The sequence below is a fragment of the Vigna umbellata genome, chromosome 9, assembly GCF_029865625.1.
Source record: "Vigna umbellata cultivar VRB3 chromosome 9, Vumbellata_1.0, whole genome shotgun sequence".
Taxonomy (NCBI): Eukaryota; Viridiplantae; Streptophyta; class Magnoliopsida; order Fabales; family Fabaceae; genus Vigna; species Vigna umbellata.
In genome coordinates, this window is record NC_142173.1 from 428,300 (window position 1) to 500,388 (window position 72,089).

General features: G+C 32.8%; 5 protein-coding genes and 1 pseudogene across 7 annotated transcripts in view; 4 read left to right on the forward strand and 2 right to left on the reverse strand.

The window, feature by feature from the left end:
- LOC124832386 (importin subunit beta-1-like) overlaps nucleotides 1-4,203 on the forward strand; it is a 4,755-nt gene extending 552 nt beyond the window's left edge. The window contains exons 2-3 of one of the 2 annotated variants that reach the window (XM_047306583.2): nucleotides 319-2,742; nucleotides 2,827-4,203. In XM_047306583.2, the coding sequence (XP_047162539.1) occupies nucleotides 326-2,742; nucleotides 2,827-3,025 (2,616 nt within the window). In that variant the 5' untranslated portion in view covers nucleotides 319-325 and the 3' untranslated portion in view covers nucleotides 3,026-4,203. The remainder of the gene's footprint in view (nucleotides 1-318; nucleotides 2,743-2,826) is intronic. The other variant, XM_088098806.1, reaches the window with a different exon arrangement.
- Nucleotides 4,204-12,874: 8,671 nt separating this feature from the next.
- On the forward strand, nucleotides 12,875-13,648 carry LOC148192257 (uncharacterized). Its single transcript, XM_088099856.1, has 3 exons — nucleotides 12,875-13,004; nucleotides 13,093-13,148; nucleotides 13,306-13,648. Exons 1-3 carry the CDS (start codon nucleotides 12,941-12,943, stop codon nucleotides 13,402-13,404), a joined length of 219 nt encoding a protein of 72 aa, XP_087955982.1. The 5' UTR covers nucleotides 12,875-12,940; the 3' UTR covers nucleotides 13,405-13,648.
- Nucleotides 13,649-21,077: 7,429 nt separating this feature from the next.
- LOC148192258 (protein phosphatase 2C 57-like) lies at nucleotides 21,078-25,338 on the reverse strand. Of its 2 annotated transcripts, none has more exons than XM_088099673.1 (11): nucleotides 24,945-25,338; nucleotides 24,173-24,301; nucleotides 23,982-24,084; nucleotides 23,655-23,765; nucleotides 23,092-23,171; nucleotides 22,944-22,997; nucleotides 22,268-22,384; nucleotides 21,827-21,881; nucleotides 21,696-21,728; nucleotides 21,556-21,602; nucleotides 21,078-21,403 (listed from the first exon to the last, which is right to left on the reverse strand). In XM_088099673.1, the coding sequence occupies exons 1-11, from the start codon at nucleotides 25,250-25,252 to the stop codon at nucleotides 21,280-21,282; spliced, it is 1,161 nt and encodes a 386-aa protein (XP_087955799.1). In that variant the 5' UTR covers nucleotides 25,253-25,338; the 3' UTR covers nucleotides 21,078-21,279. The 2 variants fall into 2 exon arrangements, with proteins under 2 accessions (XP_087955799.1, XP_087955798.1); XM_088099672.1 differs by having other exon boundaries at nucleotides 24,173-24,313.
- Nucleotides 25,339-26,149: 811 nt separating this feature from the next.
- LOC148192259 (protein PLASTID TRANSCRIPTIONALLY ACTIVE 7-like) lies at nucleotides 26,150-28,470 on the reverse strand. Its single transcript, XM_088098282.1, has 4 exons — nucleotides 28,355-28,470; nucleotides 28,221-28,268; nucleotides 28,085-28,144; nucleotides 26,150-26,898 (listed from the first exon to the last, which is right to left on the reverse strand). Exons 1-4 carry the CDS (start codon nucleotides 28,397-28,399, stop codon nucleotides 26,563-26,565), a joined length of 489 nt encoding a protein of 162 aa, XP_087954408.1. The 5' UTR covers nucleotides 28,400-28,470; the 3' UTR covers nucleotides 26,150-26,562.
- A 1,866-nt stretch (nucleotides 28,471-30,336) lies between these two features.
- LOC124822919 (RNA-binding KH domain-containing protein RCF3) lies at nucleotides 30,337-35,916 on the forward strand. Its single transcript, XM_047295021.2, has 8 exons — nucleotides 30,337-31,226; nucleotides 32,032-32,505; nucleotides 32,680-32,928; nucleotides 33,404-33,619; nucleotides 34,591-34,670; nucleotides 34,757-34,865; nucleotides 35,241-35,367; nucleotides 35,503-35,916. The coding sequence occupies exons 1-8, from the start codon at nucleotides 30,570-30,572 to the stop codon at nucleotides 35,520-35,522; spliced, it is 1,932 nt and encodes a 643-aa protein (XP_047150977.2). The 5' UTR covers nucleotides 30,337-30,569; the 3' UTR covers nucleotides 35,523-35,916.
- A 13,219-nt stretch (nucleotides 35,917-49,135) lies between these two features.
- Nucleotides 49,136-49,587, forward strand: LOC148192260 (uncharacterized; annotated as a pseudogene).
- Nucleotides 49,588-72,089: the final 22,502 nt, after the last annotated feature.

Consider the following 72,089-nt stretch of genomic DNA (forward strand, 5'->3'; position numbering starts at 1 on the left):
TTCGATTAGTCGGATAATATATAGGACATGTACTTTTGAGGTATCGAATTTAAATATAGGTTTGTCCAGTTCTTTTTGTGTGCTTTGTTCTAGAGTCACGTGAATTTATAAAAGTTATTTTCTTGCTTGATATCATAGTATTTCTATTTTTGAATTCTTAATGTGCTGGTCATTTAGGTGATTATGGATCTGGGGTTGGGATAGTTTAATTATTAATAGAGATTCGCTTCTTCAATTAAATCCCCCCTCCCATATTTTTCTTCTTTGAATTTTCACTCGTGATTGAACAATCGGGAGCTGATTGTTTTGTGCCATTAGGTAGAGTATGGCAATGGAAGTTACTCAGGTACTTTTGAATGCTCAATCAATTGATGGGAATGTCCGGAAGCATGCCGAGGACACTCTGCGACAATTTCAGGAGCAAAACCTTCCTGGATTCTTGGTCTCTCTGTCTGGAGAATTAGCAAGTGAAGATAAACCGGTTGATAGCCGAAAGTTGGCAGGTCTAATACTGAAAAATGCTTTGGATGCCAAGGATGAAAGCAGAAAGCAGGAATTGGTTCAAAGATGGTTGTCTCTGGACCCTGTGGCGAAAGCTCAAGTTAAGTCATGCTTGCTGCAAACACTCTCTTCTCTTGCCCTTGAAGCTCGATCTACAGCAACTCAAGTAATTGCTAAAGTTGCTGGAATTGAGCTTCCTCAGAAACAGTGGCCTGAGCTGATCGGGTCACTTCTATCAAATATTCATCAAGTACCTACTCATGTAAAGCAGGCAACTTTGGAGACTCTAGGGTATTTGTGTGAGGAAGTATCTCCTCAGGTTGTTGATCAGGAACAAGTAAATAAAATACTTACTGCTGTAGTTCAAGGTATGAATGCATCTGAAGGGAATAATGATGTTAGGCTTGCTGCTACAATTGCGTTATACAATGCTCTTGGATTTGCTCAGGCTAATTTTACCAATGATATGGAGCGTGATTATATAATGAGAGTTGTTTGTGAAACAACTATATCCCCAGAAGTGAAAATACGTCAAGCAGCCTTTGAATGTTTGGTCTCTATTGCTGCCATGTATTATGAGAAACTAGCTCCTTACATCCAGGATATATATAACATCACGGCAAAGGCTGTTAGGGGTGATGAGGAGCCTGTTGCTCTTCAAGCCATAGAGTTTTGGAGTACAATTTGTGATGAGGAGACTGATATCTTGGAAGAATATATAGGTGATTCCAATGGAGACTCTGAAATACCTTGTTTTTATTTTATAAAGCAAGCCCTTCCTGCACTTATCCCTCTGCTGCTGGAAACATTACTCAAACAAGAAGAAGATCAGGATCTGGACGAAGGTGCATGGAATATTGCAATGGCAGGTGGTACATGCCTTGGTTTAGTTGCTCGTACTGTTGGAGATGATATTGTGCCACTGGTAATGCCCTTCATTGAGGAGAATATAACCAAACCAGATTGGAGGCAAAGGGAGGCAGCCTCTTACGCTTTTGGATCTATCTTGGAGGGGCCTTCCCCTGACAAATTAGCACCTCTTGTTAACCATGCGTTACCATTTATGCTCAGTGCTTTAGTGAAGGACCCAAACAACCATGTGAAAGACACCACTGCTTGGACATTGGGACGAATGTTTGAATTTCTTCACAGTTCAATTGTTGGTACGCCAATTATTAATGAGGGAAATTGCCAACAGATTATTACTGTTCTCCTTCAGAGCATGAAGGATGTTCCCAATGTTGCTGAGAAGGCCTGTGGTGCTTTGTATTTTCTTGCCCAGGGTTATGAGGATGTGGGACCAACATCTCCTATAACTCCCTTTTTTCAGGATATTGTTCAATCCCTTCTGACTGTTACACGTAGAGAGGATGCTACAGAATCGCGGTTGAGAACTTCAGCGTATGAAACACTGAATGAAGTGGTTAGGTGTTCCACAGATGAAACAGCTCCTTTGGTGTTACAACTAGTTTCTGTCATCATGATGGAGCTGCACAAATGTCTTGAAGCGCAAAATCTTTCTTCTGATGAACGGGAAAAGCGTAGTGAATTGATAGGCCTCCTCTGTGGGTGCATGCAAGTAATTATTCAGAAGCTAGGGTCTTCAGAAGGTACCAAATATGTCTTCTTGCAGTGTTCTGATCAGATAATGGGACTATTTTTCAGGGTCTTTGCTTTTAGAAATGCCACTGCACATGAGGAGGCAATGCTAGCCATTGGAGCCCTTGCCTATGCGATAGGCCCTGATTTTGCGAAATACATGCCAGAATTTTACAAGTTTCTTGACATGGACCTTCAGAACTTTGAGGAGTACCAAGTTTGTGCTGTCACTGTTGGTGTGGTAGGGGACATATGCAGAGCATTGGAGGACAAAATACTGCCTTATTGTGATGGGATTATGACACAACTTCTTAAAAATTTGTCGAGTGATAATTTACACCGTTCTGTGAAGCCCCCCCTGTTTTCATGCATTGGTGATATAGCACTTGCAATAGGAGATAACTTTAATAAATACTTAATGTATGCCATGAACACATTACAACTTGCTGCAGAGATGTATGCCCACACATCAGGTTTTGATGATGAAATGACAGAGTACATTAATTCTTTGAGAAATGGGATATTAGAGGCATATTCTGGGATTTTTCAAGGGTTTAAAAATTCATCAAAATCCCAGCTTTTGATTCCTTATGCGCCTCACATCCTCCAGTTTTTGGATAGCATATACATGGAAAAAGACATGTAAGAAAGCAAAAAAATTCTTTTTTCTTCTTCTTTGTTGTTTGTTCATTACTTTTAGTGACTTCATTGCCTCTTTGAATGCAGGGACGAAGTAGTTATGAAAACAGCAATTGGGGTCCTTGGAGATCTAGCTGATACCCTGGGAAGCAATGCTGGTTCTTTAATACAGCAGTCTTTGTCAAGCAGAGACTTTTTGAATGAATGTTTGACCTCAGAAGATCATTTGATTAAGGAATCTGCTGAGTGGGCCAAGTTGGCTATCACTCGAGCTATATCTGTTTGAGGTTCATCGGGATTAGCATATCCATTGTCATAAACTATCTGCATGCATTTGGGTGTGTCGAGGTGGGTCTTGGGATTGCATGTGTCAATTTGTCTCCATGGTCAGACAACGTGAAGGTTATCAGTCTGAAGGTCTTCTTGTTGTCACTAACTCTTGCATCATCACCAATGCATCACTGACTTTTGCATGAGCACCATTAAGTCCAGGTCTGTCAAGAGGAAGAAGGTAGCGATGAGTTTGCAAATGTGGGTGTAGGTCTTCATGAAACAAGTAATTGATTGAATGGCTACGGGGAGGCAACTGATTCCTGATTCAGAAACTAAGTTACTCTTAGTTGGAATTGGATGATGAGTTTGGAGTTTGATGTTATGAGAAGATAAACCCATTCGAGCTTGAAAACGGTTTTTTCCTCAACTGATCATGCTTTATTGGAATAGTTGAATTCGCTGGGTTGAACTGGTTTTCATCAACACCACCCAAAGTACTTTATTTCAAGTGAATCTCTTCCTTTTTTTTTTTACTTTTAACCTGCATCTTAGACCATTTGTTTTTCATCATCCTATTGTGTATAATTGTCCCTAGGCTGTTGGCCATCCATATAATTTTTTTTTCTCCACACATTGCTTTTCCAGGCTGGGGATCGATTGTTTGTTGATGACCCAGGATGGGAGAGATTACATCTTTCTAGCATTTTGCATTTTTCATTTTTTTACTTGTCAGTTGGTTTCTTAGGGCAAAAATCATCATGCATTCATGAAATCATCAACCTTTAATTCCTTTGTTTTAAAATGCATATGTACATCATATATTGGCTATTCCTGTGGATACAAAAAAGAAACTCGCCGTATATTGTGATGATACCAAAAGAACTAGTGTGGTGGATTGTTGTTGCACTTGTTGGAAGGAGTCGTCTGGGTGTAGCCTGTATTCGTGTTTTCTTTCTCTTGTCTAAGTAAAAAGTTTGTGAATTTTGGCGACTTTGATAATTTTGCCATGTTCCTGCATATCTCATTATGGTTTTTGGTTATGTGAATCTTTGTTACCAAGATTAAATTGTAAAATGTCTCGCCAAATCGTAGGCAGTTTTCAAACTCCATATTTGGAGATCACCCATTTTTGGGTGGACGACATCATATCCTGAATGATCACTCTTAAACCAATGTATTTTCGTTCTTATCTATTTGTTTGTATAATGCCTTAGTAACTGGGATGTGAAATTTGACAATGAAATAACTATAAACCTTAAATATAGTTCGCAAAAGAGAAACTTTCGAGTAATTTAAATCATCAATAATTGTTAGAGTAGACTATTAGTAATTGCAGTGTAACTAATAATCTCTGCAATTTTAATGTTGTCGTTGATTGGTCGTGTCTGGAAGAACCAGAACGCACCGCAAATTGGTGAGTTCGGATAAGGACAATAATTAAGAATACAAAAATACAACTTCATGTCGTTATTGTTACTGCTAGTTATTTTTCCCTTTCGCTAAAACTTTATGTTCATTTTTCATCTTTTATTTTTATTTATATTAATGTTATATGTTGTCATTTTTTTACTTCCAACTATATACATCTTAAGGTGTCAATTTTCTTTTATAATAAGTATTATCTATCGAGTAAACTTGTGCCTTTTTGGTTTTAAAGAAATCTTTTGTCTTGCTTGATGAGATAGAAGAACGGAGTGAACTAAAGTTCTTAAATGGAAATTAGTACGATTTACGGCTAGGTATTGTATTCAATATACGAATATTAATTTAAAGTTTATCAACTGAGTTGTGCTTGTCAATTATTAGACTGACGATAGTTTTTACATTGTATTCAGGGTTTTTTCATTATATTCATTCTTAATTTTAAAATAAACACTTGTCTTCTTTATCTTGTTAATAAAAAAATATTTGATTTCCTTATTTTACTTATTTTCACTCTTAATTTAATTGCTGTGTAAAAAATAAAAATAAATTAATAAATCTAACCGTACATTTTAAATTAAAATAACTCTTTCAAGTATATGATTCTTTTATATGTTTATAAAATCAACGTATAATTGGGTGACAATATTTTTTATATATTATTAATATACAATAATAAATTAAATCATTAAGCTTTTTTTATAAAAAAATACTTCTATTTTAATATTTTAAAATAAAAGCAATGCGTGCGTTACATTATTAAAACATAAAAAGTGAGTTATTCTTTTAAGAAGGTGAATATTATTTAACAAAATCTAAAAAGAGATAAATGTAATTTTTCTTTTACTTTAATATAAACTAGTAAAAGAATCATATGTCTTGTAAGGTAAAAAATTATAAAAATGATTATCCATATACAGTTGTCATATATGATTTTTAATGTATTTAAACAAAGTTTAAAAATTAAAACAATCCTATTCCCCCTCCGCCAATAAAAAATTTTATAATTTAGGTTCTTTTTCTTTCAGAATATTTATTAGTTGTGAGAGTGAGTATTTGAAGGTGAAAGATGAAATTCTATCTCATATAAGTTATTTGATGAGATGAAGAGTGTAATCACCAAATGGTTCTTAATTTTTTCTAAAATTTATACTTTTTATTTATCAGTAATAACTAATAATCATAATAACAAAATAAAATAATAATAACAATAATAATCTTAATAACGAAACAAAAAGTAATTAAATATAATATTAATAGAGAAAATAATAAAGCATCTAAATGAAATACTAATAAAAGATATAATTACAAAAGTAATGCATTAATAAAAGTTTTTATCTTTTATAATTTAATATTTAATTTAAATTATTTTTAACCAATCACGTTTTATTCTAAATTAATTATACCTATTTTTTTTTATAAAATAATCATCGAAGTTTTATTTTAGATTAATTTTCTCTAATTATATTTCATTTTTTATTTATACTAATCATACAAATATATTATCTGTCCACTATTATAATATATTATTTTTCACTAATTACATCTATCAAATAATCACAAGTTTTCATAAAATTTAACCTTCAAATCTCTATTTCCACTTTCAAATTCCTTGAAAGAAACTCCACCACTTTATTTCTTATTCTCTTTCAAACTCACAAACTCAATCACCTTGAAATCATCTCCCTTCCTTTACCTAATTTCAGTGATTAACTATGTTTCAGCAGGATTTAGAACCCTAATCCAAAACATTCAAAGTTGTCTGTTCCGATGTCCAGTTGTGTTGTCTTCTCTCTTCTTCTTGTCCAAGCCGCGGGGGAGGGTGCCTGCAAAAGACACTCCGACGCTCAAGTAAGTGACTTTTCGTAGTAATCTTGTAATCAAGATTAGTTATCAGATCTCTAAGTTCAGTTCAAGTTAAAAAGTTCCCTGTATCCTTTGCCAAAAATATATTTATAAATTATAATGAGCTTACCTAATTTCAGTGATTAACTTTCAGTAGGATTTAGAACCCTAATCCAAAACATTCAAAGTTGTCTGTTCCGATGTCCAGTTGTGTTGTCTTCTCTCTTCTTCTTGTCCAAGCCGCGGGGGAGGGTGCCTGCAAAAGACACTCCGACGCTCAAGTCAGTGACTTTGTGTAGTAATCTTGTAATCAAGATTAGTTATCAGAGCTCTAAGTTCAGTTCAAGTTAAAAAGTTCCTTGTCTCCTTTGCCAAAAATATATTTATAAATTATAATGAGCTTACCGTTAGGTCTGACTCATTAACCACCAATGAATGACAATATTAATTGTCAATAAATGACAATTTATTTTCATTAATTCCACGAATGAATGACAATATTAATTGTCAATAAATGACAATTTATTTTCATTAACTCCACGACAGTTATTACTATTGATTACCTTAACGGCTCTTTTTACTGATCGGTTTATTGACCTGAGAGGTATCATCGGTCTGCCGACTCTTCTGCCCCTTTATTGTTCGGTTGGTTGCGAGCCCATTTTACCGAACGGTTAACTGTTTGTCCGCTCAGTTCATTTGCCTAGGAGGTACCATCGGTCGACCATGAGCTCAAAATAACTTAGAGGCTCTCTTGCACCTTTACCGTTTGGTCGGCTATAAGCCCATAGTAACAAACTATATGTGAATGAGTCTACATTTGACATCAATTAAAATTAGTTTATTTATTATAGTTTAGAATAATCAAAATTACTTTTACTTCTTCAAAAATTGTTTACTTATTGTATTGAAGAGAGAACGAAATAAAATAAATGTTCTTCGAGTGTATATCTTGTAAAAACTTTCAAGGATGCTCCAAAGACTTTTAACATTCGGACTACTCATCCTCCTCTTGAGTACTAGTCCTCTTCTTAGTTACTCGATTTTTTTTATAAGGTAGGTAGGAGTTATATGCAAAAGACACTCTGATATTTAAGTTACCTTAGTACATCAACAAGCAATAAATATAGTAATTAATTAACATACCTGGTAAGATGTACTATTTATACTACTATTTTTGAACTTTTATCTAGATGAGCCTGAATCCACTGTACCAAATACCTGTTAGCTTTTGAATTATCATAATCAATCATGGACCATTATGATTAAGTGTTTTGTGTGATGTTTTGTTGACAAACTAGAGATGGACCAAGTACATATTAACTTAATAGTCATACATATATTAAGAACAAGCCTATATATTAAGAACAAGCCTTATATTGATATAACCGAAGTATTTCATAATACACAATATATTAAAACTAAAAAAAAAATCGTTTGACACTAAAAACAACTATTTAACATTCCATTATAGAGATAAAGTAGTTTAAAAAAAAGTAAACTTTAATATTTATAAAAAAAAAGTAAACTTTAATATATATATATATATATATATATATATATATATATATATATATATATATATATATATATGTAAAAAAACAAAAAAATGTAGTTAATAATAGTGTTAAATGGGTATAAAAATCTTTTAAGCGTAAAAATATCATTATCCTAAAAATAAAATAAGATGATGATAAGAATTAAAAATAATAAAAATAAAATTTTTGATAATAAGTGAGCATACTGCATTATTTTTTGTCCCTTGTACTTATTTTTCATTTTAGTTTTTTATTATTAAATTAATCGAATTATATAGTTTTAATGTTAATTTCTATTTTTATTTTTAAACAATCAACTCTTTAATTTAATTTAATTTAATTTTTTTCAATTTATTTATCCTCTATTTTATTTTTATTTTCTATTTCTCACATATCGTTTAGTAATTTGAATATATCTAACGGCAAGCTGGCATTGGACAAAATTTTTTTTCCATTATAAATCCAACTATACGTGGCGTAATTCAGATTTCATATCTTTTTTATTAGGTAAAAATTTCATAAATTAATTAATTTATAAAAATTATATATAAATTTGTTAAATATAATTTTTTAATTAATGTATAGTTTAATTTTAGTTTATACAAAGATCTTTTATTTTCTATTTGATACATTTTAATTAAAAATTTTATACTTAAATACAAAATAATTAACTTTTTTTAATTTTGTAGTGTGCAGAATCTGCATTGGAGTCAATCATAGGTGAAAACCGTTGAGAACAAGTTTGATTGTGGTTATGTGGAATTGCCATGTGAATGCTCCATCAATGGGGAGAGAAAAAGAGAGAGATTGTTGAGAATAGTGGGGAGGTGTAGGGTATTTTTGGAATAAAAGAAAATAATGGGGAGGTGTAGGAGCACTTGGGGTGGTGGAGGGAGCAACACCCACTAACAACTATAAAAATTACTGGACAATCAAGAAGAAGATTTTGTATCACTGTTTTCATTAGAGATGCTTTAACACTTATACGTCTTCTGTTCACACTAATAAGATGATCATTGCAAAAACAACAATATAAACACCAAAGAAAACAACTGGGTAAGCTAATGCGCAAAAGAGTTTTCATGAAACAAACATAAATATTTTATTATACATCACTCATTCATAAAAATAACCATATCACATTTGAAGACTTGTACTATACTCAATTATCTAGATGTGTGCTCTTGATTCAAACTAGTGAAGTCATGCACTTAGATGGAGAAAAAAGTACTACTCTAGCGAGTTGACACACATAAGGTTAGTCCCTATCATGGCCATAAGAACTCTATGGTTGCCTTTATGACAGGACCTCCTGCCACTTTCACACGACCTAATCCTCCTCTTCTATATGAGTATAAATGAATAATAGAGTACAAGATAACTACATAAAATGGAATAGTCCTTATATCAAGGCACACCCTAGCGAAACAAACATTCCACGAGATTCCCTTCTTGTAAATCACTACTTCATCATCACTTTCATACCATGATTTAACAAATTATATTCACAACAATATCATCATTTACTAAAACACCATAGTATTCAACATACATAAAGTACATTGCAAATTCTATCTCAAACAGACATGGAATAATAAAAACTCAAACATGTATACTAGCACTAAAAAATGGTGTCAATGCTAGTACTTCTCATAGAAGGTGATGTTCAGTGACAATCTTGATGCTCAATGCCAAACTTTTACAAAAGGTGATGCTTAGTGGTAGTCCTAACGTTCAACGTCATTCTTCTCATAAAAAGGTCCAGTGGCACCCTTTTACTGCTTAGTGCTTTGGAACAAAATTGTTTCAGACTTGTAGTAAAAAGTGACGCTTAATGGTGTCCTACCACCGCTCAACACCAAAAGATTCACATTTTTGGGTGTTCAGCGGTGTGCTCAGCGATCTAGAACTAAAATGCTCTCAGACCTGCACAATGAACAGGTGCTCAACATCAACTTGCCACTGCTCAATGCCATGACAAAAACCAACATACTTAAAACTATTATTTGGGAAAGGAGGAACTTATTCAAGTGGTCAAATTGATATTCCCTACTTAATACTTTAGTCAAAAACACTTTTTAATATCAAGGCACATATCAACTCGCTCAATTAATTAGATTTTAAGTTTATAAATTCAACACCAACTCAAACAATGCAAATTACATATAAATATGTAGATTTCAACAACTTAAACACCATCAGAAATTCAAACATTCTCAAATCAACCAAACATGCAAATTGAAATTTCAAAACATCTACAACTTTAAAACAAGAAAATTAGTTTCCCTTACTTGAGAGCAATGCTCTCCAAATCCCTTCAAGATCACATGTTCCTAACTATACCTAAAAATAACACAATTGAGTCTCGCTAGTTTTAAATTAATATCACTTCTAAAGTATGGTTTTCTATGTTTTTACAAAAATTATTTATGAGAATATTTACATAAATGTTTTATAATAAAAAAAGTAAAATAACATTTTGTTATAAAAAAAAATTATTTGTTCATATTTAAATTTCTCCACTAAAAAATAAATAACTTGTCACCTCTCCCATGTAATGGGTGTGTAGTTTTCTTAATTGTACATGAGAATGAAGTAACTGCGAGAGTTAACGCACGTTCAGAGCCCAAACAGTTACACTGCATTCAAAACTCAATTCTTGGTTTCCCAAGATATGGATTTGATACCCAACCTAATCTAAAAACAAGTGTATTTCTGTCTCATGAGACCTTGAAAAGCCATCATAGGAATATGTAATGTCAATGGAAAAAAATGGTTAAAGTTAGGTTTTTTCCATTCTCTACACATTTTTGAGTTTTAATGGAGAAGGGATCAAATATGGGTACCTTTCTTACTTTTAAATTAGTTCAGACAAAGTGCTTCTAACCTTTTCTGATCTGACTGCCACCAAATGTATCTCTAAAGCAGTGCTTTGGATGTGAATGAGATTCTCTATTCTCACTTTTGTTTCTCCCTTCTATTTTAATTTCTTCTTAATCCATCTTCCATCTCTAATTACTAACTAATAATCACAATTTTGAGTCTTTCAATACTACTATACGTCTTAGTTTATATAAATGCTTCGCATAATAAAAAGAACTGCATCAAAGAAGAATAAAATGCCAATTCTAATGGGATAAAAATAATAGAAAGAACTGTATAATTTTGTCCCACAGAAAATCACACTAAGCTTCCAAAATGAACAGCATCTCCACTTTGAGCATCTCTGTAGTGACTGAATGCATTAATCTCTTACTTGACTCTCGAGTTCCAGATTTAAGAAACAGTGTCATTCACATATGCGATGTCTTTGTGTGGATAAAAATGGTTCAACATATGCAATAGTAGACAGAAAAATATGCACCCTTCTCTGTTTACTCCAATTAAGAGCAGTGCATATTTGCCAACACTAGATTTTTGTAATTCTGTGATGGAAGTCAAGAAAACAAAAAACAAAATCAATTTAGAGAGAGAATCCTGATTGTGTGAGCTGCATTATTTATATAATTGCTTTTGGTTTTTGCCAGTTGAAACAAACACTGCATAGTTTATTCTTTATTCCAATTGTTGGTATGAGCAATGCTAAACCACACAAATCAGAATGCTCCCCTTTCCCAGTGATTAGTATAAGGAACTCAGCAGATCAAGAATGCACAATTGCGTCTATGGGCAAAGATTATATTAGATATGCAGGCAAAGATAGAAGCAAATAAAGATATCCATGTGCATGGAAAAATCTTCATCATCATATGTGCAAAGAATATTATTGATGGTACTTAGGCCACTGTCAAGTTCTAACTCCAATGGAACCTTTTTGGTTGTATAGTACGTACTTGTAGGAATGAGATGCTACGTATCCACGTGGGAATATCTCTAGTGTTTTGTTACTTATAAGGCCTAATATTATAGTCTTCTGTTGCCCACATTACAAGTTTCATACCATATTTGCTAAAAGCAGAAAAAACCATTTGAAACAATCATTACCAACATAGATTATGGTCTCCTAAAGGATGATTAAGCTAACAATTTCCTTGCTTTAATGTAGGATTAAACCAGTAATGGTAGTTGTTTCCGTCTCCTTTTTGCTAGTGCACCCACTAAGGGGCATTCCACATTAATTCAACTCTCTTCTTGCTCCCTATTTGAATTTTTCTGTTGCCCACTCTCCCTGTCTCTGTCTCCATCCATTGACTATATCAAAAGTGACGAACCCGAAATGTGAGGACTCAAAGCAACATTCCACCAAAGTGGTGATAGGTACCACGGAAATTTTGAAACACGCAACAAGCTTTTAGCAGCTTTCACCACCCAATTCATCTGCATGTGGTGTTCGGCAAATCCAGCTAGGTGAAATTAATTCATCCTTACAATATGAACAGCATATTCATCAATAAATAGACAACCCCACACGATTATGTATCAACGGTGCCTCTTATACTCATCGTGATAGGGAAAGAAAAAAACTTTACTTGTAACGAAAGTATAATTTTTGGATCAACCCATGTATCCCTAAGAGTTAATCTCTCGAAAGATTGAAAAATCTATTTAAGGGACATGTTGGGTGGAAACATCACATGAAGATCTAGTTTTGGAGGAGTGTGACGGCTTGACGATGTTCACAGATTTAGCAGATGCCAATTATATAATGGATTTGGCAGAAAAATTAGTCAAGTAAACTCTATAACAACGTGATTAAGAGATAAGATATTATGTAGCATGTTGGTAAAAACTGTAATTAGTATAGGCATGTAATAAAATAGCATTTGGTGGAAGATATAAGAATGTTGACTTGGGAAAAGGTGGAGAAGCTGATTTTGAGCCATGCAGGGAAATGTTGGCAATGTGCACATGCAAACAATCACTATCTTTTCTTTGACGCAATTATGCATAGTCCCATAGAATAGTACAGTTGACTTAAGTGTTGTGCGTTAAAGAGTACAAGTTATTGCATTTCATCATCACCCTGTTGCTATTGGGTGGGGTACACCATCACAATACCTCTCTCCTCTCCAAATTTAAAAAGGGGTGTTCCTGCTTCCATTTCCCTGCCAAGACACGTAATTTTTCATGTTCTCTCTTCCTATCTAATAACAGGAAGAACCAAACACACCTTCATACCTGTCATGGCCCTTAAGATCACCACTTTCCTTCTACTTCTTCTCTTCCTCCTCCTTCCCTTATCTTCAGGTCACCATCTTCTCTACCTATTTTAATACGATTACAAACATTTACCTCTTTCCACACACATAACACTGGAGTTTTTGTTTGCTTACAGGTTTGGCTGAAGGCTTCAGGGAAAACATGCATCCTACTCATGGCTTACCTTTAAAGGTACACACCCTGTTGTCCTCTTGCTTCTGTTAAATGTCAAGACATTTAATGTGGGAAACATAGATGTTTGTTTGTTTTGGTTTATAATGTGGTACATAGTTTCCACAATGTTTTTTAAACTGACATGTTACTTTTCTGGTGTTGGTTTTGGATGAAGGTGAAGTCGAGGAAGCTATTTGGTCATGATTTTGTGTTGGATTACGACGAGGCAGGAGCCAACCCAAGGCACACTAAGAAACCTGGGAAGGGCCCTTGAAGACCTTGAAACCTAATAATGAAATAAATTAACCTTTATATACACTGTCATCTCTCTTCCTACTCAATGTTTTGGTCGTGTATGAGGAGATATGTAATCGAGTTTCTTCATCGGAGCCACTCCTTGTGTGTGTTATGAGCCAATAAATTAGCATCATATTTTATTTTATATATGTACACCAGATGCGTATCAATGGGCTATGACGAAGAATATTATAATAAAGCTTTTGCTTTCCATTTGGTAATCACGTTTGTGATTTCTGCAAGTTCTATTATTCATAACTACAAAATTTAAGTCTCGTTCTTGAACTTAAAAGACGGATTTTGTTATCGTCTCACAGAATCAACCTCAGGGGAAGAAAAAGGAAGAAGTTGATGCCAAAAATAGTTAAAATATGTGCTTCTTCTTATATGCCACACCTCTTTCCATACATATTTTTGGACAATCTACAAAGCTTCATTTTATATAACCATGTTAAAACATTTTTTCTTTATCTATATGTTATTACATCATATATTTTATAAACTTGTATTTTTTTTCTCTTGTAAATCAAACGTTGATTAATATTGGATTCATTTGATTATCGAAGGACATATCTTTTAATAAATTCGTCGTTAAGGACGTAGATTGAAGTGTAATATGATATTGGTTGTTACTCTACAATTAGACTCGATCATAAGCTTTTAATTAAACAACACACAATGGAAGTTCAATGAGTAATATCCAACTAAACATGGTATACACAAACAAATATATGTTTATAAAACATAAATAATATGTACACAAACATCATAGGTACAAAAACAAGTATATGTTCATAAACATAAATAATATGTTAATAATCTATATAGTCATCTTCATAGTCTTGTTCATCGTTTTGTTGCTGCTACTGCTCAGAAGGTGGTTAGACTAGTGTAGATTGGACTGATGTTAGGTGATTTGGGGTGGGCTTTGCTGGAGAAGGTCGTAATTGGACTAGAGGGATGCTGGATTGAGGTTGTTAAGACGAAGACAACAATCTTATGACCAGTTCTTAAAAACTGACAAACTCTTCTCTCAAATTGTTCTATTCTTGGTCATGTCTTTCTAGTCACTACGTGAGTTGGACAATGACCTCCTCAAGACTAGTGGAAAAGCAAAGATATGACAGATTTAGAAATTTTAATTACTGACGAATATTATCAACAAATACATTATCAATGGAAAAATTCATCGGTAAATCCGTCGATAATGCACATTTCACTTATCAATGAAAAAATTCGTCAATAAATCCTTTGGTAATTACCGACAAACAAAATCTATCGGTAAACCTTCGATAATTACCGACGGGAAAAATATGTCGATAGAAAGAACGGCAAAATTTCGCCCATTTCTTTTTCTCTCTCCACGGACGACAATATATTTTTCTCTCTCAAACCACTTTCTTCATTTTCTTTCCTCTCATCTCAAGAGCCATTTTATCATTCTCTTCAATCATGTATCTTTCTTTAGCACCCATCTTATTCCCACACTTCTCCTATCTTAGCTCAAACCACCACAACTATAAGGCTCTTTGATAGAGGAGAACCACTCGGAGCAGTTTTTCACGTTGTCATATCACCACACTTCTCCTATCCCACCTCCATTGAAATAAAGATGGTTCTTTGAAGAATAAATTAAGATTTTTTCCCAATTTGAGGGTTTCTAAAACAATTAGGGTAATTAGGTTTAGTCTTTGATTTTGTTTTTGAAATGAATTGGGTTTTTGTTTTGGTTTAGGAATGAAAGAAGATTGATAAAAAAATGAAAAAACTGAGAAAATAGAAGACAGGAAAAGAAGAAGAAGATGAACTACATTGAGATATTTATTGATGAATTTATCGACGGTTTTATTCGTTAGTAATTATCGATGGATTTTTTTATGTGTTTATCGATAAATAATTATTGACAGATATAAATTTTTTTTCGATAAATATTAGGCAAAATACCCAATTTTGTCCCCACTTTGGTTCGGAAATCTCAAATTAGTCCCTTTATAGAAAAGTGAGTTGAATGGATCCTTACTTGTAATTAATTGACTCTAATCAGTCCCTTCCGTTAAATAGAAGGAAACGGAGTTAGTGGGCTGATGATGTGGCAGTTGTCTTTGGTGAGGTGTCAATTCGCCGGCGACGTCACTTATGGTGGAAGCACCGCCGGACACCGTAGAGTCTCCTTTTCTCTCGCGCTCGTTCTTCTTCGAAAATGGTAACCCAGGGAGGGGTTGGCCCTGCACGCGCGTCGCCACCTCCTCCGCGCAGTCCGCCGCGAGTTGCCTCCACCGTCGGAATCGAGCCCTGGCTTCTCCCCTTCGCTCTCGTGTCTCTGTGCCACGTCGACGCTGCTTCTCGGTAGGGCCAACCTCCGCAATTTTTCAACAGCAATGCACGATCCATTAATTTTTCTAGAGAGCCCGAGCATAAATGAATGTTGGAAACTGTTGCTGCAAAACCAATTGGTTTTCCCAAGCTGCAAAACCAATTGTGTGATTGGCAGACCTGAGGTAGTTTGTGCAGCTGAGGATGCTGTTGCATTGAGGAATGAGTCGTATAATGTAGAGGCATCATTGGATGAACCTATTGATAATGCTACTGTGACTGCAACTGTAAAATCACCTTTTCCAGTTACCCTGAGAAATGAACCAGCTCGAAGGATTAGAAGCACATTACAGGTCCAAGCCTTTGTTGTACCTTGTAGTGATGGTGAAAATATCGGTGATTGTAATAGTGATGACTATGTATTAGCTGATGCAATTCAGAGTATGGGTATACGAAGGTGTAAACATACCAGGAAATCTCCTAATATCTTAGGTTGCGATGATACTGATTCACTTGCATTTGCCTCAAATCTTAGCATGGAGGATAATGGTTCTGAAATTATTACTGTAAATTCTGATGCCTTTACTTTACATGACGGAAGTACAATAGATTGTAATTTAAAACTTGAACAGTCTGAGCCTTTTGAGTGCCTTGAAGGTGAAGATGATTTTAACAGAGGTCTTGATCTAGAAATAAAGACTATAATCAGCAAGAAGAAAAGAAGACTATAATCAACTGGTAGGTGCTGTATATCTACTATCAAGAAATGTCCTTGTATGACTGATAATAATGAAGGAGGTAACGATTTAGAACTTCAAAGGTTGGATTCTTGTGGCATTGATTCTTCTCATGTTAGTGTATGTAGTTTCTCAGCTCGTTCAAATACAATTATTTCCATAGAGAATGAGTCATCTATAGAAGTGGATGAGCAGTTGGCCAAGCACGAAAATGAAATTGGGAAGGATGCCATCCCTGGTGATAGACAGCAAGTTGGTGAAGATCTTAGTGATTCTGTTGTTTGTTTTCCTTCCAAAATAGTTTCTCAAATTCACTTACATGGCAAAATTTCTCGTAATCCTGATATGAAATGTTGTCAAGTTGGAAGCAATCAAGATTCACCAGGTCCATCCTTGTTACCAAATTGTGATGGCAACATCAGGCCTTTGAACCATTCAGATGCATCGGATACATTAGAGCATGGCGGAATAAGTCTTGATCCTGTGTTCGGGGACAGTGAAAGTGATAAATTATTACCTCAAAACAGAATTAACGTGCCCCAAAATGTGGTGGTTGTTTGTGAGGATGTGAAGCAAGTAGTTGGTGACAGCAAAAAAATTAATGACACGTAAGTTATTTTAGCTTGTACAATTACTAGATTCTGATCACACATCCTTGGGGAGAAAAAAAGAAAATATTATGTTAAAAACATTTTACTTTAATTATTTATGCAGATTTGCTTTTTTATTTCTTTAAAGAAAAATGGTTTTTTGGAGAGGCTAGAATTTTAGCCTGAGTAAAGCTCTAAACAAGCTGTTTTCAGCCTACACTGAAGCATTGAATTTCAAATATTGCTCAACCAAATGTTGAAGAAGTTATAACATTCACAAACTTCATGCTTTCCTTTCTCTGTTATGCTATTATTGATCATTATGAAATTTGACAGGATGAAACTTTGCATTCCTTGTTTTGATCATACTTGTGCAAATAGTTGTTCTCCAGCCTAAATTTTTAGTTGGTACAACTTCTGATTAAGAAGAGAAAGTAAGCGCCTACCTATAGCAAAGCACTGAAACTAAGAACATGAGTTGAATTATTTTCCTTACTCAGGAAAAACAGAAAAGAGAATACCGCTCTCAATGAAAGAATTTTAAGCTCTCATGTATCTAGTATAATCCATTTGATTTTCATGCATAATGTCTCCCTATATGCTTGCCCTTTCCTCATCACTTTCCACGTGTTGTGTAGTGAATCTTTCCTTCCTCCACCGCCACCCACTCCAGTCGACTTCCACCGCCGCTAGTACCCCTCCCGCGACTTCGACGTCAGCAGCCGCCCCTCATCCGTTGGCGTCGGCGGACGCCCCACTCTCGATTTCTACAAAGACCGCCAGTTCCAGCAAACGGTAGTTTCCACCATCAACTCCTTCCTCTCCTCGCACAATTTCCCAATCACCTTCAAAACAACCTTCCCCTCTGCCAAAGACATCCTCGAAACCCTAAAATTCCTCCTCTCCCTCCTCGATTTCCCCTCCTCCAAACTAAAAGAGGATCTTCCTTTCCTCCTCAAATGCCTCAATTACCCTTTCAAAATCAACAACGCCATTAACCAATACACTGTCAACAGTTACATGCACTACATCCGCGGCGACGACGATGCCGTCGAGGAAGTTGACCGCAACATCCAGAAGAAGATCCAACACCAGGGTTTAGGAGAAGATCCAACTGAAAATACATGGCAGCTGAAAATACACACGGACACCCCAAATCCTTTTATCCCCAATTTTTAACAAAATCCAATTTGAAAATGGGGAACCCTAACACCACGTAAGCATGACAGCTCACCAAAGACAACTGCCACATCATCAGCCCACTAACTCCGTTTCCTTCTATTTAACGGAAGGGACTGATTAGAGTCAATTAATTACAAGTAAGGATCCATTCAACTCACTTTTCTATAAAGGGACTAATTTGAGATTTCCGAACCAAAGTGGGGACAAAATTGGGTATTTTGCCTAAATATTACTACCAATGGATTTGGGTCCATCAATAATCTGTCAAAAATCATTACCAACGAATTTTTAACACTTTTTACAAATTTTAACCATCAATAATACTTGTTTTTCTTGTAACGAACATTTACTGAAACATTATGATTTATAAGTAAATATTATCGGTAAATTTTACAAAGTAAAACTTATCATTAAATTTTAATTGGTTTAAACGTTCTAAAGGTTAAAAATTCAACTCCCGTAGCATTTGTCACTTTTGCTTCTTTGTGCTTTATGTATCCACCGTAAACCTTTGAAATTTATCTTGAACTTTAAAATTGTTTTATCCAAAGGTGTGTTACTAGGTGGAAATGTCTGATTAACATTTATGAATGATAAATCAATTTGTGGAAGTGAAAATTTTAGGTGATGTCATTGTTTTGTTAGCTATTATGCAAACAAGTTGAAGAAAAATTATGCAAATTAAACTCTTGCCAATGATAGGTCATAATTAATGTATTATATATTTTTCAATATATAACTTTCTTAACGTTGGACAAAAAAACGTCTTGTATTAATTTACAAGCTAAAAGTTATTTTTATAATTTTTTGGCAACCTGGTGATGATGAGCGTTAAGTGTTTGCATGAGTAAGGTGTTATATAAAAAAGTATATGTCTAGTCTAGTTGGATTGTGATATGGGAGACAACCATTAAGGTTTGTTGTGATATGTGTAGCAGAGTTATGTTTTAAAAGAAGAACTTTAAAAACAATATCATTTTAAAAAATGAATTGAATAACTAAGATTATACAACAAGATTAACAACAATTAAAAATATCTGCAGATCATTTACTAATAAATTTTAAAGAGTCTCACATTAACAACTGTAAGAAAAAATTCATATTAACAACATATTCAAACTCATCCATGTGGAATATGAGTCCAATTATTAAAAGTTCTATGTGATTATGCATCTGTTTCTTATATTAAATTATTTAATTTTGATAAATTTCAGTCATTAAAAATTCTTTAAGTCACACAAGCAATTAAAAATCTAGTTAATACAGAATTTTTTACCCAGTTAATTAAAAAAAGAAAACTACTTCTTTCCTTCCAATTCATATCCTTAATTTTGTTATTATATACAAACACACAAGCATGTTATTTCTATCATATCATATCATATTTTACAAGTACATATTAATATACCATAGTTCTAATTAATTGATTAACTTTTGATATTCCGGCTTTTAGCTAATCTCTAATAACTTCTTATCTTTTAATTTATTTTTCAACTTTTGACTATCAGTTTGATTTTCGACAAATCATGTAAGAGATTGTCTGATAAACTATATATACTCTTCCTTTCGGGTTTTTTTTTTTTTAAAAAAAAAACTCAAACTAAAAATTATAGTTAGTCTTCTTTCATAAGAAACAATTTAGAATATCTCTTGCACTAATTATTTTCTTACAAAAGAAACATCTTCAGTTGAAATTATTTTTGAATTCAATAAGTGATCAGTGAAATGTTATGTATTTGTAAATATTTTGACAATGTTAGAGATAGTTTGTAAGAAATCATAAATTAAAATCTATTCAATACTATTAACTAAATTAACCAACTTTTAAATGAGTTGTAGGAAAAAAAACAGAGGGAGAGAGTAACATTAAATAAAATAGTAAAATATCTGGTTAAGTTGCGATTCATTTTGTTTACTCGTTTGACAAACATCAACGTCAAAGAATTTGCAATTCCTGTGGCTGACAGCGTTTGAAAAAGAAGTTGATTAATAGATAAAAGAAGGAAAAAAAGTTAGGTTCATGATGTTTCTAATTGTGCACCTCCATACACGCATTTTTGGTGGTAAACATTCACAATGACATCACATATTTATCTTCCTTAATTTTGGTCAAATAATAGTCAATTTTAAACTTAGTATGCCCTACTTACCCAACACGTTGAAACCTACCATTTGTCTCATAACCCACACAAACTCCATTTCGACTTTGCAATCATGCTAATTCCTTCAACAATTTACTAAAAATATCAGAATCCAAAGTTCTGAAATTAGAACAAAAATCTAGGCTATAATTTTTATATGCATTACAGCAAAAAAAAAAACTAAATTTTTGCGTGTGTTCTTAACTGAATTACAGCCAAGCTTTGTGTAAGTATGAAAATCCAAAGTTGGGAAATTAGAAAAACCCTTTTGCCTATCAAATTGGATCAAGTTAAACGACACAAAAGAAAATCTAAATTTAGATAATTTTGCTGTCTTACAGCAGTCTAGCTTTGCAAAATAAGATTTTTGGCCATACAGTGTAAATACTGTAGGATCCTTGTAGAAAATTTTAAGAGTCTAAACAGATACTTATATTGCTTTATGTTTAAGAGAATATTTTTGAGTAAAAAGTACTTATCTGGGTAATTAGTTAATAAACAACCAAAGTGCTTAAACTGTTCATTTTCAACTTAAAGAAGTCAAACCTCATTTAGATGGTGTAATTAAGAATATAATCCTGGTCATTGTGGTTCAGTTTCAAAGGTCTTCAGAAAATAAGAGAGTGTGGTATCAAATTTAGGTGGAATGGAAGAAGCAGTTGATCCACTTGCACAAGGGACAAACCATGCAAAGTTATAACTGAATTTTGGAATTAGAATAAGATGAATCCTTAAAAAACATGTTTATTTTAACAATTCCTTGGTGCCCTAAACCAAGTAGATTCTAAGCTGTGAGGCATGTACAATTAAGATAAAGATTATGCAGGCAATAAGTTCAGAAGTATATATATGTCTGTTATATGTACATGACTGGTTGTATCTTTTTCATCTATAAAGAAAGCTGTGATGAAAACCAGATTCCAAAAGACACAATTCCAATGGTAGCAAGAGCTTGAACCAGCTCAAGTATAGTATTTTTTTGCTCCAGTGGCACATTCTGCCAGTCTGTCCTCCTGAAACCACTCAAAATAAGACACAACACAATCAATTACGGGTACAAAGTCAAATTTGGTTAACAAAAGTTAATTTATTTTATGTCAATGATATTTATAAACAAACACCTATGCAACAATTTCAGCTTAAATATAATTTTCTAAATACATACCCTAAATCTGCAATTATAATGCTCACATTATCCTGTGTACGTCGGTCCTGCAGAGAATATCATTACATTACTATAAACTTTGAAGTGGCAATATAATAAGTTAAAAGATGATAACTGCCATGAGATTTGTAAAAACTTACCAAAGCGGCTTCTGCAAGCGATTCACATGCTAGCTGAATTTGAAACAGGAGAAAACAAAATATCATAGCTGCAACTACAATGGCTTACTGATACTAGCGTTGTGGTTTCAAATATACAGCAGTGTGCCTACCTGAATGTTTCCATGTTTTCGTAGTTGATCCCTAACTAAAGAAACTGCTTCTGAGCTGCAATTGTAAGAAGAATGCGAAGTAATTTCTTCCAAACCAAAGGATTAAATATGTTTTTAGTCTTTAAACTTGAATCCGAAATTAAAATTTATTCATGTCTCAAACTTTGATACATTTTAATTCTTTACTTTAAAAATGAATAAGTATAGTCTTTTTAATTCTCTGATATTAATTTTTTGAACCTCTTAAATATCATTCGAGACTGTCATCTAAGGTGGAATGTATCAACTTGAAATATGTTTGAAAACCAAAATATATCAAAGTTTGAGATAAGAATGAATTCCAATTTTATGTCTAAGTTTAAGAACTAAAAACCTATTTAACTCCAAACAAAAAACTATACTATAGGTGGCACAACTGATTCAAGGAATCATGTAATAGACCTGCTCATGTAATCCCATAAGCCATCGGTTGCTAATACTACAAATTCTGCATCTGAGCCAAGAGCTACCTGATAAATATCAGGGTACGCTACAACCAAGTCATTGTTGAGCTGTACACTGTGTCGTGAAGGCATTCTTACGTTAAAATTTATAGTTTTGTTATAAAATTAGATAAAGGTAAATTTGAACGAGACAGTGCAACACAGTCTAAAACTATCATGTCCTCATTGTATTTTTGCAGAATCAGGGTAGAGCCAACAAAAATAGGAGCTTTATTCAGATGTTGATTATGTATTTCAGTAACAATCTGGACCACCAATTTTCTTTGTAGTTCTTGGAATGCAGGTTTAGACTTATTTTAATTCCACAAAGTCAACTTGAAGTAAAATTTGCTCCTTTTTATAAACTCTAATTTAGCTATATTTCTAGATAAAATGGAATATTCAATACACCTTTTACTTTGAAGACGGTAAATACTTGTGATAGCATAACAGATTCAACAAATCTTACTAGACTTTGATATTATCTTAAAATGTGAAATTAGGCCTAAGGTAGCCTACCAAAGCATATGAATCAAGGCAAACAACTTATCTCCATTCTTTTTATTGAATGCTAATGTAACACAAACCACATTGGAGAAAAAGTAAGGAACTTTAAGCCACATAAGTTTACCTACCGAGAGATGAACTTTGCTGACCATTTTCCTTCCTGAACTCCTTTTTGCAGCATCCTTTTCACACGCAAAAAGGTAGAAAAATCCTTTAGGTCACACTTTAGCTATGGTAGCTCAAAATGCATAATAGTGAAGAGATTAAGGACCGTACTCATTCTTCTTCGTTTTGAATCGCATGTCCCCAAATGCACGAGATACAGCAATGTCTCCACAAATTCTACCGTTGCTAATCTATAGACAACATATATCTGTGTTATCATTAGCCATGTAATGGGCGTTCATTCATAAAGAATGGTGATCAAGTGCACGAGGCTGCCCCCATTCTGCTGAAAAAACTTCAAAAACTTAAGAAAAAGAAATTGAAAACAGTTTGTTTAATAAAAGCATAGTTTGAAAATCTGAACTACAATTGAGCCTGAAAATGAACACTTAAAAACATCAACGATATTCGAAAGTGACAATTTCTTATCACATGGCATGCTATAGCTGGAAGAGACTACTACATCTGGTTTCCAACTATAAAACCACCCAGCATAAATAATTAAACTAGGAAAAAAAAATGGTAATATGCCCCACAAAACACTACTTAGTTCACATCCTAAGTTGTCAAAATTTTCAAATCAGAACTTTGGTTTATATTGTATAGAATATTGTCATATTGACTTGGGATGATGGTCAAGGTATGTAAAAGATGAAGGAACAAGGAAAACACACCCATCCACCTGCTTCTCTTATTCTTCTAATTTCATCAAGAGAAGTTTTGTTGCTCCCATATGGACGGTGAGGACTAGTCAGAACTTCTGCTTTTCCAGATCTGCATAGAACCTACAAGAATATAACAAGCTTAAGTACAAGTCAAGTAATTTTGAAGACATTCAAATCCCCTATATACCCTAAATGAAAGATGTATAAAAGAATAGTCCAAGTCATAGTTTTTTTCTTCATAATTCTATTACATTTCTTTCATGTGCAGAGAAACGTGCATAAAGAAGTCCATTTCTATATATCATCTTGGGACACATAAGGATAAATAATACATACCGCAGAAGAGTCACCGATATGTGAAATTAGAAGATCATCATCTCCGATGAAAATGGCAGTTGCTGTGGCACCTGATTCATCCTCCTCTCCATTCATTTCAAGCCTTTAAAAATCAAATACTACTGTCTAAAAACCTCTAATATAGTTATCACAAATATATAATCATATTGGAGATTAGTGCATTGCCTTACCGTTTTAATAATCTCGTGTCTGCCTTGAGAAATGCCTCCTGCAATGCTCCTTTAATGGCTTTGAAATCTTTCTCCACTAATAGTAATCCACCTTGTAAAGCTTCAACACACTCCTTGTACAGCTCATCCCTGTAGTTAGCACTTGGCACACCAAATCAACAATTCAGATTGTGCAAAGATTAAAGAACAACAATTCATTTACCAGACTCCATCCAGAATAATAGGAAACGCATATATCAGTACAGCGCAAACAACGATGAGTGCAAGGGCAGATAAACTTCCCTATGTTAGGATTGATGAAAGGGATCGAATGGAACAGAGTGAAACTTAAATGGAACGGAGTTTGATTGAAACGTGAATGCATTTTATCCCATTCAATCCAATTCCCCTCCTTTTCTTCCCCCTGAACTGGAACCATTCTCTTACTTTTTTTTACATATCATCATAAAAAGAAGTCCAAACAATATAATAGTAACTCATTCAACTTAATTTCAATTCACTCGATTTCATTCCACCCCAGTAGACACACTGCCACTCTCACTCCAAATTCACTCGTTGTGAACATCAACTAGAATCCTGAGCAAGTAATCATAGTAAACTATGTTGTGAAGCATTTCAATTGTTTTCAAGTAACCGCATCCTAATACAACCAAGATAATCATCACTTGACACCCCATTAATGGATATAAAAATGAGCAAGCAAAAGAAGCAACAAAACATGCATAGATGATACATACAAGACCTCACAGTAAAAATCAATGTGCTGAAAGACCTGAGGAACTCGACAGAAGAAAACCCTCCATGGCCATCGAAGACAGCGGCGAAAGAGAAGCCCTGAAGGCCATCGGGTCGAACAATGATGTCATCCTCCATCTCTTCGCGGAGACCTTGCAAGGCTATGGACCCCCATCGTACACCGGGCACCTCAGTTAAAGAAGATGGAGCATCAATGGCTATGGCAGAGCAGCAGCGGCCCCTGCTGGTGGTGCTGAAAGTGTTTCTCTGCGTGGTCTTAGAGGTGGAGCGACTGTGGATCTTGCACGAGAGGAATCTTTGCATGTGTGGAGTTGAGAGGGCCATGATGGAGGATTCGGACAGCGAAGGGAAGCAGAAGAAAGAAAGTGTTTTTGTGTTGAGTTTTGGATAGAGCGATATAGATAAGCGAGAGTTAATAGAAGCCTCTAACTGCTTTAACGGATTGGATTCTAAGATGGGATTAGATTCTTCACCAGCTTATTCAACGCGTGAAACCTTAAAATTTGGCCCACCCACAGCTGACGTGGCAAAACATGAACGTGGAACGTGATGGTCTGGTCCTACTCATGTAACACAAACACTAATGTCTGGAGTTTTTATTAGTCAAACTATAATACCTTCTTGTTTATTTCAACATGATGTGCGGTTGTGGTTAAGATCAGATAGAGTGTGGCTGGCGTTGGAGTCAACAAGCTAGCTACCATTTCACTCAGAACGACACCAAACTACAGAGATCAATAAATGAGGCACAAAATATTAAACTCCTAATGTGATGTTAGGTCTATAAAGATTATTTGTTCTTTTTTTTTTCTGCTAGAGATTTGTTTTTTTCTTTTGATGAATTTTTATTTGTTTCATATAAAATTTAACTGTGTTTTTGGTGTGATCTTTTAAATATTTTTTAATAATGTGTTAAGAAATTTTTTTTTATCTTTTTCTGCAATATTAATTATGTTACTCTCTTTTTTCATTCTGCGAAAATATATTAATGGATAGAAGTTTTTCCCCCAAAATGCGTATTTTTATTAATAGAAGGATAATATTGAGGAATCATAATGGTTGTCGAATAATATTTTCTCTCACCTAGTTGATTTATGATTAATATTGAAAAAATTTAAATTGTGGTGATACGGCTTAATAACAAAGGATTTATGTAAAGTGAAAATATCATAAAAAATTAATATAAATTATAAATTTTTGCGATAAAGAATGTCTAAGTGATGGAACTCAATAATAATAAATATTCATGTAAATGTATTCAATTTACAACTCACGTTTCATCATGTATATATTACAATATAAAGGTATACGCAAAGAGCTTTTTACTTACTTAACAAGAATTTGAAGTTCAATACACAAAGTAAAACAATTCCGGTAAAAAATAAAGTTAATATTTTTCTTCGTTCAAGAATACCAGTTCGCCTGATGCAGCCCATGCTAGTTCGAATCCATTTTGAACCTCTTAGATATGAGTAGAAAAATACCCTGTGATGCTATTTTATTTCGGTTTGAATGTCGCTCTGATTTGCATAGACACAGTAGCTAGTGTAGAAGGAAATAGCTTAAGCTAAGTGAAGAAAATATGTAAATTATTGTCCCTAGTTTAAGATAGCAGCACAACACTTCTTTGGCGCTCAAGTAAATTCTTCCCTCAAATAATGGGGTCCAGGCTGAAAATGATCAGGCTCATAATATGCCTCTGGCCTGTAAATTCCAGCATCGTTCATTCGGTTGCTCAAAACATGAAGAATGGCTTTCTTCTCACCTCCATACTCATCCCTGTTGTTCTCAACGTATTCATTGGCCTCAGCTGCTATCTCGTTCACAAATTCGAAACGATTGTCTTCTGATAACATTAACCTCTCTATGTCCAACGTCAACAGCTTTCCCTGTTCCCTAATCTTTCTCACCTGCTCCTCCAGGAAAGGAACGCGCTCCATTTTGGGTTCCATATACTCATCCTTCTTTATCTGCATCAAAATGAACTTTTGCTTAAACATTCAGAACAGTGACATATGATATTAGAGAAGACTGTGTGTCAATAACATTAAGCCCTTACTGAATAAGCACTTACCGGGTAAGTAAAACTTATAAAGAATATTATGTGATTGGAGAAAATAAAGTTAAATTATTTTTATTTATCAGATATTTTGGAGGGTCTATTCAAATAAGATCAAAACAGTATGAGCAGATCATTAACTATTTCCATAAGTTATCCCAAACACTTACATAATTACTTCAATCAAAAGATGAGTCCAAATAAGCTTTTCCGAACAGTGGCATAATTACTTTATATCATAAGTCAAAATAACCTTTTCCAAACGCATCAATTACAAGTGTTAATGTTCACCATTCTGACAGACTTAAAAAGCATTGAAGAAGCTTCATGTGCACCAAGATCGATCAGAAGATGAGTATGCATTGAGAGTTGAGACTAATATAACAGATATAGGGAGATGTGCAGTGAAAGCAAAATAAGAAAGAAACAGACATGGATTAAATTACATTAAATTAAATTAAATTGGCTTATATTTACCTCAGGAAATGAACAAAAGAAGTTATCCTTTGCAAACAATTACGTTCCTAAATAGTAAAATATGTGTAAATGTCATAGCGTTGACATCAAGCAATCATATGCAATGCATAAAAATCTAGACTGCTAATTCTACTTCACTTTTCCAAGCAGTCTACTTTCAGATCCTACAATGCAATAAATCAGTCTATGATAACCTCAACTCTCTCATCCATCTAACTAAGAAAAAGTTCAGAATGGTTCAACTTAAATCCTTATTTTATAGCAAATGAGCAACCATGAGTAAATGTTTACCATGATCCGACTCATCATGTTGCACTTAAAAGCAATACTCTTCGAATTGAGGTTGGTGGCCAAGAGAACCAAAAATACAAATTTATCTCACTCCTAACAAACCCTTTAGGCTAAATAAATTCAAGCATCTAACTAACACTTTGCACAACAATACTCCCACAACTGGGACTTTACATATAGAAAAAATTTTCTAAACTGGGAAACAAGTACAACGACACGAGCAAACCCCTTCATTTTCACCTCTTTCAGTTTAGGAATTTAGACAAACAGGTAAGAGGCAATAGTGGAAAACAATAATTGTAAGAAAGAGAAATCGGGAGCAAAGATACCAATTTTCTTCGTCTCCACACTCGTCGTCCACGACCCTCCTTTTTCATTTGAGGCATCATCTTGCAAAACGAACGAATCCATAAACAAGTTCAGTTGAGCACAAACAAAAATTGAAACTTTGAGAATTTCTTTTACCTGCGAGCTAATCCAGAGTCCCGAATTTCCACCTCTTAACTCCATCTTCTGCAAACAACAAAATGTATCTTAAAATCGAATTTCAGAAGATAAACTGAATTATACTATCAGCGGGAAGAGAAATAAGAAATTACAGGTAAAGCGGAAGAGAGAGTAAACGAGTTGATGGAGATAGCCATGGATGAGAGTAAACCCAGAGTGTTCTGCTTATCTGAACTAAAAGAAAAAACTTTATAAGAAAACTGTACTTTTTTTAAACTCCATTACAAATTTAAAAAAAAAAAAAAACTATTAGAGACTTAAATATACATCATTTTTTAATTATTTTAAAAATAATTTTTAATGAATAGTTCTCTACAATCTCAAAATAATAATCTCTTTAGTCTTTAGTTTAAGCTTAGACTTTAAATAAACAATGTAGTTAATTATCTCTGAGTTTGATTTGTATGTACTTTTAATCTTTATAATTTGAATTATTCAGAGGTTATAATTGATAAGAGATTTAAGATAAATAATGTAAAAATATTATTTTACTACATATTTTACTACAGATCTTTCAATAAAATACATTTTGAAATTTAGTTTTTAAAATACTAGTATTCCTTATAATAACTAAATATTTTATTATCAATTGTAACGGATTAAACATTTTAATAAGTTGGTGTTAGGTTCCACACTATACAACTCATTAATTTAATGGTGAAAGCAATCTAAGCAGTCTATAAGACGAATTACATCTAATCAATATTTTCTTAGTGACCATAGTATCTGTCAGGAAATATTTGATATATTATGAAATAGTTTATATGATTTATCCGATTCAGTCAACAATTTAGTACATACCAAATTAATATATCACAAGTCTTGTTTTAGCCTTTTATATTAGAACAGGAAAAAATAAATAAAACTTCTTACCCATCAAGAAGTTGTTTATTTTTATATATGTACAAACAGCATATTCATGAACTAATTACAAATCAAACATCTTTTGTTGTTAAGCATCTTTTGACTTTCACTTACAAAGGGATAAGTAGTTAATTCATTCAAATCTAAAATATCCTTATTTTCTGGACTTTACTTAATTTACTAGAATATATATAAACCTTTTCCTATAATTAATATATTGTTACAGAAGTTATAAAATCATCTCAGTTCAATTTTTTTCATTTTTCTTTTTGTCTTCCATTTCCAGTAGAGAAAAGGAAAAGAAGGTAGAATTGGACGACACGTGTATCCAGAAATAAGTGAAAAATATTTTTTCAAAATCTAACTCAGTCTTCATAACAAGATAAAGAATTAGTGTTAAATAAAATATAATAAAAGCATGCTCTCACTCCTATTAACTTACCAAACAATTAATTAAAATATAATATAATAATAAATAGTATCCTTCCATCATGTATCCATTTAAAAGAACCCTAAATACCAATAAACAACAGGATTACTTGCAAGAAATGAGAATCACTCCTAATAACACTAGCTAAACAAACTAATGTTCAAACTTTAATTCTATATCGATTTATAATAGATAAAATCGAGAGGAATGCGATTTTTTTATAACAGTATTAGGTAATAAAAAGTCTATTTACCTTTCATTAAAAAAGTTATTTAATTTTTGCCATAATTATCGATAATAGTATATTAAACATGTTATTAATTAGTTGAAAATACATTATATATAGTATTTCATTTTAAATCACTTAATCGTTTACAATAAATTTATTATTTTTTGTAATAGTTACCTTTAAAGTCATACATATATAACTAGCTGGAGTACATTGTATATAGAAATTAAATCATAAAAAAAGTTTATTTAAATATTATATATAGAAGTTAATTATATTAAAATCACGTATTAAGCAGTATCTGATTAGTTGATAAAACATTTCATATACAAATATTTAAAAGTAAGTTTGTTTATACATTTATCTTGAACAGTTGGGAGTTGAAGCTTGACTGTCGAGTTGAGTGGCAGCGATGGCATACTAGTTTTTTAGGTATATATATATTTATATAATAACAATAAACCAATATTAGTATTATTATTATTTAATAATTATAATATTAATAATAGCACATATATATAAAAAAGCAGTAACTCACTTGGCTCACGTTGCTGCTGGAGTGTGCAAAGGAAAGATACTGGAGGTTGTTTCTAGGGTTTGCCATGGAGTTTAGAAAATCAAATAAGTCAACAAAATTTCTGTAATCCCATATTTTTCTTGACAACAATGCCAACTGGATTGTGTTGATTTAGATTCACCGCGCTGCCGCCGCGGATAAGCGTGCGCAGCCATAAACAACTTTGAATTTCTACTTTCGAACTCCGAGAAAACCCAATCAAACACCATGGAACGTTCTAGATCTAAGAGGAACTACTACTATGACCAAGACTATGATTCTGAGACCGTGGCCAGGACCAGGCCGCGCTATAACCACCACTACAGCGCCGGTGCCGGGAACCACCGCCACCGCGGCGGAGGCGCCCGTCATGCAAAGGCACAGGACTCGCAGCTCAGCGTCACAACCAGCTACCGCATTCTGTGCCACGATATGAAGGCCGGCGGTGTGATAGGAAAGTCCGGCAGCATTATAAAGTCCATAAGACAGCACACCGGCGCGTGGATCAACGTGCACGAGCTCATGCCGGGGGATGAGGAGCGGATCATTGAGATTTCAGACACGCGCCGGCGAGACCCCGAGGGGAGAATGCCAACGTTCTCGCCGGCGCAGGAGGCGCTGCTGCTGATCCACGAGCGGATTCTGGAAAGCGACGCGGCGTTCGGGGTGGCGGAAGAGGAGGAAGAGTACGGCGGGAGGGGCGGCGGCGGGAGAGACCGCGTGGCGACGAGGCTGGTGGTGTCGAGAATGCATGTGGGGTGTTTATTGGGAAAGGGAGGGAAGATTATTGAACAAATGAGGATGGAAACCAAGACCCAGATTAGGATACTCCCTAGAGATCACAACCTTCCCCGTTGTGTTTCCATGTCTGAAGAGATTGTTCAGGTGCCCAACCAGAAAAAAATAAGCTTGGACTGTTTTTCATCTCATACTTAAATTGCATGCATGATATGCTGAGTTCTAAAGACAAACGAAACCTCCTTCATTAATTTTGTTGAACATCGGTTTGGACTGTGAGGGAGCAAGTTACTCTCATCCACCCTTGCTGAATTTGGAGGATACTAATTAAAATTCAAGAACCGAAGATATTAATGACTTTTTTTTTTCAGTTTCACTCTTTGCATATTTACCCCTTCATTATCAGCTTCGCTTAAACTAATTAACTAACGTAATAAATCATCGATTGTAACTGACTTTTGGCTGAGGCTTCAAGTGCTTTGGAAGTTGTCCTTTTTTAAGGTTACTTTCAAGTTTCACCCAAAATGCTGGAAAGGAAATGATGTTGGGGTTCAAAGCAAATTTTCTTTGCATTGTGGGTTTTGAGTTTATTCTATGTTGGATCATTGGATTTTTGCTGCATTCACCCAAGTTTTTTAGTAATCTGTTTTGATTTAGTAGTGGATCCTGTGCTTCTGTGATGATCTTGTTGAACTTGGTAGATCGAGTATGCATTTATTGGTTGATACTTGCGTGAATTTAGTTTGTTTATTGAAATAGAAAGCAGGCATTACAATGCCTATTTAAAGATAACATCTTTTATACTGCTTTCATTCATGATGCTGATATGAGAAATAGGGAGATGTATGATTTTGCTTGGCCATTCTATAGAAATGTGTGATTCATCTGGAAATTTACACATTTTAAAAGTATATGGACTGAAGGTTTGCCAATTATGTGATGTTTTCTGTAGGTAGTAGGTGATGTAAATGCTGTAAAGGAGGCTATAGCTAATATATCATCACGGTTGAGGGAGAGTCAGCACCGGGACCGTAGTCATTTCCATGGACGTGTACATTCACCAGAGCGATTTTTCTCTCCCGACAATGATTATATTCCTCATGTGACTAGTGGATCTCGTAGATCATCTGTGGATGGGGCCACTTTTGGATCACGAGGTTCTAATACAACTAGCAGAAACAATAGTCACTCTGCAATGAATTATTTAATGGAGCCTGGGGCTGCTCCTGTTGCCGATGACGTGCAGGGCTACTATGGGGAGGAACTGGTTTTCCGTGTACTCTGTCCAGTTGAGAGAGTTGATCGTATAATTGGGGAATCAGGAGGAATTGTAGAGTTCCTTCAGAATGAGGTTGGTGTAGATGTTAAGGTCACTGATCCTGTTGGTGGTTCGGATGAACAGATAGTTATCATTACTTCAGAGGAGGTACTTTTCTTCCCTTATTTTTTTTAGATGACTATTTCAGGTTGCAAGTTTTCTAGGCACAATGCTTTCCCTGCTTAACTTCAATACTTTTTTTGGTGCAAGTTGACATATTACCGCTTAGATATGATATTTCACATGTTTAAAATTCTAATTGTTTCTAATTATGTACTCAAGGGTCCTGATGATGAGCTGTTCCCAGCTCAAGAAGCTTTGTTACATATACAAACCCGCATTGTCGATCTTATTCTAGATAAAGACAATACTATAACCACCAGGCTTGTTGTCCCATCCAGTGAAATTGAATGCTTAGACGGAAAGGATGCTTCCCTTTCAGAAATAAGGAGGTTGACTGGTGCTAATATTCAAATTTTGCCCAGAGACGAGCTACCTCCCTGTGTTGCAAAAACCGATGAACTTGTACAGGTTTGTCATTTATCCCACAGCTGGCTGATATATTCTATCAGATTCCTTTGATAAATGTAGTCTATAAGTGTTAATGATGAATGTATAACTTAATAACGATGATAGATGTTATTCCTCAAAGCATCATACTGGGTGTATGTGTACTACTTTACAAAAAAATTACAAACTAAAGAAGGTCCTGTTTCATTATTAAAATAATTCTCCTATACATGATATAGAGAGGATCCAGATGAGAGTGAGCTTGGACACAATGGTAGGCTTATCGTCCCGTGACTTAAGCCTCTTCACTTGTGGGGTAACACTGTGGACATGTTTACCCTCCCTCCCATGACCCCCGATTAGGCAGAAGCCTCATGCACCCAGTATAGCGAGGATCCAAAGCCTTACATTCCTGTTCTGTAATGTTAAAACAAAGACCTGGACACTCAAAATCTGCTTTCTCTGTTTCTCAATTGCTTCTTTATTGGCATTACAGATTGTAGGAGAGATTAAAGCAGCCCGAGATGCTGTTGTGGAGGTGACATCAAGATTAAGAAGTTACTTGTACAGGGATTTCTTTCAAAGGGACATAGTACCACAAGTTTCATTGCCTGGTGAGGAAGCATCTTCTTCCAATAATTTAGTTCCAGTTACTGAAACTCTCACGACCTATCAAAATATGCAAACTGTTGCCGCAGCCCTTCCATTAAAGGTATTCTTTGATGCAATGAAAATTGCCATATTATCTTCAATATATTGCCCATCATCTTTATTTAACTGTTATTTAAATGATTAGCATTTTTATTTTATGTTTCTTGTCTTCTCTGATAATAACTTTTGAGCACAGGAATTAAAAAAGTTATTTTTTCTTTGTCCCATGAAAATTTCTTATTTTAATCAGTAATGGGAATTTTTTTCATGGGTGGTATACCCTTTTTCTTTGTTTGGAATGGGGATGAGGTTCTGTTCTCATACTGTATATTTTTTTACTGTTACGACCTTGAAAACCCACCCTCAAAAGCTAAATATTAAGGGGAAGAACCGTATACTTAAACACTTTTCTAAGCAACAATACTACTTGATGTGAGAGTTAGGCTTCGTATAATACTAAATTCCCTATTAATGAACTCTTTCTAAGAGTTGACTTCTCAGCTACTTTTACTTGAGGACACTTTATTCAATGACACTTCACTATACTCTCCCATTGATCATAATCTTCCTAAGGTAGTTAGAAACTGAAATCAGTTATGATACCAATTGATAAGCACTCAAGGACTTGGAGACTCTACCTTCAAAAGCTAGCTATTAAGGGGTGTGAACCAAAAACTTAATATTCCACTGAGTATTCCTTACTAAATGTTGGACTTAACCACTCCATAATACCTACGTTCCTATCATAAGGAGTTATGTTGTATCATAAAAATGGAATTTGTCTGATACTGTTGATATAGAGCAAGTTATTTTTGGAACATATGTTATCCATCGATCAAGCAATTTTTTATTTTTATTTTTATTTTTGAATGGCTATTTAAGTATAGTCTTGTATCTCAGGTGTTCTCAATTTTCGGTGGCCAAACCATATAATTAAAGTTATGGCTTCAATAGCTACTGTATAAAGAATGTTGTTTTCTATTTGAAGAAAAAAAAGGAAGTTTTAATGTTTTTTCTATTTTTTGACGAAAGGAAACTGGAGGATCTAGCACTGAGATAGGAAAGCAGAAAGAAAGTGATCGCCGCGATGATGTGCTTAGTGGTTTAAATAGGTAACTGGTTTTTCCTAATTTTACAATAGGACGTGGTACTGTGTCTTGTGCCTCTCTAATGTTTTATGTTCCCACCTTCTGGTTAGGATTGCTGTGCCTCTCGTCACAAGGAGTACACTTGAAGTTGTTATACCAGAGTACGCAGTACCAAAGCTTATAGCAAAATCCAAAAGCAAGCTTTCCCAAATAAGTGAGGTGTGTTGATTTGATCTTTTAGTACCTTACTTTGATATTTGGATTGTGAAGTGCTAGAGAAAGCATACCTATTCCAAGTTGTTTACTTTTGTGTCCATGTTTACTTTTTATAATTGAGTAGCTCTCCACTCTCCCAAACCAAATTAAAAACAAAAGAACTAGCAATTTAATTAATTACTCATAGAACAACAATGAAAGGATTTTTTTCGCTTGACTTGTAGATTGTATCTTGATCATGCTAGATTTATTTTATTATTTAGCTTCAAGAATGAAAAACAAATGACCCGATATTTCTTTGATTTAGATTATAGAAATTGTTATAATTTTATTCTAGAAATAAATAATTTATATTCACTAATGTTTTTGTGGTAACAGTTATCAGGAGCCAATGTAACCCTAGTAGAGGATAGACCAGACGTGACGCAGAAGATTATTCAGATATCTGGAACTCCAGAGCAGGCAGAGAGAGCCCAGAGCTTGCTGCAAGGGTTTATTTTGAGCAGTAAGTCCTTATGTGTCAGACGTGATTTTTATTCTCGTGAATGCAATTGCTTTTGTCATGATTTTTTAAGAGAAAACACCCATGATTTGTAAATGAAAAAAAAATTAAATCGATATTTTCTTTTTGTTTTAACAGCACAAGAAGACGGCCCTTAAACTACTGAAATTCCGAAAGCTGGTTAGACTAAAGGGAAGAATGATTTAGTGCCTGAAGCATTTTGTTCCATGCACTGATTGGATTTCCATGTGTTTACAAGATTGTTGTGGCCAAGGATTGAAATTTTCAACGAGAGAAGCATCTCCGTGTAAATGTTGTACTAAGAGAGCTTCTTTAGTTTTGTTAGTCTTTTTAGCTAGTGCATGGGAGCAATTGTTGGCTACCCCTAGATGCTGTTTTCCTAGTTGATCTCATCTATTAATTTGAGTTAGTAAATCACAAGGTTTTTATTAATCAAGCCCGAAATTTGGGAGGGGGCTTCTACCTCTGAATACGGGTTTCTATTACACGATGCTACCTCATTTAACAAATCAAAATCACAAGTTTGAACAATGGTGTATTGCTGAGTTGATGTTAAATATTTCTGAATATGCCTTCTATAATCAGCACATGGATTATGTATTTTTTGTTGAAACACAAATTAAGATCTACTGTTTTAAAACAACTTAGAAGGGTGAAATAATTTGAATGATGAGAAAATAATTCAGTGAACAATAATGTCGTTACGAGTAATGTAAGTAGGAATTATGGGTATTTCAATTTTGGTTGAGGATGAACATTAACGATGTGCCTTGCAGCTAGTTGCAGATGCAAGTGACAGTGGGATGGTAAAAGCTACTTTGAGTTTGGGTGCTGTTGGACTTCAGGTTTTCAATAAAGAATGAAGGTACGACAAGAGAGAATGGTAATGTTGAGAATGAAAAAATGAATACCTGTTTTTCATCTTCAGGATAAGAATGAATACATATTTTTCGCCTTAAACAAAGATTGTGACGAGCTAAGAGAGTGTGCAAATTGGGAATGAAAACTTATTTTTGACCTTCAACAAAGATTGAAAGAAAAAGGGTAAGTAAGAGATAGGGTGAGGAAATTAGAGTCAAGGAAATTGGAGATGTTTGTAGTACAGTAATGTAAAGAAAAAAAAATTAAACAACAAACTTTACAATTTTTTTTATGAATATTAAAAAATTATTATATTATAAGATGTACAAAAATACTAAAAAAAACACTAGTTTGAATGGTAGTAGATTCGATTATTTATAATAAATTGTCTAATTTGAGTTTTGTTCACAGAATCAAATGCAAAAGTTAAATTGATATTATATAATAAAAATTAGAATTAATGACACGTAGATATAATTCCGTATTAAATTATATTTATAACATAATAAATTAAAATATTTTATTTAATAATTTATTTCAAAAGTTTAAAATATATATTGTAATAAAAAAGTTACACAACTTAATATTATTATTATTATTCTTTTTTAATAATTTACTTCAAAGGTTTAAAAAATATATTCATGGTAAAAAAAACATACTTATTGATATTATAAGTTTTACTTTACATTCTTTTAATTTATTTTTTATTATTTTCAACATCAAAATATAAGGACTTATCATTTTAGTAAGACTGCAATAAAAGATAAAAGTTAACAAACTAATTGTCTTAAAATATATCACTAATTTATTTATATTGAGTCTAAAAATATACATTAAATATCTATTAATTATATGAGTCTACAAATATATTTTAGATGAGTATAGAAAAAATTAGACGAGTTTAACAATACTATGTCCATAAACTAATTAAATGAGTATAAAAAAAGTTAAATGAATCTAAAATATTCATTAGACGAGACTATCCATATAATAATTAGACAAGTATAACAAAAAAGATTAGACGAGTCATTCTATTCAGTACTTTAATGAATATAACAAAAAAATTAACCAGGTCTAGTGTACACGTTGGACAAATCTACCCACACACTGATTATATTAGAATAAAAAAGTATTAAAGAAGTATAACAATATTTATAGACGAGTCTGTTCATATACTAATTATGCAAATATAATAAAAAAACATTAGATAGTCATTTCATTCATTGATTAAACAAATATAACAAAAAAACATTAAATAAGTCTATCAAAACACTATTAAACAAGTCTAAGAATACACATTAAAGGAGTTTGTCTATACAATCATTAGACAAGTATAACAAAAAATATTAAATGGGATATTCCATACATTGATTACATGAGTTCAGGAATACTAATTAGAAGAGTGTCTAAACATTGATTAGACGAGTCTACCAACAACATACATTAAGAAGATGACCTTATTAATATACATTAGACAAGTTTATATATACAAAACTTTAAGAGTCTATTAATACACATTATAGTAGTACGATCATTGACTAATTAGACAATTCTTACAATACACTTTAGACAAAGATTAAACAACTTTCCCTATATCCTAATTAAACCAGCTTATAAAAAATTATTAAACAATTCATTTCATACATTAATTCAATAAGTCTAAGAATACTTATTAGATAAGTATGACCATATATTGATTATCAACAAACACTGGTAAGTTGAATTTAATAAAATACATTAGACAAGTATTTCCATACATAGATTAGACAAATTTATTAATACACATTAAACGAGTTTATCCACTCACTGATTAGATGAGTCTAGTGGTACACATTATACGAGTATGTCCATATATTGATGAAATAAGTCTAACAATATATATTAGAAGAGTCTTTCGATGCACTGATTAAACGAGTTAGGAATACACGACAAGTCTTTTCATACACTTATTAGACGAATGTAGCAAAAAATATTACACAAGTTTAATAATACACATTATATGAGATTGTAGATACACTAATTAGACAAGTATAAAAAAAAGATATTTGACAAGTCATTTCATACGTTGATTAGACAAGTTTAGGAATACTTTGATTAGATGAGTTGTCAATGAATTGATCATACCAGTCTAGCAATACACATTAGACATGTTTGACAATAAACATGCTTTTTCACACACAGATTAAACGAGTCTATTAATACACATTAAACAAGTCTATTCATTTACTAATTAAATGAATCTTGCAATATACATAAGATGAGTTTATTACACTAATAAAACAAGTTTAGCAATACACATTAGACGATTTTATCCATGCACTGATTAAACAACTACAACAAAAAACATTAAACACCTCATTCCATACATTAATTATAAGAGTCTAAGAATACACATTAGGTGAGTTTGTTCATACATTGATTAAACGAGTCTTACAACACACATTAGACGAGTTTGTTTATACACATATTATACGAGTCTATGAATATACATTAGACAACTCTATCCATTATTTGATTAGACGTGTCTTGTAATACACAATTGATGAGTTTGTCCATACACATTAGAAGAGTGTAACAATACACATTAGATACATGTATCCATACACTAATTAGACGAGTTTAACATTAGATATTAGACAAATTTGTCAATGTTCTGATTAAACAAGTTTAACAATGCACATTAGACCAATAAGTCCATAAATTGATTTGTATTTATCATAACATACTTTATGTAATTTTGCATAATATATTATTTATATGTTTAGAGAGTTTATTCTGTAGTTTTTTTACATGTTTGTAATTTTACAAAGTCTACTCTTTACATTTTGAAATACATATTAACTTTCTAAAATTATATATAATTTTTCATGTTATCCCTATTCAAATTTTAGTTATAAACTTAATATTATTATTTTTTCCCTCAACCTCTAAATGTCTTTTATATAATGTATATTTTATAACATAAAACACACATAATCAAATATCAACTCGTGCATAGTTACGAGTTTAAAACTAGTTCTAGATAATACAATTTATAATGCAAATTTGAATGACAATCTGGAATATAAATTACTTTCTAAATTGTACAATTTGTAATGCAATTTACATTTTGGTTTGTGTAATCGATAACGTAAATTTATATTCTAGATTACACAATTCGATGCAAAGATGGAAGACAACCTGTAATTTAAATTACATCATGGATTGTAACTATAATACAATTTTTTTTCTTCTAAATTTTAATCTATAATACAAATTTGGAAGACCATTCAAAATATAAAATATATTTAGAATTGTGTAATCCGAAATAAAATTTTGAAAAACAATCCAAAATATAAAAATAAATTTCAGTTAAACAATTCATAATACAAATTTAAAATTTTAGATTATAGAATCCATAATTAAAATTTACATTACATATTATACAATTTGTAGAATGAAAATTTAATAAAGGGTAACTAAGTCATTCCACTGTGAGGGTGTAGGAAGAAATCCCCCACCTCTTATACCAACGTGTTCAATGAATTTACCTGATAGGTTTAATACCCAATTTTGTTCCCAGTTTGGTTGGGAAATCTCAATTTAGTCCCTCGTTAGAAAAGTAATTGTAATGGATCCTTACTTGTAAATTTGTGAGTCAAGTTAGTCCCTTCCATTAAATATAAGCAAACAGAGTTAATGAGATGATGATGTGGCAGTAGTTAGTGGTTACGTGTCAAAACGTAATTGTGTGCATGCTTACACGTTGTTAGGGCAGCTGTTACATAGAAACAAAGTTAGGGCAGCTGTTACAGATATTGGGTTTTATTAGAAATTGGGGATAAATTGATTTAGGGGTGAATTGTGGCAGATTAGGGCATTTTGGTTTGTGCAAAAGAAGAGAGAATTGTTATCGCGAGAACCTTTAACATGAAGACAAAGATCGTGTAGACATCGTTCTAGAGGGGATTTGGACGAGCATTCGTGGAGATCGTGTTGGTGGGGTAAATTACGAAAAACGACATTCGAAGGTGCGTTTATGGTAGGTTTTGTTTTGTGTTTGGTTGCTTTCGGTGTGGTCCCCCCATAACTTTTGATTTTTGTATGGTTTGTCTGTTTAGTGTCCCCCGTTGTCAGTGCATTTGCTCTGTTTCTGTTGCGACATTGTGGTTGTGGTCCCCCCTGATAGTGTGTGGTACTGTGTTGTGCCATTTGCTTTGTTTATTGTGGTAAATGTGCTTTTGCTTGGTTTGACTTGTTTATGCTTTGTATAGTGGTATGTTTATGCTTTGTTTTTTGCTTAGATAACATTTGGGTTAAGGGTTAAGCATAAATTAACTGTGAACAATTTTTATATTAGATAATATGGCCAACTCAGACATTGAAGTCGTGTTTCACCATGGAGGGAAATTTGAGAATAATGGGACATTCAGATATCACTATGGTGAAACCACAACTTTAAAAATAGACCCTGATCAATGGAGTTATTTTGAAATATTAAGCATTCTAAAGGAGATGGGTTATAGGAATGTAAAGGAGTTATGGTATTCATTGGGTCGTGGTCCTGTATTAGAAGATTGTTTGGAACCTATATTTGACAACAAAGGTGCTTGTCATGTGATCAAAATTGCTATGTTGAATGGTGAAGCTCACCTTTATGTTATACACATGGTGTGTGAACCTCAGTATCTTCTGCAGTTGGAATACTTTTCTGAACCCGAAATTGATAGACCTAGTGGTGAAGGAAAAGTTGAGAGAGAGAGTGCTGAAAAACAAGTTGAGATAGAGGTTGGTGAAGCAGATGTTGAGGTAGTGGGTGAAGCAGATGTTGAGGCAGTGGGTGAAGCAGAGGTTCAGACAATAGCACTTGAGACAGAAGTTGAGGTTGAGGTAGTGGGTGATGTAGAGGCTATGGTAGAAGTTCTGACAGAGGCAGTGATTGATGTACAACCTGAGGTAGAACCTGAATCAGAAGTAGCCCCAGAATTGATAGAAGTTGAGGTTGATGTAGTGGCTGTGGTATAATTACAAACAGAGGCAGTGGTTGATGTACAACCTGAGGGAGAAATTGAGGTAGAGGATGATGGTGTGGAGGCACAGGGTGAGGCAGAGAGTGAGTCAAATGCTGAGGGAAACATGCATGTTGGTGTGAATGTAGACGAGTAGTCTGATGTAGAGGGGCAGGTAGAAGTAGAGGGTGAGGTAGAGGGTAATGGTGTAGAAGTTGATGAGTATGATGTTAGAAGTTGGAATGGGTCCGAAGAGGATGTATTGACTGACCATGGAGATGAAGTGGGATTTGATATATTTGAAGCTACTAACCAAGTCGAATTTGGTGGACCTAGGGGTTTATCTAATAGTGATTGGGAATCCGAGAGTTTGAACAGTGTTGTGGAAAGTGATAACACAGATGATGATAGGGATGGGTATGGGGATTTTGGTGTTTTTTCAATGCCCAAAAGTATGGAACAATATAAATGGGAAGTGGGCACGTACTTCACTGACAAAAAAGATTTTACAGAAGCTATAAGATCGTATGGAGTAGAGAATGGTAGAAAATTAAAAGTTTATAAAAATGACAAAAGAAGAACGCGTGTCAGATGTTGTGGGGGAAAAGGGAAATGTCCTTGGAATGCATATTGTGCATATAAGGCAGCTGAAAATACATGGCAGCTAAGGAAAATTATAGACAAGCACACATGCAGTAGAGAATTTAACATCCGTTTAATGACTTCAAAATGGTTGAGTGGGAGGTTAGAGAAGACTATAAAAGAGAATCCCAATATTAATCTGTATAACCTCCATAACAAAGTTTCTAAGAAGTGGAACATTGGTGTTTCTCGGTCCACAACCTGTAGGGCAAAAGCAATGGCTTTTAAACAAATAGAAGGTGATTTTAAAGAACAATATAGAAGAGTGTATGACTATGCTAATGAGTTGCTTCGGTCAAATCCTGGTTCAACTGTCAAAGTTCATGTTGAACCTAATGAGGACACTCCAATTTTCAAGAGACTATATGTGTGTTTGAAGGCCTGTAAGGACAACTTCGTGTCATGTAGGCCTATTATAGGTTTGGATGACTGTTTCTTAAAAGGAAAATATGGAGGTGAGTTGTTAACTGCAGTAGCAAGAGATGAGAATGACCAAATGTGTCCTTTGGCATATGCTGTTGTGGAGGTGGAGAATAAGGACAGTTGGGGTTGGTTTCTACATTTGCTCATTGATGATCTTGGTGGTGTGGAGCTTTCTTCAACCATTACATTTATTTCAGATCAACAAAAAGTGAGTAACGTAGCCCATTGCATTTTTTTTATCTTTTAAATCTTCATGTGTTTTATTTTAACTTGTATACCCTTATGTTTTTACTTGAATAGGGACTTTTACCAGCATTACAAGAACTTCTCCCTAGTGTGGAGCAAAGGTTTTGTGTGCGCCACATTTATGCTAATTTCAAGAAGAGGTTTCCTGGCCAAATTCTAAAACGTCTATTATGGAAGGTAGTAGCATCAACACACCCTCAAACATGGGAGGCAGTGATGAGAGAAGTTAAAGGGGTGAATCCAGATGCCTTTAAATACTTACTAGCCATTCCACCAAGGTATGTCAATCCATATGCCTTTAAAATTCATTGTTCCTATTTACTTTTGTTTGTTTTCGTAGCTGATATTTTTCACTTCTTATTTGTGTAAGTAGATTTTGGTCACGGTCAAGGTTTACGAGTAATGCTGTTTGTGACACCTTAGTGAATAATATGTATGAAGCATTTAATAGTGTAATATTATATGCAAGAGGTAAGCCCATCATCACAATGATGGAAGACATTCGTCTGTACCTCATGAAGAGATGGGCAACAAATAGAAACAAAATAACTACATATGAAGGTAGTCTTTGTCCAAAGATTAAAAAAAGATTTGACAAGGAATTGCACTTGACTAAATACTGGATACCTAGGTATGTTGACATGACTACATTACCATATGGACTTCTTTATGTATTCAATTTTGTACTATAAATACTGATTTCTCTTTTTATCATTGCAGTTGGTCAGGACAAAATTTTTTTGAGGTCAAACACATTTCAATGATGAGTGATAAGTATGTGGTTGACATAGATAAACTGGAATGCAATTGCAGAAAGTGGACTTTAACAGCCATCCCATGCTGTCATGCACTAGCTGCCATGACATTTATCAACATCAATGGAGAAGACTACGTCCCACATTGGTTTACAAAGTCAACATACCAAGAAACATACATTCCAATCATATACCCTATCAATGGTCCTCAACTATGGGAAATGACTTCTCAGCCTGATGTTTTGCCTCCAGCTAAAAGAGTGTTGCCTGGTAGACCAAAAAAGAAAAGAAGGCTAGAGGCTTGGGAGCTAAAGAAGGATGACACACAACTGAAGCAAAATGGAACTCGTAAGAGATGTTCCATACGTAGACAACTTGGTCATAAAAGAAATAGTTGTCCACAAGCTCCTCCAGCAAACCAAAGTCAATATCAATTAACTCAGCAACCTCAAACCCAAGCTGAACAAAGTTAGCCAACTACTGGACCAAGTCAGTTTACTCAATGCGTATTGGAACAAACTCAGCCATCTACAACACAAGTTTAAAAGTGATTTAAAACTGACTTTATGTTTAGGTTAAGTATGTTTAGCTTAAGTGATGGCTATTTTGTAAACCTTGACATGTATTTTTAGACCAATTTTGAATTGGGTATTTTGTAAACTGTCAGACGTGCTTTTGAAGTCCACTTTGTAATCTCAATGACATATTTTCTTTTCATTATGATGTAATTATGAATGATGTTTGGATGATTATAATCTGAATTTCAATGATAGATTCTCTTTTGGATGTGCATTTGAAGTCCAATTTCTGATTATATTATCATGACAACTTCTCTTTTCATTATGATGTCATTATGAATGGATGTGCATTATCAACTTGAACAGAGTCCTGTATAATTTATTCACAGTAAAGTGTTGTGGATTTGTTCTTCAATTATATTACAAAGAGTGACACTGTCTAAAAACTTCCTTACAGTGACACTATCTAAAAGTCCCTTATTATACAGAACTCTCTTTTTGATTTTGTCTTGCTTTGGTCCAATGCAATTTCAGAAGCCATTTCCTCATTTTATTGTCAGTTACACACCACTTCCTCATTTTATGTTGTATATATCACAAAAAATGTAAATTGAAACCATAATTTCAGATGCTTCAATTCAGATTTCACGTTCATTTCAAAACATCATATTACAATTTGCCCAAAATGCTCTTCACATAAACTGTCTAATAGAACACATCATGGACTTTTAAACAAAATACATACAAGAATGATGTTAATGAATCCCAGAAAACATATCATTGATATTAACATCTTCTCCCTTTTCTGACAATCCCTAACACATTTCTCCAGGCTATTAATCTTTCTCCTTTGCCTAGCAATAATACTAGCAGCATCATCTACATAATCTTCATTAAGCCATTTAAAGAAATTGTATCCTTCAAGTTCTTCATTTCTTGTCCGCTGTTCAAAGTATTCAACCACAAAAATTTCATTAATAAAAAAAAAATTTATCACAAACATTAAACTACAAACCTTGTAATTAGGGCAGCCCCAGAATTGTTTCCCCTCGTTCTTAACTGTTTTTGCCACTCTCAACACAACAGCCTCCCCACAATGGCATATTTGGCTTCCAACGAATCCTCTAGATGAACCACCACGAGAGCTCCCCCATGAGCAAGACGAACAACCTTGATTCGAAGACATTGCGAAGCCCAAAGCGAGACAACCACAAACCACGAACCACTAAGCCAAGCAATTGCGAAAGAGGGAAGAACAACTCGCCAACCACGAACCACCACCAAACACTGAGTTAAGCACAACCCGTAAACAACAACAATACAAATGAGAAGACCAACAACAAGAAGAACACCCACAACTTTTCCTTGTTCGCAATCTACGTGAAGAACTCCAGCTGCCCAACTTTGTTTCTATTGAATTGCACAAAATTAATTAAAAACCCTAACTGCTTCCAATTTATCCCCAATTAAAATAAACTCAATTTCTAATAAAACCCAAACTTCTCGAATTCAACAACACGTAAGCACGCACACAATTACGTTTTAACACGTAACCACTAACTACTGCCACATCATCATCCCATTAACTATCTTTGCTTATATTTAACGGAAGGGATTAACTTGACTCACAAATTTACAAGTAAGGATCCATTACAATTACTTTTCTAATGAGGGACTAAATTGAGATTTTCCAACCAAACTGGGGACAAAATTGGGTATTAGATATTTTTGGGAGTTGCTCCCTCCATTACCCTCAAATCCTACACCTCCTTATTATTTTTTTTATTCCAAAAGCTACTCTTTTTACTTGAAATTTTTCTTTTTTTCTTTTTTACTTTTTTTATGGAAACCTAAATCTATACCTCTCATTTTCACTCTCACGTCTGCACATCGCCACACTCACCCCCAACTCTCACTTTCTCTCTTTTTCTCCACTCTATTTCTCAACTCATTTTTTACATCCGTTTCCACTTCTTTAATTTTTTTTTTCTGCATTTTGGTCTCTTGGTTGTGCGGTGGTGGTGCAGTGATGGTTCGTTGGTGGTGCTTTGGTAGTGCTTCATTCCTGGGTGCGCCTATTGTTAAGTTTGGTCTACTGGTGGCTGTGTTTTCTTTTAGAGCATTTTCACTCAACTATATCAGTTTGTTTGTGCGTTTTTACTCAATAGCTTTAGTTTTTTGTTTAGTAACACCACTGCCAACTTTGGGACTTATTCTGAAATTAGCTTGATCTTCAGATTTTTGCTCCTTGCTTTGCAATGCGTTTTAAAATAAGTTTATTCCCTTCGAGTTTTGCTTTGATAATATATTTGTCATCTAAATCTTTAATCAAACAACTTTTGTTTTCAAAAAAAAACTTTTTTAACCTTTCTCAAGTAGTTATCTGACAATCAACAATTTTTTTATCAATTTTAAGAACATACACTATTCTCTATTTTCTTGGATACAGTAAGTATTAAAAAGTGAAATTTTTGGTGTGTAATACTTCATAGGATAGGGTTAGAAAAAAAGCTAGCAGGAATCATCCAGAAAAAGGGTATAACCTTCGTCAGGAAATAAATGTCAAAAAAATTAGTTTCTACTTCTTTTAAATAAGGATTTTCTTAAACGGATATTCATCTCCGTTTGTTCTTCAATGTGTTCATTTGACATGCGTTTAAAAAGAGTAAAGAGGAATTAGAAGGTGCAGAAAACCTGGGATGATGGATGGATTAACTCTCGATTGTTTTTATATTACAACAAGTCCACTTCATATACCTAACTTTGATATTTATTTGTTTTAAAATTATTTATATATAATATAATATGACATGATATCACGTGCCGTGTGACAATATTTTTCTATTATCTTGTTTTAATTTATCCAGTTTTAAGGTTTTAATATTAAAATTAAAAATATAATAATCTTTTACTCTAAATACAATGTTTATTTTTGTTTTTTAACAAACTAAGCATTCGTAAATTAAATACATAAAAGACTATAAGTAGGATATATTTGATAAAATAAGAATTAAAAATATAATAACTTTTTTCTCTAATAAAATGTTTATTTTTGTTTTTTAACAACTAATCATTCGTCAATTAAATACATAATAGACTATAAGTAGATATATTTGATAAAATAAGAATTAATTTTTTTAATATAAAAAATGTAAATAGACAAAAGTATATATAAAACAATTACAATTGAAAGAGGAAAGAAAATAGGTCATTCATTATATTGGGATGAGAATATTGGCATGGGTTATTTTATAAATATAAATCTGTGGTTTTAAATATTTAAATTGAATTTAGTTTCAGTCTACAGTAATATTTTATATCCGAGTTTTTCTATTTTCCTTTTTATGAATTTAGTGAGAAAGTCGAAATTTTAGTCAACTTTCCATTAAAACAATCTAATATGTATAGAAATAAACTTAAAAAACATAACACAGTATTCTTTTAAATGCAATAATCTATTTATTTTTGCAATGTTTTTATGTTTTTCAAAAACATTGCAATACAAATAAAGACAGTAACAGAAGAGTATCTATGGAAGTATTTGCTGAGAGACATTATCTCTTGTGCAGCAACATAAATTTTGTTTATCTTTAGGGCAACTACTACTACCATTTTTGTAGCCAAAAAATACACAGTAACTGTTACAAGCTCTAATATCTGGACAATGGCCTCCCTTCTGACAAATTTGTTCTGCAGATCCTAATAAAATCAATGCAATCTCATTATAAACTCTATACAAATCATACTTTTCTCTTTAATAAACTCAACTATCACAAACATAATACTTTCTATCAACCATTCCACCACCACCAACAATTATAATAGTTTTAAATATTTCCATACCTAATCATCAAACTTAAGACTATTAGAAATAAGAGATCATTCATGTGTTCTGTGTTAAAATATTTTTTTTATGAAGATTGAAAGTTAAAAGTTAACGTAAAAAAAATTATACTAGTATTGAAAGTCTTATATTGACTGTAATTAGTTAATTTTGTAAAATTAAATTAAGTTTAAAATTCATTTTTTAATATAATATTAGAATTATGATTTAGAGTTTAATTTAAAAAATTATTATTTGTTAGCTATTAACTCTTTTATATATAATATTTAATTTTATATTTGAGATATATACTGTGAAAAAAATGTGTTGAAAATTCAGTTTTACCTTAATTAAAAATAAAATTAATATATAATATATAAGTAAATGTAAACTTTATTTTATAAAACATATTTAAATTATATTATTAAAGTTAAGTTAGGCTTAACATTTAATTTTTAACAACTATAAACATATTAATTTAGAAGCATATTAAGTGTATTACCTGGAGTTGAAAGAAAAACAATGCACATAATTGACAAGATAAAGCCTAGATGGATGATTCTTCTGTTAGCCATTTTGTGAAGCTGAGTCTGTTCACTTGCTTTATAATCTTCATTCTGTATGGGTTTATATAGAAGTAGATTATGCTACATTAATATAAATTATAAATATTAAGTATTTCTAATTACTGTACATAAGAAAAAAACCAAAAATGTGAATAGCAAATAGTTTTAAAGAAAGAAGAAAATCATTGTTTTAAAATCTGTCCATTTTTGTAACCTTGTAAAATGGCATAGAATAAGTCTTATACACTGCCCCCAGTCTTTTCAACCCTAAACTCTAATTTTAAAATAATCTCTAAATTAGGAATCACAAAGTTAATGCATTCTGATTTAGGTTTGGTTATATATATAATATATATATATATATATATATATATATATATATATATATATATATATATATATATATATATATATATATATATATATATACGGTTTAATCATTCACGAAGTCCCTTTTTTCGCGTGAAATCTCAATTTAGTCCCTTTGTTTTTGGAAATCTCAATTGGATCCCAATTTTATGAAAATATCAACAATTGGATCCTTTCCGTTAAATTGTCTCCAACGGCGTTAGTGTGTGTTTGACGTGACACGCTGTAGTCAGTTTCTTAACTGACGTGGCTGACTGAAGTAGGGCAGCTGAAGCACGTGGATAATTCAATTTTTTAAGTAAAAAGAAAATGAAAGTTTTAAAACAAAATTGGGATTGAGAATGTTATTTTATCGAATTAGGGATTGAGATTCTTCTGAGTTTTTCTAGGGTTCGTCCAAAGTTCAATCCAGTTCAGAAATTGGGGTATCATTTTGGGGATTTAGGGTTCAATCCAAGTTTGTAGTTTTTCCACAACTACACGCTTTGGACTTTTCGCAAGCACCTTGTATTTCTACTTTTGGCACATTCAACACCCTCTCCTCACACCATTGCCGATCATGGCCTCTGAGTACACCTGCACGGCGTGCAGCTCCAACCTCAATCTCAACTCCGCCTACGCCTTCCCCGGACTTCTACTTTGAGGCCGGAAACAAAGACTCCATCTCTTTCTCCACCGTAGATGAAGCCAAGTTCAAGTTCGAGATGGAGGACAAGATTCACCCCTTCTTCGAAACCGTCAACTACTGGGGAATTCAGAGGAAGAGAACCAAGATCAAGTGCAACACCTGCTCCTCTCTCCTTGGCCATATCTACGACGACGGTCCACTGCTTACCAATTCTCCCGGTCAGTTTCACATGGGACCCAGCCAAGTCATCCCCCGAGCACCAAGATATAGGTTTAAGACCAAAGCCATCACAATCTCTTCTACTTAATTTCAAACTATGTCCTTTGTTATACAGACCACCGTAGCTTATAGCTTCTGTAATATTGTACTCTTCTCTTTGAATTTGTGTGTGTACATTTTTGCTGTTACTATATGTAATCTACGTTCTTGATTGACATTTTGTGTTTAGAATCATAATAGAACACTGGTTTATACTTCGATTACAGATTGCATTGCAAATTGCATCTGTCAAGGTCAACTTGGATTAAACCCTAAATCCCCAAAATGATCCCAATTTTGCTTTATTACTTCCATTTTCTTTTTATTTAAAAAATTGAATTATCCACGTGCTTCAACTGTCCTACTTCAGTCAGCCACGTCAGTTAAGAAACTGACTACAACGTGCCACGTCAAACACACACTAACGTTGTTGGAGACAATTTAACGGAAAGGATCCAATTGTTGTAATTTTCATAAAATTGGGATCCAATTGAGATTTCTAAAAACAAAGGGACTAAATTGAGATTCCACGCGAAAAAAGGAATGATTAAACATATATATATATATGTATATTCTATACAATTTTATTATTTTAAATATTAATTAAACAATTTTTATATAAAATCAAAAGATAGTAAAATAAAACATAATATTATGTATGCAGTATTAAAAAGATATATATTATAATGCCTAAAAATTAATAATATAATTTTTTTATATAACATATATTTATTTTTTATTTTTTATTTTTTATGTTGTTTATGGTAAAACTTATTTATTTGGTCTAATCATTATAAAATTAATTTAAATGTTTTTAATGTAAAATAAATGAAATATGTTAATTTAAAATTATATTTAGATATTATAATTTTGATATGACATGATATTATTTAATATTTGGTCTCATTCTCCTATTCAAGTGTTTGTTTATAAAAAACAAGTTTGAAAATATTCCTTGAAATGGTGGCGTCAAACTAGTTGCAACACATTATGGATAATTATGGGCATTTTTAGCAACTGGTCTTTGAATCCTTATGGCTGAATGTCCCCACTTTTTACATCACTCCTATTATGTATGTTAAAATTATTTCTATTTCTCTAAAGAATAAGAAGATCTAGATATATAAGGTTAAAGGTAAAAAGTTGAATATATATAAATTTATATCTCTATCTTGTTAAGATTTTATATCTCTATCTTGTTAAGATTTAGTAGAAATTAAGTACCTCTGAAATTATAATAGAATTAAAATTTAAAGGGATGTCACATACATATTCTTTTATTTATAATCAAATATCAAAAACTAAATTATAATTGTGACATCCCAAAATATATAGCAAAGTATATACGTAGAATGCATCGATTATAATAATAGAAAGCAGTTAAGGGTACACAATAGATGGAAATAAGGAGTACAGTTATCCAAGTCTGGCTGGAAAACTTTAAAACTTAAGTACAAGTTCATAATTCTCCAAAATACAAGACTAATGAAATTTTAAAGGGACCTAAAAAGTTTCCCGAAATGACGGATCATGATAAAATGAAGTCTAGAAGTCTTTCAAAATGAAAAGCTATTTAACATAAGAGCTGGTAGAAATCCTAAGCACTAGGTGCAGGGTCTTCCTCAACTTCCAAAGCTTGCTCCAAAGGTACATCATCACCTACTGCTCACATCCAAAGGATTGGATGATCATCGCAAGGGGGAAAGCAAACACATGCAACACATACAAATGCAAGGGTGAGCTAGGTCTCAAACAATCATACAATTCATTTTCAACCAATCTAGCATTTACCAGAATATCCATACACATAAGTCATCATAAACATAAGCATTTATTTCATAAAACTCATCAAGACAAGCATCCTATCATGTTAAGACTCTAGACACGTCCGGACATAGAATATATGTAGAGCTGGGGCGGGTTGTGCACTTGTGATGGCCTCTACTGCTTTGCAAAGCCATTGCCGAGGGGTTCCACCCGACCATACACAAGGCTAATCCGTTACCGCGGAATAGACCTCCAGTGATAGCGTCTACCCTAGGACCTCCCACTACTCCCACCACACGCGTCAATCCTCTCTAAGTGAGAATGAAAAACCGTTGGAGTGTTAGGGATAACCCCCCATATGGAAGCCTCTTACATTCATTCAATACACTAACTGATCCCACCGAGGGATCTAAATTTCCGATTAAATCCGACCATTTTAAATGTCATGATATTCCTTTTGGATCAACAATGTACATCACAAACCACTTATAACCATACACTTTCAACCAATCTGAATCACATGAAGATGCATTCATAAATTGTAACCGAAATATTTAAATAGCATCACTTACTGGAATAAGAGAAAACATAACAGAAAATATCACCACTGGACGAACACTATATGGACGAGCGCCAAAAGCCCTTGGATGGACACTGTTTGGACGAACGTCCTAACCCATTGGACGGACACTATTTGAACGAACGCTGTTACTCTTAGTCGAGCACTATTGGGACGAGCGCTGTTAATGCAAGCGTTCCATGAACGAACGCTGTGAGATCAAACACTAGGCCGAACGTCACCAATATGGACGCTCGCGCTACCTATGGACGCTCGCTACTAATTCAACCCCTGACCGAACGCTAATTAAACCTTCAACTGACCGAACGCTACTAAACCTTCAACTGACCGAACGCTACTAAACCAGCGAATGAACGAACGCTACTAACCAAGTTCCTAAACCATAACTTGAGCGATCGTTACTTAAACCAATGACCGAACGCCATTAATATCCTCCCCTAAAACCGAACGCTCTCCAGACAAGGACGAACGCTAATTGCCTAAACCAAAGCATGATTATGACCGAACGCTACTCAGCACATGGCATGACCGAGCGTTCAACTCCGACATGGACGAACGCTCAGTTTGCGCATTCTGCAGAATTTAATTCTGCAGAATTCTCAGAATCCTGCAGACTGTATCAGAATCTCCTTGACCATTTCTAACCACTTTTCTCAACTTCTTAGACTCTTAATTCTCGTTTTAGGCTTAATTAAACTTATCCAAATGATTCTAAACATTTCCACTACCATTTTTAAGTGATTAAAGTTCACTCTCAGCCCCAAAACACTAACTTCAACAACTTAGGGACCCAAAACCCAATCTTACCACTTTGCACCTATCTTGACCAATTTAGTGACTCAAACAAGTCACAATACAGTGGGTGAAACTGTCCCCACAGTCCAAAAATATGACCAACCTCATTTGCTCAAAATCACTACCTCACTTCCTCTAAAATGACCAAAAAGTGACCCTAAGACACTTGATTTTCCTTCCTATCAACACCACAACAAATTTTCCACACCAAAGCAGTTCCAACATACATAATTCATCACTCAAAATCATCCCAAACAGTTCATATCCATCAATCACCAAATTCACATAACACTCACACTTCCATACATGCATTTCAAGTTAGCAAAATCAAAATTATGCTTCCAACAACATACCAATTTGAAAATCATCATGCATTCACGTCATACAACTAAATCGAAAAAGAAGAACTAGCTCCCCTTACCTTAAGTGTAGACAACCAAGCTCAAGTAGGAACCCTAGACCACTTGCTTGCACTTTCAAAATGTTAGAATCACCTATAAATCATCAATTGATGATAGAAAACGAATCTTAGCACCACATAGAAGCTAGATTATGGAAGAAAACGAAATGGGTTGCATGCAACAAGTTCAATCACATGCTTACAACCCTAGGGCACATGAGAAAGGGGTTTTCTTACCGGTTCAGATTAGAGAAAATTGATCGACTAAGAGCAACACCCGCTACTTTGTGATCGTTGGGGCAGCACCTAATCGAGAATTTAATGGTTCAGTGTGAAGAATGGAAAAGGGAGAAGATATAGGAGGAGGAGAGAGCTTGCAGGAAGAGGAATGGTTTCTCAGACAAGAGAAATGAGTTAAAAATCAATGTTTCAAAACTAATGTAATTTTATTTTAAAGTACTCAACCTCTCATCTTTTGCCACTTGTCATCCCCTTTTTGCTGACTCAAATCCAAGTCTTTACAATAATTATATAAGAGTTAAATAAAAATATCAAATAATAATTAGATAGAGATGAAATAATTGTAAAAATTATTAAATGTATGTCTTTTAAATTAGAAAAATTAATACAAGTTTTTGGACTTGAGTAATAAATTAAAAGTATTTTTGTAAGTTTAGATGAGATAAAAACAAGTATTAAAAAGAGTATGAAGACGAGATATGTGCACATACTCATTTCTATTCCTATACATTCAATTTCAAACATTATCTATATTTATATTCATATTCAATCACTACAAAGATTTTATATTATATTCATATTCAATCAATACACAGATTTTATATTATATTCATATTCAATCAATACACAGATTATTTTTTATCAAAATCAGAACATATTTGGACAATATCTCCAAACATTCAAATTATATCATTTTTTAAATATTTTTATTTATTTTTAATATTAGATGCTATAACCTTAATTAATGTGAAAGAAAAATGTATAAAGAAATTTATATAAAATTTATGTGACAAGGGACTTTAATATAATGTAATTTTATGTGAGTTAATGGTTTTATAATAGAAATAAAATCTTTAAATCTAATTCGTCTTTTGAAATTAGTCAACTTTCAATAATAGTTAAATGATTTAATTATAGAATGATGTTAATTAAATTATTTAAGTAATATTTAAAATGTGTGATTTTGTGTATAACTACACAGATGTATTATGTTTTTTAAGAGAATGTTATCTTATATTATATAAGATAATATAAGATAACATATTCAAGAAAAGATTTTATATTATATTCATATTCAATCAATACACAGATTTTTGTATCAAAATCAGAACATAATACGATATCTCGAAACATTCAAATTATATTATTTTTTAAATATTTTTATTTATTGTTAATTTTTTTACATGAAGGAAAATGTTTGACTTTAAATTTATAAGTATCTAATATCGCATTAACTCTTTATTTAATATGTAATATAGAAAAACTCATCATTTTTGTTCTCTTTACTCCTTAATATTTGTTTCAACTTTTATTTTACTAAAATAAATTTTATTACTTCTCAATAATTTTACCAATTTAATTTTTTTAGATCTCCAAGTATCATAAATGTAACATCCCAAAAATATAGTGTAAAACTATATAATATAGAATCATCACATATATAATAATCTAGAACAATCATCTAATTATAATATAAAGTATAAACTTTTCCAGTTATCCCAAAATAATCATAGAATTTAAAATTTTATATACTGACAAACTACTGCAAAACTTTATACAATACTAAAAACAACTAGTCTAAGGTGACGCGTCATCTTCATCCAACGTCTCCTCCAAAGACACCCTATCTCCCTTTGCTCACACCCATAGGATGATCATTGCAGCAGAAAGAATACCAATATATACAAAACACAAACACACAACAGGGTAAGCTAGTTTAAACAAGATTAATCATATAATCATTTACTAAGTTTCATATAATCATACATATTTATTCACATCATATAAACTCTTCATACATGGCACTACATTGACTTTGACTGTCCAGACTTAGAAGGATTGCCGAGCTATGACGGGTCGTGCACTCGTGGTGGCTTCTACTGCTTTGCAAAGCCATTGTCAATGGGTTTCACCCTACCACACTCACAAGGTTAGTTTGTACCATGCCTTGGAGCATACTAGAAGCCCCCAAGACTAAGACTTCCTGCTACTCCTCACGACATGGATCAATCCTCTCTACTTGAGAATGAAAGACTATTGGAGTTTCAGGATAACCCCCAAGACTGTTCTTTCATTCATTCTAAATATACTTGAATCTCAACAAGAGAATTCCCTTTGGATCACAACATAGGGCACCACCATGTAATCTCTCCGTGAGGATCATGGAATTACGTCCATTAACCATACTTTGAAATCACATACTTTCACTTTATAACATAACTCGTGATAATAACCAATTATGTAATGCAATACAAACTTAAACATGCTTCATATCGTACTCAACAATTCATTTAAATCAACTTAAGAATAAAGGAAAAGAGTGAACTAATCCTGGACCATTCGCACAACGCATACATTCGTAGAGCGAATCTATAGGTTTCTCGCACAGCGACCCAACTCGCTATGCGAATCCTCAAGCAGAGACCCACCCCTCATGACCATTCACACGACGATTAAACTCGCTATACGAATAAATCCTTAATTGTATCAGACCCCAAACCTCTTGCATAACGCCCCAAATCGTTATGCGAGAGCCCAGGCAGTGGCTCAAAGTCCCTAAAAACTCGCAGAGCGCACCTATTCGCTATTCGAATAAAATTGGCATTAGTCCCATACCCCACCCAATCGCATAGAGCCCTGATTCGCCATGCAGATCATTAAACAGAGAGCAACCCTCTCAAACCATTCGCACAGCGCGTCTATTCGCTGTGCGAATGCCCTAGTAGAGAGCATCTCGCCAGGGTGACTCGTTGTGTGAATCCTGTGTGAATCCATTCACACAGGGAGTCTGCATAATCTGTAGAACGAAATTATGCAAAAATATGCATATACATCAGCATCGTGTTGAAAAAAAGATTCAAAAACCATAAGTTGAGAAAACAGTGACAACAATGGTTGGAGGTTGGTCTTTATGTTTCTGCATTTTATATAATTTGAATGTGAATGTGTTCATATATTTTTGTTTGACATTTTTATATTAATTGAATCTATAGTTTAAATCTTTGATTTGGTATCATAGCAGGGTTTGTTCTCTACCTTGTCTTGTTCACCCTTTATATATATTGTGTTTATAATTTTGATAATTGTTTTGAAACTGGGTAAAAAGAAGAAAATATTTGTTTGAAGTTTCTGATGCCTTTTCATGTTTTTATGCTAAAACCATAAGGTGTTTGTTTAGGATATGCGTTTCGTAAACGCTTTCCTTTAGAACCCAATTGAAGGTAGAAAATGACTGAAACACATTATGTTTTGGTATTGCATTTTGAGCCTCTTAAGAGAAGAGAATGATTTACATGCCCTTAAATGTGTTTCAGTTATAAGAATCGTGTTTAAGTTTTATTTTTCTTCTTTCCATGCATATGCATTTTGGTTAAATTGCTTCTGATTCTTAACTGACGTTTGCTTCTCCTTTTATGGACATATATAAAATGCTATATATAAAATGTTATATATACACACACAGGGTTTGCTAACTGATGTAGACTTTAATTTTTTACAAATTTAATAATAATTAGAAGGAAAAATATATAACACAACTCTCTAATCAAAAATCAACATCAACATAATCAATTATTTTGTTATTAAACTGGAAAACAAATGAACGAACAGAGAAGAACAACAAATTGCGGTGTCGCGAGTTGTTGTGTGTAGGTAAGTAAAAATATGGAAATGAAAAAGAAACAAATTGGATAAGTGAGGAAAGTAGATTAAGGTTAAGCAAATATTTCTGATTTTTTCAATTGAGACTAGCGTAAGGATGACAGAGAAAATGTTGAAGTGAGACAGATGAAAGAGAAAGGGTTAAGAGGAATGAGAGAGACAAGTAAGGATTTGGAGTTTTTTTTTTAGTTTTGAGAATAAAAATTATAAATATATATATATATATATATATATATATATATATATATATATATATATATATATATAATATAATATAATATAATATAATATAATGTATACATGTATATTCATGTATACATGAATATACATGTATACATTATATTATATTATATATATATTTATATATATTTATTTATTTATTGATAGACATATTTTTTCTTGTTTTTGTTTGGAATATATGTAATTCAATTAAATTAATATTTAATGTTAGTATAATAAATTTGAATATTATTATCATTTGATTTTTATATTTATTTATTTATTGTGTTACTTTAAATATAGGATCTTTAGAGAATATTAATATTTAGTGATAAATATAATCTTTGACAATTAGACATATCCACAACATCTTTGAATAATTAAAATTATATTATAAAGGTTACACTAATGAAGGAGACAAGTAAGAATTTGAAGTTTTTTTATGTTTTGAGAATGAAAATTATTAAAATACCCTTAACCTTAAAACTTAGAATCCATAATACATTAGGATATTTTTGTCTACTAAAATTCAATACACATTACTAAAATGTACCAACTAAAAAATAGACATACGTAAATTAGCAAACCCATATATATATATATATATATGTGTGTGTGTGTGTATGTATATATATACATATATATATATATATATATATATATACACACATATATGTATATATATATATATGTATATATATACATACACACACATATATATATATATATATATATATACACATGTATATACATGTATACATATACATATATGTATGTATACATATACATATATGTATGTATACATATACATGTATATGTATACATATACATGTATATGTATACATATATGTATATGTATATATTTATTGATAGACATATTTTTCTCTTTTTTTTATTTGGATTACATGCAATTAAATTAAATTAATATTTAATGTTAGTATAATAAATTTGAATATTACTATCATTTGATTTTTATATTTATTTATTTATTGTGTTACTATAAATATAGGACCTTTAGTAGAGAATATTAATATTTAGTGATAAATATAATCTTTAACAATTAGACATATCCACAACATCTTTGAATAATTAAAATTATATTATAAAAGTTACATTAATAAAATATTAATTGTAATTAATTATATGTAATGTGATGAAATATATTTATAGGAATTTTCTTACATTTCTATGATTAATTAGGATAAAATATTTATTATAATTCTTAATCTTTTCACCGGAATTAGGAAATGTGACATAATTTAATAGTTTTATCATAAGGTTACATCAGTCTAATTGAGTAAGAATTAAACCATAGACAAGTTTTATGTTAATAGATTCATTGATAAAGATATGTTTTCATTGGTAAAACATGACATTTATTTTCTTTTCAAATTATGATAATGAACATGATTTTTGAATTTGCAGTTTCTCAATTTGTGAATATTTCTGATATCAAGTGTGTATTCCCAAGTTGAAAGGTGATAATTATAAGGTTTGGAAGGAAAGAGTTCTTCTTCATTTAGGCTGGATGGACATTGACTATGCTATTAGGAAACTAGAACCATCAGGTATTATTGAGACCAAAACACTCTAGATGCTATGAAAAATGGGAGAGGTCAATCGGCTCTCCGTAACATTCATAAAGACCAACATTTCTACTGGGATTCGGGATTCAGTTGACCAATATGAGAATGTCAAGGATTTACTAAAGGCTATTGATGAAAAATTTACCACATCTGATAAATCTCTTGCAAGCACCTTTATAATGTAGTTTTCATCCTTAAAGCTCACTAGAATTAAGGAGTGCATGATCATATCATGCACATAAGGGACATTGTGGCTCAACTAAAAGCTTTGGAAGTTACCATGTCTGATTCTTTCCTAAAACACTATATTTTTGTGCACTTTGCCTCACCATTATGCCCCTTTAAAATATCTTACAACATACATAAGGATAAGTGGTCCATTAATGAATTATTAATCATGTGTGTTCAAGAAGAAGAAAGGCTATTGATAGAAGGAGAGAATGTGAACTTGGCCACTTATTTTAAGAATAAGAAGAACCAAGCTAATAAGAAGGTAAAGATTCATGCTCAACCATTTATTAAGAAGGAGTCCAAGTATTTCTTTTGTATAAAGAAGGAACACATGAAGAAGGAATGTCCAAAGTTTAAGTATTGGCTTGAAAAGAAAGGTAATTTGTCTACTTTTGTTTGTTATGAATCTAATATGACTAGTTTTAATCATAACACATGGTGGATTGATTCTAGATATGCAATCCATGTTTCTAATACTTTGCAGGGTATGGAAAACCTAAGGAAACCGATGGGAATTGAGCAATGCATTTATTTAAGAAGCAAGATGAGTTCACGTGTAGAAGCCATTGGGACATGCAATTTAGTTTTAAGTTGTGGTTTTATTTTATGTTTAGAAAAGACTTTTTATGTTTAGGAAAGACTTTTTTTGTTCCTAGTTTTAGCAAGAACTTGATTTCTATTTCACAACTTGAACCTTTGGGTTTTCTTTTAATTTTATGGATTCTAGTTTTACTTTATTGAATAAATCCAAAGTTATTGGCTTTCCTGAATTATGCAACGATCTTTACTGTATTAAATTACAAAACAACGCTATGCATGTTTCTACTGGATTAAAACAATTTGTTATGATTGAGGATTATTCTGTATTATGGCACCGAAGATTAGGACATATCTCCATGGAGAGAATTAAACGATTAATAAATGACAGAGTACTTGGTACTTTAAATTTATCTAATTTTGGAACTTTTGTGGATTGCATTAAGGAAAAGCAAACTAAGAAGTTCAAAAGAGGTGCTAAGAAAAGTTCAGGTTTACTACAAATTATTCATACAAATATTTGTTGTTCGAATATGGATGCAAGTAGTCTAAAACACTTCATCACCTTTATAGATGATTACCCAAGATACATGTATCTTTACTTACTTCATTCTAAGGATGAAGCCTTAGATGCCTTTACAGTTTTTAAGGTCGAAGTAGAGTTACAATGTAAAAAGAAAATTAAGATTATGAGATCAGATAGAGGTGGAGAGTCCTATGATAGATACATGGAGAATGGACAAGCACCTGGTCCATTTGTTATATTTCTTCAAGAACATGCGATTATTTCCTAATACACCATGCCTGGCTCTCTAGATAAAAATGGTGTGGCATAAAGAAGAAATCGAACCTTAATGGAAATAGTTAGAAGTATGGGGAGTAATGCAAAACTTCCTTAGTTCTTATGGACTAAAGCACTTAAGACGACTGTGTATATAGTAAACCAGGACCCATTAAGGTTGTTTCAAAAACACCCTTTGAGTTATTTCAAGGTCGGAAACCTAGTAACTATTGTCCAACTCATAACACTAGGATTGTAGAATCAAGAAATGCAAAGTTTCTTGAAAATGACTTGATTAGTGAGAGTGATTTAATTCAAGATGTTGATCTTGAAAAAGGATCACTATGAAGCTCAAACCTCTCAATCAAATGATAGATTGGTAGTTATACATGCCCCTTGAGTTCAAAAGCATATTAGACAACAAGTAGTTGAAGTTCCACAAATTGCTCAAAATGATAATATAGATCAAGTTGTTAATGAGGAGGAACAAGTAAATCTCGAACAACCAGTCGAACAAATAAGAAGGATTCTTTACAAATAATCATTGGTAGCTCATTTTGACTTTGAGTTACATCAAATGAATGTGAAAACAACATTCCTTAAAGATGATCTAGAGGAAGAGGTTTACATGAAACAACCTGAAGGATTTTTCTCTAGAAATAGTGAGCACTTAGTATGTAAGCTTAATAAGTGCATCTATGAATTAAAACAAGCTTCACGGTAATGGTATTTAAAATTTCATGAAGTTATCTCTTCTTTTGGTTTTGAAGAAAACATCATGGATCAATGTATATACCAAAAGGTTAGTGGGAGAAAAAAATTGTTTTCTTGTTTTATATATCGATGATATTTTACTTGCAACCAACGACAAGGATATTTTATATGAGGTGAAACAATTTCTCTGAAAAACTTTGATATGAAATATATAGGTGTGACATCTTATGTCATAGGCATTAAGATCCATAGGGAAGGATCTCGAGGTATTTTGGGTTTGTCCCAAGAGACCTATATCAATAAAGTTTTAGAGAGGTTTAACATGAAAGATTGTTCACCAAGTGTAGCTCCCATTGTAAAGGGTGACAATTTTGAATTAAGTTAATGCCCGAAAAATGATCTTGAGCGGGAACTCATGAAAAATATTCCATATGTTTCAACTGTCGAAAGTCTTATGTATGCTCAAGTTTGTACTAGACCTAACATTGCATTTGTAATTGGAGTTTTAGAAAGATATTAGAGTAATCCGAGTGTTGACCATTGGAAAGATGCAAATAAAGTAATGAGATATCTGCAAGGAACAAAATATTTCATGCTCATGTATAGACGAATTGATAATTTGGAATGATAGGCTACTCTGATTTAGACTTTGTTGGATGTGTTGATACTAGAAAATCTACATCAGCTATGTTTTCATTCTAGCTTATGGAGTTATATCTTGGAGTAGCAAAAAACAAACCTTGACTACTACTTCTACTATGTAGGCTGAGTTCGTTTCTTGTTTTAAGGCTACTTCATATGGTGTATGGTTGAAGAGTTTTATATCCGGACTTAGAGTTGCGGACTCAATTGTGTTGGGACAAGAAAATCTCGTCTATAGTACCCTTAGTTTTTGAAGTTTAAATAAACAACATGAAATGAAACAGTCTTAGATATGCTCAGAGAAGGCAAACGGTCAAAACATCAAATGCTAGGTTAAAAACCCTAAGTCTGATAGAACAAGTATCTATACACAATAAGTCCAACATATTTAGGTCACTAATATTTAACCAGGAAGAAAAGTCTATAGACGAATTTCTAAGATAAAAGTCTAATCCACAAGAAACCACAATTCAGTCCATCTAGGATACATCACTAGAAATATAGAACAGGTAGAAACACAAATGCTAGAAACAAGTTTCTCAAATTATCCATCAACATAGAAAAGCCTTAGGAAAACAAGTAGGATAAAAGCTTCCACAATGCTAAACGACTCACAAGTCAAGGCGTCGAAAGAGAGTCATGCTAAACGTGTAAGCTATACTATACCCAAGGATATTCAGTTAAACTCTCAAGAGAAAAAAGGTGTCGAGATAATGTCTTTGACCAAACCTTCTAAAAGCCTATACAAAGATTGAAAACTTATAAAAGAAGAAACATACTAAACGCTCAAGCTCTAAAAAGCTTAATCCCAAAAAGCATTTACATCAACCTAGACGATACCATAAGCTAAAATCTTTACTTCGTCCGACGATGAAGTTCCAACTCAACGCTTGGTATCTTAGAAAAAACTTAATTGATAAATGCTACCTCAATGGTAGAAAACATAAAAAGCACTCTATTGTTCTGAACAACCATTAAATGCTCAACATTCAAAAACAACGTAAAGTGATAAGAGTTATGTGTTGAATGTACAACTTATTACATGTATCCACCTGTCCGGAATGTTCTCGCCATTGAAAATTGTGACTGAAAACATTGTCTGAATTGTATCAAACCTTGGTTGGACTTTGAGGTTGTATTAATATGAAGTATCATGACACTGAATTCAATTATTTTTAATGAAGTTGGAGTGTAAGACTAACTTAACCAACTCACGATACTAGGCTATCGGTGGATCATATCATATTGATTCCAACTTCCGAGTTAAAAACATTGTCATGTTCCACTTTTTTTGTTAAATTGGTGGACTAACATTTGTTATCCCAAATACTAATATTACCATTTAAATCATTAATACATACTAATTCAATTTCAATTATTAATTATAATAAAATAATTTAACAGGAAAGTATAATAATTATTGTATTTAATTATTGATATTAATTAATTAAAATCTTAAAAAATACTTATATAATAATATCTTTTTTATATATTTAATTTAAAAAAAATAATTAAAAAATAGTAGATTTAGTTAATCTGTGAACCCATCCATAAGCGGGACATATCAATATTTTTAGTATGTGTCTTAGTAACACGGACCAGTCTAACTCCATTTTTATTGATAACTATGCGATATAATCATGCAAAGAAAATTGAAATTTAGTTTATTTCACAAATCTTTTATCAATTTTTGATATTCATTAGTCACTAAAATAATAAAACAATATGACTTTAAATTGAAACACTTGATTCATGTTTCCAGCTTTTATATATGAAAACTGTTATGACAGAGTGATTGTGAAAGTATCTAAGGAGGACCTTCGCCATCTACACAGCAACATAGATCTTGGCGGCAAAAGCCACCATAATATTTATACCCTTTATTGTAACAGTGCTCGTAACAGGCTTCTTCAATTGGACAATATATCTTATCCTCACACATTACTTTCAGCGATTCTGAAAACAACCGAATGTCATTACAAATTGCATGCAAATCTTATATATATTTACTTTTAATAAACCCAAAAATCACAACTTAATGGTTTCTATTATGCAGCCTAAGTTTATTACCTGAAGCCGGAAACAAAGCGATACACAGAATTCCAAAGATAAAGCTCAGAGTGCTGATTCTTCTTGACATTATTTTGCCCATATGAGCTTCTCTGCTCTCGCCTTCAGGGCTTATGTGTACTCTTTAAAATATATCACTATATATTTATAAAATTATTTTAAAACGTGTATAGAATTTATGTAAAAACTTTCTGTTAAACAGAATAAAAAAGGAGTTTATAGAAAAAGATCAATCATTTAATAAATGTATATTATATTTATGAATTGATAGATGAAATAATTTATTATTGAACTTAATTGTATATTACAATTGAGTAAATACATTATTAATCATACGAAGAATTCATATTAAAAAATTATGTGAAAGTTAAACATTAAATAATTAATTAATCCATCATTATTAGCTATGTTTGGGTCACGAGGTTCTTATACTGTAACTTGTATTTTCCAACTTTTTATAATTATAAAATTAAATATAACTCTTTTAATTATTTTATTATAAATTGCTTTTATTTATTTTATGGGTAATTCTTTAAATAAAAAATAATTAAGTTTACAAAATAATTAAATTTAAATAAACTGTTAAAATTGATAAAATGATTATTTAAATTTAAAATAATTTTTATTTAAATTTTAAAATTGGAAGATGTAAGAACCTAGAAAATGAAGTATTAGAGTAAATAGGTGTATTAAAATAATGAGACCGAGTATTTTATTACAAAATAACATTATAATATAAATAAAACTTTCTAAAGCTCGGTTCATTATCTAAAATATTTCTATATCTCTAAAACACTGTTATCTTCTCTTTTTCTCACTTCTCTCTACTTTTTCTCACTCTCGGGGTATCTGTTCGACGATCAGGGAGTACCTAGACGATCCTGGCGTCGAGGGCTACCATCTCTACCGATCAATTTCCTATTTTGAGCCGGTAAGTTGTTTCTTCTCTTTTTTCGTACGTTCTTAGACCGTGATCATGCAACAATTCCTGTTTGCATGTATCTGGTTGTTTTCTCTTCAATTTCTTCCTCAATTTAGGTCCTAAAGTTGATTTCTTATCACCAATCGGTGAGTTGTAGGTTTCTGTAGAGTTTCCTGAGGCACAAGTTTCAAGTTGGGGTTTTCTAGAGTTAGGTAGTATTTCTCTGAGGTAAGGGAAGCTGAATTTTATCTCTGTTTATTTAACTATATTGTGCATGTGTGAAGAGCATGTTAGTTATATATAATGAACTGAATTGTTGACTTTGATTTTAGAATGAATGTGCATATTGTGGTTGTTGTAAGTGTGTGTGAAGAAACTATATTGTGCATGTGTGAAGAGTGTGTTAGTTTTTTATAATGAGTTGAATTGTTGACTTTGATTTTAGAATGAATGTGCTTATTGTGGCTATTGTAAGTGTGTATGAAGAAACTATGAATATGAACCGATTTAGATGATGATTATGATGTTATAGACTAGATGAAATGTTAAAATTTGTTATGAGATTGACTTATGAGAAATTTGAATGAAGTATACTAGTTTTAGGTAAGTTTTAAGGAAGTGGGGTAGTGAAATTGTGAATTAGGAGTTGTAGGCTGTATTAGTAAGTTAGAATAGGTTAGATAGGTCAATTAGGACTTGCTTGAGTCCTTAAGAGGCTGAAAGTAGTGCCAAAAGTGGTAGAATGGGATTTGGAGTAGAAATTGTGTATAAAATGCCTTAGACTGATGGTAGGAAGGTTTAAAATCAATTAGTAAAATTTAATTAGGTGTATAACATGAATTAGGATGATTAGAAGTTGGGAAAAGTAGTTAGAATTGGTAAAGGGTGTTGAGTTGCATAATTCTACAGAATTTGGTGTTGCAGATTATGTAGACCCGCTAAGCGCATGGATTCATACAGGGAGTCACCATGGCGAGATGTTCTCTACCAGGGCATTCACATAGTGAATAGACGCGCTGTGCGAATGGTTTGAGAGGTTTGCTCTCTGTCTGACGATCCGCATGGCGAATCAGGGCGCTATGCGCCTAGTTGGGGTTTGGGACTACTACAATTTTTTTTATTCTAATAGCGAATAGGTGTGCTCTGCAAATGTTTAGGGAGTTTGATCCACTATTTGGGGCTCACACATAGCGAATTGGGGCGCTATGCGAGGGGTCAGGGTCTGATACAATTAAGAGTTTATTCGCATAGCGAATTTAATCACTATGTGAATGGTTATGAGGGGTGAGTCTCTGTCTGAGGATTCACACAATGAGTTGGGTTGCTGTGCGAGAAACCTCTGGATTCGCTCTGCGAATGTGTGTGGTGTGCGAATGGTCCAGGTTTTAGTTCACTTTTTTCTTTCTTGTATTCACTGAACCTGAATGAATTGTAATACATTGTAAAGCTTGTCTGATGTGTGAAATATGGTATATGATTTAGTATGATTATGAGTCATGTTCCAAGTAAAAGTGTGTGAATCAAAGTGATGAATGTAAGTATCAATGTAGACTCTCTTGGTGAGGTTCAAGTTTTGTTTAGAATGAATGCACGAGCTCAATCTTGGGGTTTATCTTGAAACTTCAATGGACTTTCATTCTCATATAGAGAGGATTGATCCATGTCATGAGGAGTAGCAGGAGGTTTTAGTCTTGGAGGCTTCTAGTATGCTCCAAGGCGTGATACATACTAACCTCGTGAGTGTGGTAGGGTGAAACTCATTGGCAATAGCTTTGCAAAGCAGTAGAGGCCACCGCAAGTGCATAACCCGTCATAGCTCGACAATCATTCTAAGTCCGGACAGTCAAGTCTAGGTTATAACATGTTAGGATGTTTGAACTGGTTTATCTTGCTTATTTAATCTTAAAAATATTATGTTGTGTAATTGTATAAATTCTTTTATATCTAGCTTACCCTTCTATTTGTGATTTTGTTTTGTATGTGTAAGGTGTTTTCTTTTGCAATGGTCATCCTGTGGATGTGAGTGTCAGAACCCATTTAAAAACCCTGAAAACCCCATTGGAGTGGAAGCCAAGTGTCAAGGGGAGAGAATCAGAGTTTTAGATAGTGGAAAACAAGTGGCTGCATGAAAGTGGCCGTTCGTTTTAGTGATGGCAGTATTTAAGGCTAAATTTCAAACACTGTGCCACTTTCTGCATGCAACCCTTCTTCCCTAAAGTTCTGAACTTTCATTTTCTCCTCCTTCTCTCTAGATTTTTTCATCTCTAAGAAATCTTACTCTTTTCTTCCTCTGATCACCACTTAGGCACCATTTCTATTCTCCCGGCGTCAAGGGCGTTCGTTTGAACTGATCAGTTTTTGATTCCGAGCTGGTAAGTTCATCCCTCCCTCAGCCGTGTGTTTTTCTGTACATGCAAACTCAGTTTTCAATTGCATGAGTTTCTTAACCCCTTTTTGAACGCCTTTCTGGTCTTTCATTTGGTTTGTTTCGTAAATCGCAATCGTAGTCTTCTAAGAAATTGGTGGTGAACCATATTCTGCATCTGTGAGCGTTCGGTCACGTTAAGAGGTAAGGGAAGCTTATATAATATTATTTTTTATTCTTGTTTTTGAATGCTGGCATGTTTGTTTGATTGTTGGATGAAATATGAAGTATGAATATTTACTATGTTATTGATGTATGATTTTATGAAGATAGATGTTGAGGAATGAATTAATATAAAGAATCTAAGTCTATATTTCTATGTGAAAATTGATGTTCGTCACTGAAGGTTATTGACCGTTTGGTTTTCTCGTGGACTCGGTTGAAACTAGATTCTTTCATTTGGAGAGAATTCTAGTTGAGGACGAACGTCTTCATTTTGTAATAATGGTACATGAGCGTTCGGCCAAGGGTAGTCGTTCCTTGGTATTTGGTTATAAACTTAAGTATATCTATATGTATTTGTATATTTCGTTCGTTCTTGAACACTATTTAAATGGTATCTTATTATATTTATCAAGTCTTTCTTCTATAAGTTTAGTAGTGCTCGGTCTTACACCAAGCGCTCGTACTAAGTAGTGCTCGGTCTTACACCAGACGCTCATTCTCATTTCCGTAATCTATCTTAATAATAAGAGCGTTCGTCCAAACTCAATAGTGTTCGCTCTCTATAATGCTCGGTCTTCGACTGGCATTCGGTTTCCTTGATGTTTAACTCATTAAGAAGCTAGGTATTTATTGGCTTTCGGTTTCTTCATATGATTCCGCCAGGTACTATTATTTGATGTCCTACAGTATCTGCCTCAATTGGTTTCAGCCTAGAGTCTTAGTACTCGGCCTAGGCTTTACGGTGTTCGGTTTGAACTCTCAAGAGTCATTTCATTAAATTGGCTCACTTGGTAAATAATGTTCAATTCTATTAGTCTCTGAGAAGTATTATTGTATTCGGTCCCTTTCACAACCCCGATAGTAACTCTTTCGATTTGATCTGTTTTGAGTTGGACCCATCTCGGTCTCACTCCAAGTGTTCAGTCTTGTTCTGGGTTAAAAACTAACGTTCGGTATTTAGTATCCTACGGGATCTTTATTCAAATTGGTTCAGTTGATGTTTTAATAATGAAAGATGATGGAATATGATATGGATGAAATGAGTTTGGTTATGTAAGAGTGTTCCGGGGAGGAATATCTCATGATTTGATATTGGAATGGTAAAGTATGAATGTGGACAAAGCTTAGCTGGCGTTTACCCTGATATTCCGTGGTTACTAGTTCCTCACGTAGAGGATGGTAAGTCATGTGTGGGAATGGCAGGAGATCCTAGTCCATAAGGTTAACATGGACGGAACGGATTAACCTCGGGTGGCAGCTGTCGAGGGTATCCCAGTTACTACATCACCCGGGTGCACAAACGTCGTAGCTACACATAATTCGTACAGTCCTGACGGTCAGGGTTAAGTGTTGGTCGTTGCATGCAAGAATGAATTATTTATCCTGTTTAATTGATTTGTGTGAAATATATGTTGATACTTGAATTGAATTACATAAGCTTACCTTATTTCCTGTCATGTCCGTTTTGTACGTTCGGTCGTTTGTCCTGTTGAATTGATCATCTGTGTGGATGTGAGCAGAAGGAGAAGAGTTGTTGGAAGAAGTATTGGAAGAGGTGGACGTGAAGGTCGAACCTTAGGACGTTCGGTCAAGTTGTTGGACTACTCTTTTATAGGAGCGTTCGGTCATTCGTTTACTGTTGATTTGACCGTTTGGCATAGGAAGTGTTGTAAACCGTTCGTTCTGTATTGTTAGTATTTGTACAGTTTTAACTCCCCGTTATTTTGTAAGGTCGTTCGGCCGTATTCATACTGAATCCCTTTTGAAGAATTGAGCTGTAATATTATTGTATGTGATTATTCTATTATATGGTTTTACACTGTATTTTTGGGATGTTACAGTGAGCAGAAGGAGATGAAATACCTCTGGAGCACGCTTTGGATGGCGAAGATGCTACCACGTAGTTGGATTTTAGATTAGTCTTGTATATAGTTTGTAATAGATTAATCGTATATAAAGTTTAAATTTTATGATTATTTTGAATGACTGTAAAATTAATACTTTGTATTAATGGTATTTAACTGTTCTATCATATTATTTTTGTGACTACTATAATATGGTTTATGGCTATATTTTGGGATGTAACAGAAGATAAATGTGGATATCAAAACCAAATTCCCTTTATATATATAGGTATAAATATAGATAAACGGTTACATTTAAAAAAATAGTAAAATTATAAAATTATGTTTCTAAGAGAGAAAAATATTATGGATTTTTCTATTCAAGACTCTAATATTATAAATGAATAAGTAAAGAAAAATGATTAATTTTATAAAATTATTTGTTTGCTTTTTATGTTTTGCTTTTGGAATACATATGGATTGTTTGGTACTTTTTTATTTTGAATTGTTTTTGGAGTTTAACATTATTTTAGAGTAAAATTTATTTAGATTTGAATTACAAAAAATATTTATTTATTTTTAGATTTGAAAACTAAAATTATAATTAAGTGAGCGAGTGAATCAACCTATTTAACTCACTAACCCGTGGTGGGCCGAGCTGGATTATCCATTTTTTATAGCACAATAAGTAATTATATACAAAATCACACATTTTAAATATTACTTAAATAGTTTAATTAACATCATTCCATAATCAAATCATTTAACTATTATTGAAGGTTGACTATTTTCAAAAGACTTGTATCGAATTAGACTTAAAGATTTTATTTCTATTATAAAATTATTAACTCACACAAAGTTACATCGTCTCCCTCATATGACAGGATAAATTTCATATAAATTGCTTGATACATTTCTCTTTCACATTGATTAAGGTTATAAGAAAATCCATTAACTTTCAACATCTAATATCTTCTTTTGTGTTAATATGATATTAATAGAGTCACGATAATTGTAATATATGGTTTTGATAAAACTTTAGTTTCTACCTATTTAACTGTTAGATTAACTTGAAAATCTAATATATGGTTCCTAAGATATATTGATTCAATTGGACCGCTCTGATTATTGATTAGTTTCAAATATCTTAGGGAACTGAACATCACTTTAGTTTTGTTTTTGAGTCCTCTCGGTAAAACATTAATTCCCACATAGTTAACTATTAGATTAATCTGAAATTTGGATATGTAGTTCTTAAGACATATTGATTCACTTTGAATGCTTGGATTTTCAATTGCTTGTTTGTGTTTAGAGAAATTAGTTTTGTATTTCTTAAGTAAATCAACACCATATTAATTATGTTCCTGAGTCATCTCGGTAAAATTAAGATTTTCGCTTCATTAATCGTTGGATCGAACTAAAATTTTTACCATGGGTTGTAGATATATTGTTATTTAGATTTAGTGTTCAGATCTTTAATTATTGGTCTATAGTTAATTAGTTTTCCACGTAATATTCCAATCCTTTAGGTTGTTAATAACCTATTTTGGCTTAAATTATGAGTGATTGTATTACTGATTTGTATGTATAGTTGCATCATTGACTTAATCTCTGTTATGAGTTAAACTATGAAAGTGACTTTGGTCCAAATGTGTATGATATGATTTTATATAGCATGATGAATTAGTTGATGAATATGAACATGATATGAGTTTGACTAGGGATCTTGTGGAGAGATTGTGTTTGTAATTAATTAATGTACATGTTGATGTGAGTTATGTGGTGAGAGTGATAAAAGATCCTAGTGTATGGATCGATTTGGCTATAGGTGTTAATATACTAATCTTGTGAATGACATGGTGTATATTGACCATGGTTTTTGTAGGAGAAGTAGAGGCCAATGTAATTTGCATTTGAATTTCATTTCAATGTAATTTGGTACAAATTTGTAATTAGGCCAAAATGGGAAGGGTAGAATGGGAATATGGGTTTTTAAAACCAAAATTTCAAATTTGGAAGGGGCTCTCCTTTGTCTTACGTGAAAAAATGTATTATAGCCTAGGTTTCATTTTTGGGAGCTCTTCCCCTCCTCCCCCATCATGTTGGAACAAGCTTGCTACTGAATTAAGAGTTTGCTTTCACTTTCTTCTCCCTTCTCTGTACTGAATTCATCTACAATTTCATTTCAATTCCATGGTTTGATTTTAATTCTGCAATTTCTGTTCTTAATTGCTGCAGTTTCTGTTTTTGTTTTGCCGTAAATTCATTTTTTCTATTTCTGTTTTCATTTTACTGTTTTTGTACTACTATATTTTCATTTCCCGTATTCTGCTTCAGATTCTATCCAATTCTGGTTCTACAATTCTGTTTCTGTTTTCTGTTTTTCTCTTTTACTGTTTTACTATTTTCTGTTTTCTATATTTACATTTTCTGTATTATGCTTCAATAATTCTGATTTTGTTTCTGTATTCTGCAAGTTCTGTAACTCTATTTTACTGTTTTCTGTATTTTCTGTTTTTTGTATTTTTGTTTTTTGTATTTTTGTTTTCTATATTTTTGTTTTCTACGCAGTTTTACGTTCCAGATTAGTTTTTACTGTTTTATGTTGCTGTAATTTTATTTTGATGTTCTCGTTTAATTTTTGTATTTATTGTTTTTTGTATTTACTGTTTTATGTGTTTATTGTTTTCTGTATTTTTGTATTTACTGTAGCAGTTTTGTTTTGACTGTAATAGTTTCATTTTTATTTAATGTACTATGTTTTGCTGCATCTAATTTAATTGTAACAGAAGTTTAATTTTGTTTTGGTTTGACACTAGGAAAATTACAATAGTTCCATGAGATTTATACACGGTTAATTGATATTCTATTGTTCTTGTCTTGCATAATATTTGATTTGATTTGAGCTTACAATTAGGTACACGTTTAGTTGTCTAAATTGTGTTTAATCTTTGCTTAGTTGATTAGAGTCACGAATGCTTAATCTGTGGTAGCATTAAATTGATTGAATGTGGGTAGTGTGTTTCCTTAATTCGCATTTATGAAAACT

Coding starts and splice junctions, on each gene's coding strand:
- LOC148192259 (XM_088098282.1), bottom strand. CDS start 28,399: ATGGCTATCTCCATCAACTCGTTTACTCTCTCTTCCGCTTTACCT. Junction 28,145..28,220: donor GACTCTGGATTAGCTCGCAG/GTAAAAGAAATT, acceptor TCGTTTTGCAAG/ATGATGCCTCAAATGAAAAA. Junction 26,899..28,084: donor TGTGGAGACGAAGAAAATTG/GTATCTTTGCTC, acceptor ATTTTGATGCAG/ATAAAGAAGGATGAGTATAT.
- LOC148192258 (XM_088099672.1), bottom strand. CDS start 25,252: ATGGCCCTCTCAACTCCACACATGCAAAGATTCCTCTCGTGCAAGATC. Junction 22,998..23,091: donor TTCAAAACGAAGAAGAATGA/GTACGGTCCTTA, acceptor GCGTGTGAAAAG/GATGCTGCAAAAAGGAGTTC. Junction 22,385..22,943: donor TCAGCAAAGTTCATCTCTCG/GTAGGTAAACTT, acceptor TTCACGACACAG/TGTACAGCTCAACAATGACT.
- LOC148192257 (XM_088099856.1), top strand. CDS start 12,941: ATGGCCCTTAAGATCACCACTTTCCTTCTACTTCTTCTCTTCCTCCTC. Junction 13,005..13,092: donor CCTCCTTCCCTTATCTTCAG/GTCACCATCTTC, acceptor GTTTGCTTACAG/GTTTGGCTGAAGGCTTCAGG. Junction 13,149..13,305: donor CTCATGGCTTACCTTTAAAG/GTACACACCCTG, acceptor TTTTGGATGAAG/GTGAAGTCGAGGAAGCTATT.
- LOC124822919 (XM_047295021.2), top strand. CDS start 30,570: ATGGAACGTTCTAGATCTAAGAGGAACTACTACTATGACCAAGACTAT. Junction 32,929..33,403: donor AAACCGATGAACTTGTACAG/GTTTGTCATTTA, acceptor TTGGCATTACAG/ATTGTAGGAGAGATTAAAGC. Junction 35,368..35,502: donor GCAAGGGTTTATTTTGAGCA/GTAAGTCCTTAT, acceptor TTGTTTTAACAG/CACAAGAAGACGGCCCTTAA.